The sequence below is a fragment of the Bos javanicus genome, chromosome 1, assembly GCF_032452875.1.
Source record: "Bos javanicus breed banteng chromosome 1, ARS-OSU_banteng_1.0, whole genome shotgun sequence".
In the NCBI taxonomy this organism is placed as follows: domain Eukaryota; kingdom Metazoa; phylum Chordata; class Mammalia; order Artiodactyla; family Bovidae; genus Bos; species Bos javanicus.
Genome location: NC_083868.1, coordinates 7,255,351 through 7,324,483, shown reverse-complemented (window position 1 = coordinate 7,324,483; position 69,133 = coordinate 7,255,351). Strand labels below are relative to the sequence as shown.

At 41.1% G+C, this 69,133-nt stretch overlaps 1 long non-coding RNA gene and 1 pseudogene across 1 annotated transcript; one reads left to right on the top strand and one right to left on the bottom strand.

Moving 5' to 3' along the window:
* Positions 1–14,440: 14,440 nt before the first annotated feature.
* LOC133249973 (uncharacterized) lies at positions 14,441–51,943 on the top strand. Its single transcript, XR_009737193.1, has 2 exons — positions 14,441–15,000; positions 51,625–51,943. It is a non-coding gene; the product is annotated as an uncharacterized LOC133249973 (long non-coding RNA).
* LOC133249930 (ubiquitin-conjugating enzyme E2 C-like) lies at positions 16,514–16,979 on the bottom strand (annotated as a pseudogene).
* Positions 51,944–69,133: the final 17,190 nt, after the last annotated feature.

Below are 69,133 nucleotides of genomic sequence, written 5' to 3'. Positions count from 1 at the left end.
TCATGGTTAGAAGCAAATACTCCCTGAAAGAAAAGTGTTTTATATTTAAGAGAGTTTGAAGTTCTAGTGTCAAAATCACATCCATTTCCATTTGCTCCCTGAAACTCTGAGCCTATTCCTGACGAGTCCTCATATTTGCATGTTTCTCAGAGTGCTCTGGGGCAGGTTGATAAAAGCAGCAGCTTTTACAAGCTTAGATAATGCCCTTGAGGTGATGGCCTGAGTCACACAAGCTGGAAAACAAAGTTTTCCCCAAAGAGTTTGTCTTTTGAAACCTTCTCATTCCTTTGGACTAAGAAGTTTAAGAGAAGAAATTCTGAACACAAGGACTGAGCCAGTGTGAACAAAGGAGGAATCATGTTTCGTTTCATTAATTGTTTAAAATTTGTTTTTTAATTGGAGAACAATTCGTCCACAATGTTGTGTTGGTTTCTGCTGTTCAACACCGTGAATCAGTTATATGTATGCATATATTCCCTCCTCTTTGAGAGGAATATATGTATAGCTATACTATGGGGTCGCACAGAGTCGGACACGACTGAAGCGACTTAGCAGCAGTATACATGTATAAACATATAGCTACATGTATAGAGGTATGTCTGTCACGCTACGTGTATACATATATTCCCTCCTCCTGCCCCCCCACCACTTCGCACCCCACCCCTCTAGGTCATCACAGCGCTCTGAGCTGAGCTCCCGGCGCTATACAGCAGCTCCCCACTACTGTCTATTTTACACAAGGTTGTGTATGCACGTCAATCCCAATCTCCCAATTTGTTCATTTTCTCCATCCCCTGCTGTTTCTATAAGTCCATCTTCTATGTCTCTGTCTCTACCCCTGCCCTGCAAATAGGTTCATTTTTCTAGAAGGAATCAAATTTTTCAACAGCCAAATGAGGAAGACTTTGCATCTACCATCTGCTACACTGGTCTATTTTATCTGTCTTTGGACATGTCTGGGCAGTGGCTGTTCTCTCAGGGTTTGAACCTTGAAAAGCAAAAGATCGAGAAATAGTTGGAAGAGGTAAAATCATGTATGAAAACAGCTTCCCGCCCTGCCACCCCCAGCTTCTTAATTGCCTGCTCACTTCTCAAAAATGGAGTAAATGCTGAAGTGGCTGACTTTCCCCATCATTCCTGTAAATAAGGATATGACTCACAAACCCTGCAATCTCCAGAGTGCCATAGAGACTATGGTGATTTGGTTATTTAAAAATAGCTGAGAAAAAGAGCAAGAAATTGACCATGGGTAAGTTGGGGCGTTTTCATTTTTTTCTTTTAATTTAAAAAATTTGAAAATTGAACTTGTTATTGTGCCCAGCACTAGGTATTCTTAGAACATCTGGCCTGTCAGCCAAATTTGGGGGTTTTATGATTTTTGGAAATGAACGCAGTGAACACAGCAAGCGGGTCTCAGACCCCAGGCAGGAAAAAAAAACCCAATACTTACCACAGGGTCATTGTAGTCTGTGTGCAAATTCTCCTTTTCTCTATAAAGTGGAGATGAGTGTTGCTAGTTTGTATACACAGCCCCCCACCCCCAACTGTTACACAATCATTGCAATATTATCAATACAGATATGTGAGGTGCTGAAAGAATGACAGTGGTAGGGCTAGCAATAGCTTATATTAAGCCTGCTGAGTAGCGTTCATTGATGTGTAGCTTGCTGGCCCAGAAATTAAAAAGGAATCTCTTTATTGTTGGTGCAAAACCCCCCAAAGCAAGACTATCTGAAAATCTAGGTTTGAGTTTGAGATTGAAATTCAGGGAGGGCATCTCCATCTGCCTTAAATCTCAGTCTCCCTGGGTTTTGTAAGGAACACCCAAAAGAGGCCGCTAGAAGAGAACTTCATGGGTGGACTATTTTACAAACTTGGGGGCAGAGGTTTCTGATTTGACTCCTGTGTTCTTTCCTTGTCATATCATGAAAGTGACATTGTTAGTTGCTCAGTCGTGTTTGACACTGTGACCCCATGGACTGTAGCCCTCCAGTCTCCTCTGTCCAGGTGGGCTACAATTCCATGGGGAGCATACTAGATTCTCCAGGCAAGCATACTGGAGTGGGTTGCCATTCACTTCTCCAGGGGATCTTCCCGACCCAGGGACTGACCCCGGGTCTCCTACATGGTAGGCAGATTCTTTACTGTCTGAGCCACCAGGGAAGCCCATATCATAAAACCCCATTAAATGTCTGCAAAATCAAACCAGGAGGACCAGAAGCCCCTCCTCCCTAGAGATGGAGCAAGAGTAGGGTTGCCAGACAAAATACAAGATGTCCAGGTAAGCTGGATTTCAGAAATCAGATAAACAATAAATAGATTTTTAATATAAGTGTGTCCCAAGCATCACTGAGCCCACCAGGCTCCTCAGTCCACGGAATGGGATTCTCCAGGCAAGAATACTAGAGTGGTTCTAGTATTCCCTTCTCCAGGGAAGCATTACCTGGGACATACTTACACAGAAAATTCTTTTTTGCAGTTCATCTCAAGCTCAGTTTTTAATTGGGAATCCTGTATTTTTATTGGATAATACTAGTACTCTTGCCTGGAAAATCCCATGGACGGAGGAGCCTCGTAGGCTGCAGTCCATGGGGTCTCGAAGAGTTGGACACGACTGAGCGACTTCACTTTCACTTTTCACTTTCATGCATTGAAGAAGGAAATGGCAACTCACTCCAGTGTTCTTGCCTGGAGAATCCCAGGGATAGGGAAGCCTGGTGGGCTGCCGTCTATGGGGTCACACAGAGTCGGACACAACTGAAGCAACTTAGCAGCAGCAGCAATCCTAATTAGGGGGAAAGGTGGTGAAGACCGTGCAAACGTAGCCATGTAATCTGTTGTCCCCTGCCCCTTGCCCCCAACCTTGTCCTTCACTGCAGCGTGTTTAGTGCAAAGAAAGTACTCTCTAAGTAGAAAGTGGTATAGAACTTCTGAAAGCATGCTCTTGCAACACTAGTGTTTGAAATGTCAAGTATTTATAAAAAACAGAACCAGAAAAAAAAAACAAATCAAAACTTTGATTCATAGTCATACAAGTTTGAGAAACACTGGGCTAAATTAAAGAGTTTTTGCAGCTTTAGGATTTCTCCTAGCATTTAATACTAACATACATTGTGGCACCAATAATAGTATTTTCTCACTTTATTTAAAAACCATCACAGCAGGGACTTCCCTGTTGGCCCAGTGGCTAAGACTACACTCCCAATGCAGAGGGCCTGGGTTCAGTCCTTGGTCATGGAAGTAGATCCCACATGCTACAAATAAGAATTTGCATGCCCCAACTAACCTGGTGCAACCTAATAAATAAATATTTATAAGAAATCACAGTGAACAGATAACAGCTCAATATCCTTTGGTTCCACAGTGACCATGAGTTTCTATTGAAATGCAGTTTAGATTTGTTGTAGTTGAGTCTCTAAGTTGTGTCTGACTCTTTGTGGTCCCACGGACTATAGCCTGCCAGGCTCCTCTGTCCATGGGATTTTCCAGGCAAGAATGCTGGACTGGGTTGCCATTTCCTCCTCCAGAGGATCTTCCTGAAACAGGGATAAACCCGGGTCTTCTGTGTCTCCTGCATTGCAGATGGATTGTTTACCTGCTGTGCCATCGGGGAAGCCAAATAAACTCTTTAGGGCCTGAAATTTTTCTGCCATTATATAGGGATGTCCCTTGTGTTCAGAGTCTAAGATCGTGGCCGCTAGAGGAGGAAGGGACAAGAAGGGGTGCAGTCTAGGAGAGAGCTGATTATCCTGGGAGCTGATTCTTCCAGTGACATTCCTGAGATGGTTAATTTTGTGTGTCAACTTGACTGGGCCACAGAGTGCCCAGATATTTTGTCAAACATTATTCTGGACAAGTCTGTGAGAGTGCTTTTGCATGAGATTTGCATGTAAATAGGAAGACTGAATAAAGCAGATTGCCCTCCCTAATGTGAGTGGGCCCCTCTCAATCAGTTGAAGGCCTGAATGGAGCAAAAAGTCTGACTTTTCTATGAAAACTCCTCCTGCCTGGCTGCACTGAGCTGGGACATCAGTTTTTCCTGCTTTTAGAGTAGAAGAGAAATGTTGGCTCTTTCTGAGTGTCCAGCCTGCTGACTTTCAGATAGGAACAACACCCCTAGCTTTCCTGAGTCTTCAGCTTGCACATGACAGATCTTGGGACTTATCGGCCTCTATAATCACATGAGGCAATTTTTTTTTATAATAAAGCTATCTGTCTATATGCCTCTATTGCTCTGTTTTCTGCAAACTCTGACTAATACAATGTTATTGCCTGGAACTTAGGACCGAAGGAGAGAAGTATATGGGGTGAAACAAGTGGGGTAAAAGTAGGATACTCTGCTACAGGAGGGAAACTCAGACTGTTCAGGGCAATTGTGAGTAAGCAGTGATGTTGGCGCGGTCTTTTTTATTTGGGGAAATGATCAAGGGTGTTGCCAAATCAGCGGGTCAAGTTCTCCATTTATCAAATTGGAAGGTCGTGTCTTCCTCTGTCCCACCAGATGGGAATTTTAGGAAGATATTAATCATATCCAGATGGCTTTGCTTTGATTTTTTTTAAGTTCTACCGGTTTACTGCTACCAACCCATCTCCCTCCACCCTCATGCATGCATGCTCAGTCTTGTAACCCCATGGACTGCAGCCTGCCAGCTCCTCTGTCCCTGAACTTTTCCAGGCAAGAATACTGATGTGGGTTGCCATTTCCTTTTCCACAGATTCCTTCACTTTTATCATCTATCCAGAATATGTTAGATACAAATACTTCTACAGATGGAAAACTCTGATGCACGTTTGTGTTTATATGAATGTGTGTGTCTATAAAACCTGGACATATTTATAGGTTATTTGTCTGTCTTCATGCTTGAAATGAAAATCAGTGTTCGTTACAGCAAGTAATACACTCACAGATCGTAGGCAGGTTTTTTCTTTCTTACACCAAGTACAGTTCGTTATGAGTGAAGGATGTCAAAGAAAGGTTTTGACAATGATGCCAAATTATTTTACTCAGTTCCTGGATTGGGGATTTTCAAGCCATTTCACTGGTGAGGGACCACCGTTACACCATAGTGTCATCAAATTATTAGCAGTCTAGTCCTTGATTTTAGAAGTGGTTTTCAAGTTCTTAGGAACACTGCTACTTAGCTTGCAACTCTTCTCAAGCTCTGCACAAGGACCAGTTGTATCTAGTTCCTGATGGTTGTTGCTCAAGGTCATCTCTTGCCTCCGGTTCTTTCCATCTGTGGGAAGAATATTGGATGATGGGAATCTGTTTGGTTTGCTGTTATTCTTGGATCCTATCATAAGACCATTAGAACAATCAGTAGGTGGAAAGTAGTTTTAATTAACTAGTTGCCAAACTGAAAGAAAAATTTGTTTAGCATCAGGACCAGATGTATAATTTGCAGGACCAAGGGCAAAATGAAAATTTAGGGGCGCTTGTTTCAAAAATTATTCAGAGTCTCAAGATGGTGACAGTAGAGCGCCAGCGTGTGGGACCCTTCTGAGCATCTGAACAGGCGGCACATCTATGATCCTGGGCCTGATTAGCATTGTATGTTCAGCACTTTAGCGTCCTTTAGTCCTTGAAGTCCCCACCAAACTCACTTAATACCCCCATCCCATGTCCTTGCCTCTTTTCTTACTTCTGAAATCTTTACTTTTGTATAATATTGTGGGACCTGCCTGATAAGAAAGCATTAATTGAATTTAACCTAGCTTTTCTCCCCCTTTTATTCCTGAATATCAGAGCTCACAGACACTTCCCTATCTTCTGATCCTAACATGATGCGGTACCTTAGGTAGCTTCATCGTCATGGACACACAAGTAGTGAACATACATGGTGCTGTTTGTAGGGAATTGAATCCTACCAAATAAACTAAGAATATTCTTCAAAGGCCCTTGACATTTAATATGGAAAAATGGCCTATAAGAATCAAATCATTCACATGTAATGAAGAGTGAGTTAATTACCTGGGGAGATGAAACATACCTGGGTCATGAAAAATTTATGAGGCAAATTAGAGGCAGATATTATAATCAAAGTAGCTTCTGATTGTCTTATTTCCTATGCTACTGTGTTAGGACTTTCCAGAGAAACAGTGTATGTACTCATGCAATTATGAAGGCAGGCAAATTACAACATCTTTGTGGTATGTCTGTAAACTGTAGACTCGGAGAGTTGATTGCGTATATTCCAGTCTGAGTCTGAAGGTCTGAGAAACAGGAGAGCCAGTGGTGTTGTTATTGTCCAAGGCCAGCATATTTGAGACCTAGGAGGAGCTGATGTCCCAATTGGATAACTTTTAGGCAGAAAGAATCTCTTACTTGGGTGGAGGGTCAGCCTTTTTGTTCTATTCATGCTTTCAACTGATTGAGTAAGGCCCACCAACTTAGGGAGAGCAATCTGCTTTACTAAGTCTATGGGTTTACTTATTAGCTTTTAAAAATAATTTTATTTGTTTATTTATTATTTCTGACTGTGCTGGGTCTTCGTTGCTGTGTGGGCTTTTCTCTAGTTGGGGTGGGCAGGAAATACTCTCTGGTTGCAGTGCACGGGCTTCTCATTGCCTGGGCTTCTTGCTGCCATGGCTCCTCTTGTTGTGGAGCACGGGCTCTAGGGTTCATGCGCTTCAACAGTTGTACCGCATGAGCTCTGCAGTTGCAGGTCCTGGTCTCCAGAGCACAGGCTCAGTAGCTGTGGCGCACGGGCTTAGTTACTCTATAGCACGTGAGATCTTCCTGGACCAGAGATTGAATCCATGTCTCCTGCATTGGCACGTGGATTCTTTACCACTGGACTGCCAGGGAAGCCCTGTCAGTTTAAATGTTATTACCCTTACCCCCAAACACCCCCCACAGACTCACAGATGCATAATGATTCACCAACTATCAGGGCTTCCTGTGACTCAGTCAAGTTGGCACAGAAAGCTAACCATCACAAATACCCTGTCATCACAAGCTCTATATTCAAATTCCTAGCTTCACACTTAGTACAGAGAGCTGGCTACTCTTTGTCATATGTGTTCAATTCTACCACTTGCCACAACTGAAGATTTAATTAGAACAAGGTCAATGAGAAAATTAGAAAAAAGTAAATTCTTGAATCAACAGTTTACTGAATGCTTGCTTTGTGCTGCAAGCTTGGGCTGTGGAAATGACTAAGAATGGTTGGTTAGGCCAAATAGGCATTGTGGAGAAGCAGTTTTATTTAAAAGGGTTTCACTTGAGAACTTCCTCCTTTACTTTTTATCCCTTTTACCAGGGATGTGCTTTTCCTTTCCCCTGTGATTGCACTTTTAAATGTTGGAACCCTACAATTGTCTTGCCACCACTGTGTGGAGTATGGTTAGGTTATGTAGGAAGGAGAGAATGAGGAGTGAGTGGAATCACCCAAAGAGGACTAGAAAGTAGCGATGGCCAGAGGCATCAGTCTCCGTGGGGTAACAAGAATTGGAAGGAGTAAGCAGAGGGAAAAATAAGAAAATCTTTGATGGAGCAGAGAGAGCGAGACCGACAGAAGGAAGGTCAGGAAGCCAAGACAGATGGTCATTTTTGGTTCTATGTTCTTTCTTTTTTTTTTTTTTTTAATGTATTAACATTTTTAAAATTTAATTTTAATTGGAGGATAATTGCTTTATGATGCGGTGTTGGTTTCTACTTTACAACAACATGAATCAGCTATATGTATACATATATCCCCTCCCTCTTGATCCTCCCTCCCACCCCTTCTTATCCCACCCCTCTAGGTCATCACAGATGGGTTCTACCTTCTTTTTTTTTTTAACTATTTTTTATTGGGATATAGTTGCTTTACTTTGTGTTGATTTCTGCTGTACAACATCATGAATCAGCCATGTGTATACATATATCTGCTCTCTTGTGAGCCTCCCTACCACCACCCCATTCCACCTGTCTCGGTCATCACAGAGCACAGAGCTGAACAACCTGTGCTCTACAACAGCCTCAGATGCTTACACCACAAGGAGAAAAGAAAGGAGAACAGAGGTGATGAGGCGAGAGAGAAGGAAGAGTTGTCATTATTGAATTCTTTGAGAAAAACTGTCAAAAGGTTTGAGGCCTCAAGATACAGTGGCATCCATGAGCCAGAGCAAGCTTGAACTAAGAGGAAGATTTGATTAATTACTTAGACATTACTGCCATATTCATTGTTACTTTACGCGTTTGTTCATGCTGCTCTCTCTGCCTGGGGTGCCTTCTCTCTCTGCCATTCTTTGCTGAACTCTTATTAATGATTAGGTCTCCACCTCACTGATATAATATTTCTGCTCAAATGTCTCCTTGGACCCCTGGAGACTGGGTTTGGTGCCATTCCCTTGGCTTCTCATCTTACCCTCTTTTAGAACTTATCATACCGATGGAAATAGCGTCCTGACCTGCCTGTTTTTCTGAATGAGCTGGGAGCTCCTTGAGGACAGTAGCTGTGTCTCATTTAAAGTTGTATCTCCAGAATGTTTTTTAAGGCTTGGCACCTGGTGGGAATTTAATGGATATTTGATAGCTGAAGGAAGGAATGAAAGGTTGAATGAAGACCCTACTCCTGCTCTCTCACTGGCATGAGACACTGTTTGGTGTGAAGCATCAGGAAAGATGAGGTAAAAGTGGTGAGGAATTGGACACTGTTCCTGGCCTTTGAGAGCCTGCAGCCTGGATAACACCTGTGACTCATGGTGTAATACAAGTAATGTAATACAATACGACAAAGCAAGATAGGAGATTAGAGGTGCTCAATTTACTAAATAAATATACAGAGTGCCCGATTAAATTTGAATTCAAGATAAACAACAAGTAATAGGTATAAGTCTCATGAAACATTTGGGACATACTAACACTAGAAGTTGGGCTTCCCTGGTGGCTCAGTGGTAAAGAATCCACCTGCCAATAATGCAGGAGACATGGGTTCCATTCCTGGGTTGGAAGATCCCCTGGAGGAGGGGGAGAAGTGGCAACCCACTCCAGTATTCTTGCCTGAAAAATCCCATGGGCAGAGGAACCTGGAGGACTACAGGGGTTGCAAAGAGTCAGACAGGACTTAGCAACTGAACAACAACACCACTAAAAGTTGTTGCTGATTAACACTAAGATTTGACTGGACCTCGTGTATTTTATCCACTTTATGAGAAAGGAATGTGGTCTATAAGGGATTAGTTTTGTATTTTCATGGGGGGAATGCAAGGGAGTATATTCGAGAAAGAGAGATAATTCAGGAAAGATTGTCTAGAAAAGATACCAACTGAGCTGAATTGCCAAAGATGCAAGCCAAAATGTGAGGGAATGCAGTTCCCACAGAGACATCTCAGGGGAAAAGACAGGGGAGGTTCAGGACAGGCTGGAATCTGGTTTCGCCAGTGTGAGAAACCCAGCTAGATGGTTGAGTAGGGTTGGGTGACTCCACATGAGTCAACGTCCCACTCTTCTGAGCACTCCCACCCCTTTCATCTTGGCCAAAGATTGTGAGGAGACACAATGGAGCCCAGGCGAAAGTTCCAGCCTTACCCAGATGAGCAGGGTTGGGCATTAGTCTCTCTTTCTAAAGAATGAAGAAGAAACACCAGGAGCATTTTGCAAGGGTCATGAATTGCTCAACCATTTGCATTTTTTTCAAACACTGGTGTCAAAACAGCATTTCTAGCGAGGAAGAAGTGAACACTAATAATGACTTATCAAAACAAGAAGAATGACGTGGGAAATACTAACAATACTAACAACTTCAATGGCATTTGTAATGTTAGGTTTTTCCAAACTAACAAATGTTTTTTATTAAACATTTATTTATAATAGCATTATATAGTAAATACAGTAATATGCTATATGGCAAATATATAATGAAACAGGCAAAAATAGCTTATTTATGATGTTGGAAAGAGGTGGAAATACAATACTTCTATAATCTTTGGGAATTTTGCTTTTGGCCCTACCCTGAGGTATGCAGAATTTCCCTGACCAGGGATTGAACTCATGCCCCCTGCATTGGAAGTATAGAGTCTTAACCACTGGACCACCAAGGAAGTCTTATTTTTATAATCTTATTGAGTACTTATTATGCTCCAGGTAACAACATATGTAATTTCCCTTAATCTTGACAATAATACTATAATACTATTGTATATATAAGTTCATGGGCTTCTCAGCTGGCTCAGTGGTAAAGAATCCACCTGCTGATGCAGGAGATCTAAGAGGCATGGGTTCAATCCCTGGGTCAGGAAGATCCCCTGGAGGAGGAAAATCCCATGGATAGAGTAGCCCAGTGGGCCATAGTCCACAGGGTCTCTGTGGTCAAGAGTTGGACATGGTTGAATGACTGAGCATGCACACGTGCCTGTATAAGTACATAGAATACTGTAACAAGTTGTCATGCAAATCTTGGTAAGGTTCATAAGGTTTATTTGCTTATCCATGATCATTCAATTAATTAGCAATTAATTGAATTAGCAAATAATTAGCAATTAATTATTTTGGAATTCAATCTGATTTGAATCCAGCATCTAAATTGTTTCCATTATATCACACTTAGAGTGTTAATCACTGTCATGTCCAGCTCTTTGCATGGAGTTGTAGCCCACCAGGCTCCTCTGTCCATGGAATTTTCTCCATGCATGACTACCGGAGTGGGTAGCCATTCTCTTCTCCAGGAAATGTTCCCCATCCAGGAATCAAACCCAGGCCTCCCACATTTCAGGCAGATTCTTTACTGTCTGAGTCACCAGGGAAGTGCTCTATCACACTTATAGACTCATATATAAACAACTACTGAACCCTTATGGCACAGTCAGTGTGGGAACAGAAAGGAGAGAGCATCTAATTCTGTCTTGTAGACATCAAGGATCATTTTGCAGGGGGAGTGATGTTTGAGCAGTAATGGACAAGATTATTTCACCTTCTAATGAGATTAATAACAGGAAATGTATGAAGAATACTCACAAGTAAAAGAAGCATTAATAATTTTAAAAACAGATATGGAAGTTCATTCTAAACACCTCTCATGCTTCTGTAATCTTCTATTAAGTGTGTCACATTGATGACACACAGTTAAATTCTCATACTTGTTCCCTTTTTCTATGAAACACCCACTAATGTCATTAGTCATAGTCATTAAATGGTCATTATTTATAATCTTCAGCTACTTTTATGATTATAGTTTGGTACCAATTTTGTTAGAAACACTATACTTTCACATGGAAATGTTTTAAGTGTCTTTACAATTAACCTACACGAATAGTTATATAGTTGAGTTGATTAAATTCCTCCCACATAATTATTTCAATTATATAAAATTTTACTTACATAACTGGAATGATATTATAGTTGTAAAATATTCAATTCTGTAGTTATGTAGGATTGAAATAAGTAAAAAAAAAGATCTGGTATTTTAGCAACCTATTCCCTAGAGAACGTCTGAATAGTCCTATTCTTATATTAAAAAAAAAATACAACTGTAGTAATAAAACTTGAAAACAAAATGCTTTTCAATTTTTTTATCTCGAGACATTAATTAAACTTTCATTTAAAATATCAGAGTGTTAGTCTTGAATATACTCTTGTGAGATGGGCTAATATTGCTGTTTCAATTTAAATCTGGCTTCCACATCCTCTCTTCAGGAAGTCCTTTCAACAAAGCTTAACTCATTTTGGTTAAACTTTTTGTCTGTTGCCTTAGAAGCTTTGCAAATTTTTTTTCTGGGTGTAGAAGAAGCTATTCAAAAATGCCCAGAGCACTGCTCTTTACTTAGTGAGCTTACACAGCCATATTTGACAGACAGATTTTCTAATAATAACTGTTCAGAAACCATAAGAAGAAGATAATTCTGGCCTTGGCTAGAAAATTTGCAAGGAAGGTAACTTGTTTGGATGTGTCCTCAGGGAGTCATATAAATTTGAAGTTTATACTTATTAAAGGATAAATTTTCAATGATGATAAAATTATGACTTTCATAAAATATAAAATGAACATGTATCAAATATTTTAACTCAGGAATTAACGAGAGACCAATAGATTCTTCAACCAGTTCAAAAGCGAAGTACACATTTATAGTTGGATAAAAAATGTGAAATGAATTTATAAATAGATGCAAAACTGGTAAAACTGGTTAATATTCACAGGAGTGCAGTTTGCATTTTTATGGACAGGAATTACTTGCATTACAGTCACTTTTCTCTAAGTTAACTTCTATATCTAAAAAGATCTGAAATAGCCCAGTTAGTGGAAAGCAAAGGCGTAGATAATCCAGGTGGAAGAGCTGGACAGGACACTTAGTAAATTTAAAAATCTTTAACTTTTTTTTTTTCTCATGTACTTTTTTATTTAAAAGGTGGTTTTGGTGCATCTGACATCTTTGTATTTATAAATAATTCAAGATTCAGAAATAGCTAGTGAATAAAGTTAATTAATGGGGGTTAAAGATTCACATAGGACTTCTCAGGTGGCTCAGAGGGGAGAGAATCTGCCTACAATGTGGGAGACCTGGGTTCGATCCCTGGGTTGGGAAGATCCCCTGGAAGAGGGCATGGCTACCTGCTCCAGTATCCTTGCCTGGAGAATCCCCATGGACAGTGGAGCCTGGCAGGCTACAGTCCATGCGATCACAGAGTCACACAGGACTGAAGCAGCAGCAACGAAGATTCACACACAGAATTTGGCACTGAAATTCATTTCGGATAATAACGTGAAAATAAGCATTCTTTTGAGGGTCTGGTATCAACTAATTATACTTTTAAATGCAAACTGAAATGTCATTCTATTTTCTGTACATGGTTCATGAGTTTCAACATAAACATGATGAATGATTTGGATCAGTTATCTGGCTACCGCAGGCTCTCTGCCACGCACAAATCCACCTCTATAATAGTAACCAGTGAATAAGAACAATAAAAGTAAAAACTATGACAGCCAAGTCTTACTGATAACATGTGCCAGGTACTGTGTTTTATCTCTAATTTTTCTTAATCTGTTTTACCTATAACTGTAAAATTTTAATTTTTATAGGTGGGTATAATTATACTTGTTTTATGGAATAGCAATTCATGCATTCCTTACTCTGTCTTTCTTTTCAGTAAAGAAGAAAAAAATTTCAGCAAACACGTTTCGTCGAATGATTTGCATTATTTTATTTCAAAGGCAGTATGGCTCAGCAAACCAACCAAGAGTTCTTTTCTGGCTCTGGCTTCAACAACTTGGCTTCTTTCTCCTCAGTTTTAAGCGATGGATAGCACTGTATAATTGCTGATGTTTAATCTCTGTGCAGTGCTTTGAGAAATCTCTCAAGGTATAAAAACCTTAATTATTCCTCTTTTTATGAGTGGAGAGTCCTAGAAAGGACTTGAATGCTTTACCTTAACATACAGATTTCACGTCTGGAACTGCGGACTTTGAATCATCTGGAGAGAAAACATTTGAATGAGTAATGCAATGAAATTACAAAGCAAACATTGTTTGGGGAACTGAGATACTATCTAGACTGCCCACATTGGAAAGGTAATTTGTGTTCACACTTCTCTTCTTCGCATTCCTTCCTCTTCTTTTTTCTTCTTTGTCTCTGTTCTCTTTACTGGCTTTGCATGACTCAAGAGTCACTTAGTACCTGACTACACACACAAAAAGAAATATGCTGAATTTGCCTTTCTCTTTTGCATACACTGGGGAATTAATTTTAGTATATGCCACCTTTATTTTACAGGTGACTTGTGTTGCCTTAAACTCTATTTAGCCCTTCATTTCAATTTCCCTGCTTTGCATTGTGGTACAAGGAGAGCAAAAAGCTGTCATGATAGCAAGGGCTTCCCTGGTGGCTCAGATGGTGTAGAATCTACCTGCAACGTGGGAGACCTGGGTTCGATTTTCTTGGGTTGGGAGGATCCCCTGGAGGAGGGCATGGCAACCCATTCCAGTATTCTTGCCTGGAGAAGTCCCACAAAAAGTCGGACACAGCTGAGCAACTAGCACACATAGGAAGAGCACCCTCTAAATAAAGACGACTTCCCCCAGGCCTGACTGGACTTTCTCCACCCCATCGATGGAAAGGGTTAGAATGAGGAAGTAGCATGAGTCATTACTATTGACACACCCTCAGGAAAACCCCTGTTCAACCTTCCCCCTGTTGCTCTTTCTGACCAAGGTCCTGGATTACAGTTTTCAGGACGCATATTCAGGAGTTTTGTGTAAAAATGCAACATCAGTTTGCTTATGAACAGAAAGAAGGACAGACATTAAAAAAACCAAAAAACAAAAAGCAACTTTGGTCGAAGAACAGAAGAATGGATTTGATTTAAACATTTATTAAACGGATTATTTGCAAGCGGACGTGTAGTTTCCCTCTAAGGTTGTTAGGAGGACTCCTGGATTAGCTCACCCATGCACATCCTATGGCCAAGTGGCTGAAGTATGTGCAGTATTGTTTTAGTGGGGAAGACACATTCACCTCTCCAGTTTGTTTAACAGGGACATATTTAGCAAAATAAGAAGGAAACCTATGAAATAGGATAGAATATGTGGAAACCGTATATCTGATAAGGGGTTAATATCCAAAATATGTAAGAAACTCATACAACTCAATAGCAAAAAAAAGAAAAATTCTGATTAAAAAAATGGGCAAAGGAACCGAAGAGATATTTTTCCAAAGAAGATATACAAATGGCCATCATGTACATGAAAAGATGCTCAACATCATGAATCATCAAGGAACTACAACTCAAAACCACCATGGTATCACTTCACACATGTTAGAATGGCTGATATCAAAAGACGTGACCTAACAGGTGTTAGCAAGGATGTGGAGAAAAGGGAACCCCTGTGCACTGTTGGGGGGAGTGTAAAATGGTGCAGTTACTATGGAAAACAGTATGGCGGTTCCTCAAAATTAAAAATAGAACCATCATATGACCCATCTATCCCACTTCTCGTAATATAGTCAAAGGAAATGAAATCAGAATCTTGAAGATATATCTACACTCCCATGGTCACTGTAACATTATTCACAACAGCCAAGGTAAGGAAACAAGTGTTTGTCTACACGTGAATGGACAAAGAAGCCGTAAATACTATATATTTCTTTTGTATATAGTATTCTTTAGCCAGAGAAGGCAGGAAATTTTGCCATTTGTGACAACATGGATGGACCTTGAAATACTGTATTATCTCATTTATATGTGGAATCTAAAAAAAAAAAAATCAAACTCGTGGAAACAGGGAATGGTGGTTATCAGGGGTAGTGGGTAGAGAAAAGGAGAAGTTATTGGTCAAAGAGTATACACTTTCAGTTGTGAGAAGAATAAGTTCTGGGGAATCTAACATACGGCATGGTGATTACAGTTAACAGTATCATATTATATAAGGGCTCTCCTTGTGGCCCAGCAGTAAGAAATCCAACTTCTATACAGGAGCCACAGGTTCAATCCTTGGGTCAGGAAGATCTCTTAGAGGAGGAAATGGCAGTCCACTCCAATATTCTTAACTGAAAACTCCCATGGACAGAGGAGCCTGGTGGGCTTCAGTTCACTGGGTCGCAAAGAGTCAGACACGACTTAGCGACTAAACAACAACAACATATTATATACTTGTAAGTTGTTAAGTACATCTTAAATGTTCTCATCATAAAAAAGAAATGGTGATAATGTGAGGTAATGGAGTTGTTAACTGACCCTGCTGTGGTGATCTTTTTACAATACAGAAGTGGTGTCAAATCAAGACATTGTACACCTTGAATTTTAACAATCCTGTATGTTAATTATATATCAATAAAGTTGAAAGAAATGAGTATACAATTCAGTAATTTTCAGTAAATACACAAAGCTGTGCAACTATCACCACTATTTAATTTCAGAATGTTTTATTACTCCCCCCGAAAACACTGTAGTCATTAACAATCATTCCTCCTTTTTCAACCCCTAGCGACCATTAATCTGCTTTCTGTTACTATGGATTTGCCTACTGTGGATTTTTTATATAAATGTAGTCATACAATCTGTAGCCTTTTGAGTTTGTTTTTCACTTAAAAAAATAAGTTTTAAGTTTTGTCCATGTTGCTGCATGTGTCAGTACTTCATACTAAATAATAATGCATTATATAGATTTACCAAATTTTATCTATTCAGTAGCTGATGGACATTTGAGTTGTTTTCACTTTTTAGCTATTATGAAAATGTGGATATTAATTTATAAATCTGAGGGGAGCATATGTTTTCAATTCTCTTGGGTAGGAGTAGAAATTGATGTATACCTAGGAATTTCTGGGTCAATTTTATGCTTAACTCTGAGGAACTATTTTCCAATGTGACTGTATCAGTTTGCATTCCTTCCAGCAATGTCTGGGGGTTTCAACTTTTTTCACATCCTTCCCAATAGTTCTTTAAAAAAAAACCCAATTGTACGTATTTAATATAGTCATCACAAGGGCTTAACCTGACACTTAATTTAAAAAACATAAATAAAATGAAAATGACACTGCAGAGAAAAATACAGAGTCCTGTACAGAAATCGAGGAGAGGGCAGACCACCTAAGGAAAAACAATAAAAAGAAAACACAAGGACAACTGGACATCCCAGGTCAGGACTCTTGGCTGGAGACGTGCTTTGAGTGGTTTTTTTGCAGGCTCTTAAGGGCTGTGGGTGTTTTTCCCAAGCTCAGCAGCGTATGTGTTCAAAGGGCTATGATGCTGGGTTCTGAGCAGACTCTGGACGGGAGAGCAGAGTGGCTCTGATGTCACACAGGGCAGATCACTTGCCTTTCTGGATGTCCAGGCAGATGTTGCCCTTGGTGTCCCTGCTGGGGTGGCAGCAGGGTGTGAGGAACTTCACCATGAGAGTTTTGTAAGGGTAGCCACTGGGGAACTCCAGGGACAGCTTATACCTCAGGTCTTCATATACCTCAGTGTCAGCTGTTCCATGAACGGTCTCTACCCGTTTGAAAAGGTTGTCCAATTCAAGGAAAGCAGAGATTCATTTATTGTCAGATATTATGAAGGTCATCAGCTACTGGAAAATTCTTAAAGAGATGAGTACCAGATCAGCTTACCTGTCTCCTGAGAAACCTGTATGTGGACATGGAGAAATGGACTGGTTCAAATTGGGAAAGGAGTATGACAAGGCTGTATCTTGTCACTTTGTCAGTTAACTTCTTTGCAGAGTCAGTTCAGTTCAGTCACTCAGTCGTGTCCGACTCTTTGTGACCCTATGAATCGCAGCACGCCAGGCCTCCCTGTCCATCACCAACTCCCAGAGTTCACTCAGACTCACGTCCATCGAGTCAGTGATACCATCCAACCAACTCATCCTCTGTCGTCCCCTTCTCCTCCTGCCCCCAATCCCTCCCAGCATCAGAGTCTTTTCCAATGAGTCAACTCTTTGCATGAGGTGGCCAAAGTACTGGAGTTTCAGCTTTAGCATCATTCCTTCCAAAGAACATCCAGGGCTGATCTCCTTCAGAATGGACCGGTTGGATCTCCTTGCAGTCCAAGGGACTCTCAAGAGTCTTCTCCAACACCACAGTTCAAAAGCATCAATTCTTCAGCGCTCAGCTTTCTTCACAGTCCAACTCTCACATCCATACATGACCACAGGAAAAACCATAGCCTTGACTAGACGGACCTTTGTTGGCAAAGTAATGTCTCTGCTCTTGAATATGCTATCTAGGTGGGTCATAACTTTCCTTCCAAGGAGTAAGTGTCTTTTAATTTCATGGCTGCAGTCGCCATCTGCAGTGATTTTGGAGCCCAGAAAAATAAAGTCTAACACTGTTTCCACTGTTTTCCCATCTATTTCCCATGAAGTGATGAGACCAGATGCCATGATCTTTGTTTTCTGAATGTTGAGCTTTAAGCCAACTTTTCCACTCTCCACTTTCACTTTCATCAAGAGGCTTTTTAGTTCCTCTTCACTTTCTGCCATAAGGGTGGTGTCATCTGCATATCTGAGGTTATTGATATTTCTCCCGGAAATCTTGATTCCAGCTTGTGCTTCTTCCAGCCCAGCATTTCTCATGATATACTCTGCATAGAAGTTAAATAAGCAGGGTGACAATATACAGCCTTGACGTACTCCTTTTCCTATTTGGAACCAGTCTGTTGTTCCATGTCCAGTTCTAACTGTTGCTTCCTGACCTGCATATAGGTTTCTCAAGAGGCAGGTCAGGTGGTCTGGTATTCCCATCTCTTTCAGAATTTTCCACAGTTTATTGTGATCCACACAGTCAAAGGCTTTGGCATAGTCAATAAAGCAGAAATAAATGTTTTTCTGGAGCTCTCTTGCTTTTTCGATAATCCAGCGGATGTTGGCAATTTGATCTCTGGTTCCTCTGCCTTTTCTAAAACCAGCTTGAACATCTGGAAGTTCACGGTTCATGTATTGCTGAAGCCTGGCTTGGAGAATTTTGAGCATTACTTTACTAGTGTGTGAGATGAGTGCAATTGTGCGGTAGTTTGAGCATTCTTTGGCATTGCCTTTCTTTGGGATTGGAATTAAAACTGACTTTTCCAGTCCTGTGGCCACTGCTGAGTTTTCCGAATTTGCTGGCATATTGAGTGCAGCACTTTCACAGCATCATCTTTCAGGATTTCGAATAGCTCAACTGGAATTCCATCACCTCCACTAGCTTTGTTCGTAGTGATGCTTTCTAAGGCCCACTGGACTTCACATTCCAGGATGTCTGGCTCTAGGTCAGTGATCACACCATTGTGATTATCTGGGTCATGAAAATCTTTTCTATACAGTTCTTCTGTGTATTCTTGCCATCTCTTCTTAATATCTTCTGCTTCTGTTAGGTCCATACCATTTCTGTCCTTTATCGAGCCCATCTTTGCATGAAATGTTCCTTTGGTATCTCTAATTTTCTTGAAGAGATCTCTAGTCTTTCCCATTCTGTTGTTTTTGTCTATTTCTTTGCATTGATCACTGAGGAAGGCTTTCTTATCTCTTCTTGCTCTTCTTTGGAACTCTGCATTCAGATGCTTCTGTCTTTCCTTTTCTCCTTTGCTTTTCGCTTCTCTTCTTTTCACAGCTATTTGTAAGGCCTCCCCAGACAGCCATTTTGCTTTTTTTGGATTTCTTTTCCATGGGGATGGTCTTGATCCCTGTCTCCTGTACAATGTTACGAACCTCCATCCACAGTTCATCAGGCACTCTATCAGATCTAGTTCCTTAAATCTATTTCTCACTTCCACTGTATAATCATAAGGGATTTGATTTAGGTCATACCTGAATGGTCTAGTGGTTTTCCCTCCTTTCTTCAATTTAAGTCTGAATTTGGCAATAAGGAGTTCATGATCTGAGCCACAGTCAGCTCTTGGTCTTGTTTTTGTTGACTGTATAGAGCTTCTCCATCTTTGGCTGCAAAGAATATAATCAATCTGATTTTGGTGTTGACCATCCGGTGATGTCCATGTGTAGAGTCTTCTCTTGTGTTGTTGGAAGAGGGTGTTTGCTATGACCAGTGCATTTTTTTGGCAAAACTCTATTAGTCTTTGCCCTGCTTCATTCCGTATTCCAAGGCCAAATTTGCCTGTTACTCCAGGTGTTTCTTGACTTCCTACTCCCTACTCTGTGCAGAGTACATCATGCAAAATGCCAGGCTGAACGAATCATAGCTGGAAACAAGACTACTGGAAGAAATATTAACAACCTCAGATATGCAGATGATACCACTCTAATGGCAAAAGATAAGAGGAACTAAAGAGCCTCTTGAGGAAGGTGAAAGAGGAGAGTGAAATAGCTGGCTTGAAACTTAACATTAAAAAACTACGATCATGGCATCTGGTCTCATCACTTCATGGCAAATAGGAGGGGAAATAGTAGAAGCAGTGACAGATTTTATTTTCTTGTGCTCGCAAATTACTGCACATGGTGACTGCAGTCATGAAATTAAAAGACACTGGCTCCTTGGAAGAAAAGATGTGACAAACCTAGACAGTGTATTAAAAAGTATAGACATCACTTTGCTGACAAAGGTCTATATAGAGAAAGCTATGGCTTTTCCAGTAGTCATGTGTGGATGAGAGAGTTGGACCATAAAGAAGGCTGAGCACTGAAGAATTGATGCTTTCAAACTGTGACTGAAGAAGACTCTTGAGAGTCCCTTGGCCTGCAAGGAGACCAAACCAGTCAATCCTAAAGGAAATCAACCCTGAATATTCATTGGAAGGACTAATGCTGAAGCTGAAGCTCCAATACTTGGCCACCTGATGCGAAGAGCCTACTCATTGGAAAAGACCCTGATGCTGGGAAAGATTGAAGGCAAGAAAGTGGGCAGCGGAGGATGAGATGGTTAGATAGCATCACCAACTCAATGGACATAAATCTGAGCAAACTCCGGGAGATGGTGAAGCACTGGGAAGCCTGGTATGCTGCAGTCCATGGGGTCTCAAAGAGTCAGACATGACATAATCACATAATGACTGAACAGTAACAATGAGTATCACTTAATGGAGAAAAATTTTCCTCCTTTTTCTTTGAGCTCTTTTTATTGTTGAGTTGTAGAGTTTTTTTTTTTTCCCAATATATTCTAGGTACAAGTCCTTTATCAGATATATCATTTACATATATTTTCCCTTTATGGACTATCTTTTTACTTTATTGTTTTGAATCACAAAACATTTTTACTTTCTATGAAATTGAATTAATCTATTTTTACTTTTGTTGCTTGTGCTTTTAAAGTCATCTAAAAAACCATTGCTGAGCCCAATGTCATTTTTAAGTTAATTTTTATGTATGGTGTTAGGTAGGAGTTAGGTTTTATTATTTTATACCCAGTTGTTTCAGCATCATTTGTTGAAAGGATTGTTGTTTATCCAATGAATTGTTTTGCTGAAAATCAATTGACCATCAATGTGAGTATTTCTGGACTCAGTTTTGCTCCATTGATCTATATGTCTATCCTATGCCAGTACCACATTGTCTAAATTACCATAACTTCATAATAAGCTTTGAAACTGGGAATTCTAAATCTTACAACTTTATCTTTTTCAAGATTGCTTTGGTTTCCATGAATTTCCATGTAAATTTGTAATCAATTTGTCAATTTCTGCAAAAATAGGTCAGATGTGGTTTTGATAGAAATTAAGTTGAGTCTATAGATCAGTTTGTGGAATGTTGCCATCCTATTGATAGTGTCTTCTGATCCTTGCATGTGGGCTACCTTTGCATTTATTTATTTATTAATTTCTTTCAGTAATGCTTTACAGAGTTTCAGTACAAGTCTTCTGGTTAAAAAGACTTATTTCTAAATATTTTGCATCTTTATACTCTTTTGAAGGGATTGTTTTTTTGAGTTCATCTTTGAATTATTATACTTTTGATTGTTTGGACACAGTTTTCTTTAGTTCATTAGAAAAACTAAAAAGTTCTTCTTAAAGTCTTTGGTTAGTAAGTCCAAATCTGGAGTTCGTCAGGGAGAATTGATGGGATACTTTCTTTTTTTGTGTGTGTGTGGTCCTTTGGGAGGACCCTCAGGACCACGGCGAGAACTGGAGGACCTAGCAACTGAGCCAGACCTCCCAAGCGGAATCCGATGGGATACTTTCTTTTCCATGAGCTATACATTCACATATCTTTATGTGCTTCATTTTTTTTTAAGTACACGCTGCTTTTTGAATTAATTAATTAATTTTATTTATTTGGCTGTACCAAGTCTCAGGGCATTCAGGAACATGGGAATTCTTAGTTGCAGCCTGTAGGGTCTAGTTCCCCAACCAAGGATCAAACCCAGGTACCCTGCATTGGGAGTGCAGTCTTAGCCAATGGACCACCAGGGTAGTCCCTTATTTTTAATTTTTTTTGTTGTTGCTGACAACTAGACGTTTAAAATAACATATTGTGGTGACTCTGAAAATCACTCTCTTCTCTCCAGGATTTGTTTTTGTGCTGTTTTTGTTATTATTGTTGCTGTTTTTTATTCATTGGTGACTTTTCTGGACCAATTTTATAAAGTATATTCTTTGTCACGTGTGGCCTTTGAAGTCTGCCTGGTTAGCTTAATGTCAGCGAATGAGTAGAGAGATTTCCATAAATGCTTTGAACCAATAACTCTCTCAGCCTTTGCTGATTGGCTGTGTGTGTGTGCTGGGGGTTATCTTCTACAATCTTGCAGGCAGTTTAAAACTTTGCCTTAGCCTTTACTTTCTGTTTGTGTAGAGTGTCAAGGCAATCTGGTGATGAGACGTTAAAACCTTATCAGGTTTTTCCTGTGCAAACATACAGCCCTATTCACGGTCTTACAGATTCTAAAGAATAGGTGTGAGTTTTTCAAGGTCCTTTATGAAGCTCTCATTTCCCAGTTGTTCTTTTTAAGTGTTTTGGTTAGCCCAACCTAGTAACATCATCTTAGCTAAGCTAAGTCACTTCAGTCGTGTCTGACTCTGTGCAACCCCATAGACGGCAGCCCACCAGGCTCCCCCGTCCCTGGGATTCTCCAGGCAAAAACACTAGAGTGGGTTGCCATTTCCTTCTCCAACGCATGAAAGTGAAAAGTGAAAGCTCAGTCGTGTCTGACCCTCAGCGACCCCATGGACTGCAGCCCACCAGGCTCCTCCATCCATGGGATTTTCCAGGCAAGAGTACTGGAGTGGGGTGCCATTGCCTTCTCCAAACATTGTCTCAGGTAGTTGAAATATTCTCACTGATTTTTCTTTTCTAGCAAATTACCTAGAGATGGGGCTGTTGGCACAGAGCAGGTTCTGAGTCAGGTTAAATAAGGATAAACCCTGAGAATGGGGATTTTCAATGAGCCTCCACGGTGGTCAAAGCTGAGCAGTTATGGGGCTTTGGGGAAGTTCCAAATTCATTCTGTCCCCTTCAGTGGTTGTTAGACTGCTCGTTTGCACAACTACCATAATTGTAAGGTCTTTTGTTTTCAAAGCTACCATGGAGACGTGAAGAGGAAGATGGGATTAGGTCAAGTTAAAAATGCCACAAAGCAGCTAGCTTCTCTTACCAAAATTCAGCAATTTTTCTTGATAAACACTCCTTGAAATTTTGCAATCCTTTAGTTAATTTCCAAACTCCAAGGAAAAGTTAATCTGGACAATTTTTGCCACTTCTTTTATTGATTTTTATGAAGGAGCAGATTTTTGAAAACCCTTAATCTGTCATTCAAGAAGCACTCTTTTTTAGGATGTTAAAAGATAATTTTAAAAAATGTAAAGTTGTAATAGACAAATTATACAAAATAGTAAATGAACCAATGCCAAGGATTTTATTTAACTCATTACTTAATGTGGGACTCAGTAAGATGTTACAGATTCAAGAGAGAATTAAAAGAAACACATACATATACACACAGGCAACTGAGAATGCTGAAATAGTTTTACAAATAGATACATGCCTGGTTGATACCTGTAACCCGATGCTCAGTTTTATTTCAAAAGTCCCAGTTCACGTGCATTTCTACAGACCAGAATCATTTGCATTGTTATAGTTTCCCACAACTTTTAGAGTCATAAAATTGCTGCAAGACATTAAAAAGCAAACATAGACCAGAAGGGTAGAGAGACAGGACACCCAATGATTTTTTTTTTGCCCACATCAAAGTCTGTCACAATTTTTTCTGATTCAGGAATGGAGAGGAGGAGTGTGTAGGGAGGAGGTGTGTGACATTCTAAGAAACTGCACAAGACTGAAGCAGTGGTGGCGATCTGGGTGTGTACTGCAAGGATGCCCACGTGACTTCTAGTCGAAGGGACTGTTGTTGACCCCAGCTTGGGTGTTGACTTCTTATGTGTGCCTCAGACTTTGCATCTGTAAGGAAAAGGGGATGCTTCAGCTGATCAGTAAGGCTTTTTCCTTTCCTGTAGCCCTCTTCAAAGCAGCAGCATCATCTGAGATCTTGTGATAAATGTAAATCCTCAGGCACTATCCCAGTCCTGCTGAATCAGAAAGTCCAGGATGAGTTGCAGTAATCTGTGTTTTGACAAGCTTTCTGGGTGATTCTAATGCAGTCAAATGTTGAGAATCATCACACTCTAGTTCCCTATGAGATGAAACTTTGTTATCAAGGAGCCTCACTAGCTGCCATGAAAGTGTATTTGCTACTTCCTCCTAAAGTTTGAAGGCATTAAATTCTACATATGTATAAAATATAAAGCCAATTTTGGTTAAAGCTCTTTTCACTTTTTATGTTAAAAGGAAGTTCATTATACACTCAGAATTCACAGAAGGGAGGAACCCGTCAGCTCCCTGGGTCCATTTGTTGTAGGCAAACTCTCAGTCTACCATTTATTTCAGCATGACCAGTCCAAGGAAAGGTCGAAGTATTTCTTGAAGCTTTGAATTTCACATGCTTTATATAGCTAGAAGCTTCTTACCCAGTCATCATAGTGAGCAGGAGTGAGATCAGACTTCCCAGATTTTGTGCTGGAGAATATTTGCTTTTACTCTTCACTTGCAAAGGCAGTGATTACAAGGCGCTATGCAGCACGATTGGAAAACTTTCTGAGTAAACCATACCCCTGAGTTGAGCACTTTCTCGCTGTAGTTCTCATGTTGTTCCATTTCCGTGCGGTACACAGAAGACTGGTCTGTCCTGTTTTCCTATCATTTCTTAACAGGTTATAGGAGCTCTGTTGTAATGCATGAAATGGGAACGTCCTAATTCTATAACATGTCTTCTGGTGTTTAATACAAAAGTCACTCCTTGCAGAACCTCATCTGATTGACTGCAAAGATTGCCCTGATTGGTCCAAAGATAATCATTATTTTTAACCTGATACCTTAGTCATCTTTGAAAACTCTCTTATCAGCAACTTTCAGTTAAGTGTAGGTCATCTCTTGGGCTGAGCAAAGTAGTATCTATAAAAGTAAGAACCAAGGCAACCTCAGAACTTGTATTCAAAACCTCACTATTCATAGCATTTGGAAGGTACTCCAGTAAGTACGAATAAGTTTACTAAGAAAGCATTATGTGTGATCAATTCTTTCTTGAAGATGCATAATGTACATTTGGGTTAAAGGTTCTGAAAGTCCTGTAGTAGTTAAGGAGCTTATCTAACTGCTTAACTCAACATTTTCTAAACCTCTTTGAGTGTGGCAAACTTTTATTGCTGGCATATCTAATTGGATTCAATTTGGAAAAGGCAATATAGAATATACGAGGTGATATATAAGAGCAGATACAGAATCCTGTTTTATGTGTTTAAAATCAAATGACATAAAATATATGAGGACTGGGCTTAGACAACAAAGCATCAATATAAACATGAGTTCTTTGTTGATTGTGATAGCTGAATCTATCGCAACTTTCTTTGTTACTCAAAATGATGTTCATGGAAACGAGGCATTGGATTACCTGGGAGTCTGTTGTTCTGTCGCTCTGTCATGTTGGACTCTTTTTGAGACCCTGTGGACTGCAGCACGCCAGGCTTTCTTGTCCTTCACCATCTCCTGGAGTTTGCTGAAACTCATGTCCATTGAGTCTGTGATGCCATCCAATCATCTTCTCCTCTGTCACCCCCTTCTCCTCATGCCTTCAATCTTTCTCAGCATCAGGGTCTTTTCCAATGAGTTGGCTCTTTGCATCAGGTGGCCAAAGTATTGGAGCTTCCACTTCAACACCAGTCTTTCCAATGAATATTTAGGGTTGATTTCCTTTAGGGTTGAGTGGTTTGATCTCCTTGCTGTCCAAGGGACTCTCAAGTGTCTTCTCCAGCATCATAGTTGGAAAGCATCAGTTCTTCGGTGCTCAACCTTCTTTATGATCCAAGTCTCACATCTGTACATGTCTATTGGAAAAACCATATCTTTGAATAGATGGATCTTTGTCGGGAGTCTGTTAGAAATGGAGAATCTCAGGCTCTAATCTAGACTTAGTCTATTAAAAGCTGCATTCTGGGCAGATTTGATTCTTATGCCCTCTAAAGTCTAAAAAGCACCAAAGACAGCATTTTGCATTCTTACAAAACCCTGAGAGAAGTTAGCTCATTTCTGTCACCTTCTCTCCCTCCGACTCCATCTAGAATTCACTGCAATGTTGCCCTTCCTGGAAATTCAAAATCTTGACAGTTCATTTCAATCCAAATCTTTGATACTCTTTCCTTTCTCTGGTTTCTAATATCATTGGTGGTTCATTTTATATAAACCCATGCTATGTCTGGGATAATTCTATGAGGACCGCAGTAAACTTTAGAAAGTTAATAAACTTTTCATAACTTGTTGAGCATTATCCATTAGTTTTCCAAAGTCAGTCTCTCTGTCTTCCTTTAATTGTAAGAAAGGGTTAGGGGGCGTGTATGAATGATCAGTTTCCATTTAAAAAAGGTTCCTAAGAGTTAAAAAAAATTCTGCATATATGAAAAACATTTTTCATCATAATAATTTATTTTCAGGAATTTGGTGCCAGAGCCGTACAGTGGTAGCCACAATAAACATCACATATATAGAATTCTCTAGTGAGCTTGTTTCCCTGTGGGCTTCAGTGCTCCAAGAGGATATAAGGAGTTGCTCTGTATTGGTGGCCATATTGCTTGTAAAGAAGCTATGCCTTCTCAGTCTCCCTATAATCCTCTGACAGTTTTATAAAAAAAAAAAGCCATAATAAGACTCTCTAGGTTAAACAGATTTTCCCACTCTAGGCAGATATAGATAACATATTCTGACTAAATATTGGGTAAAATTTCTGAGTTTTGAACATGTCTTCAATAGACAGCAAATGTGTTTTTTGATGACCCTGTTCTCTTAAGTCTTTCAGAGGAAGCATTTAGAGAAAATTTAAACTGATTTTTCAGCTTGTTCTTAGGTGTGAGAAGAAGAGCTGTATAATGAACTCTAAAGTTTTAAAAACTCATAATTTTTCTCATTTCAAGCAAAGAAAAAACTCTAGTTTTATCAGCTTTTAAAAACATATGATTTATTTATTTGTTTTGTTTTTGGTTGCACTGAGTTGCTTCATGCGGGCTTTCTCTAGTCGCAGTAAGTGGGAGCTACCCTTTGCTGTGATCTGCGGGCTTCTCACTGCAGTGACTTCTCTTGCTGGGGAGCGTGAGCTTCGGGAGTTGCAGCACATGGACTCAGTAGCTGTGGTATGTGGGCTCTGGGACACACAAGCTTCAGGAGTTGTGGTGCTTGGACTTAGCTGCTCCCTGGCATGTGAAATCTCCCTGGACCAGGGATCAAACCCATGTCCCCTGCCATGGCACGTGGATTCTTAACCACTGTATCATCAGGGAAGTCCCTTATCAGCTTTTAAGATGACGGAATTCCAAAAATGTTCCTAAAAGTTTTCTCTTCTTTAATATTTGCATAAATATGTATCCACATCAGTAAATAATACAACCTTATTACATTACATTACATTATGTATCATGTAAAAGGGAAGTGAAAGTTACAAATATGGGAAAAGAATGTGATACAAAGAAGTGCATTGTATGCTTAGAAAAGAAGCCATGAAAACTTCTGAGAAAAAGTTGAATGCATGAGGTCACTAACTCAACATTTTGAACCTCCCAGTGCTGAATTTTTATGGTCTGTAAGCAATCTGAAAGGCATTCAGGCTTCTAGGAAAAAGTTTTGCAACTTTGGATTTCTGCCTGTCTTTTGGCCTAGTTAGGCTGTTTAAAAATAGAGTTATCAGGGGAACTTGGCCTGCCTCTAAAATGAGAAATAATATTTTGTTCTTACAAGCTTCTGATATCAGGTATCTTCATACTTTTTAAAAGCTCAAATTCACTGAAGATTAAAATATTAAGAATCTCGTCATGCAGAGGAGACGGGAATGTTTTCTCAGTGTCAAAAATGGTTGGCTCTGAAACTCTAAAATAGCATTGTCCTACTGAACCTTTCTGAAGTGATGAAAATATTCCATAACTACACAGTCCAATGTAGTAGCCACTAGCCACATGTGACCAAGACACTATTTAATGTTTTAAAAATGCATTTCTTTAAATTGAAATATAAGGGACATGTAACATTGTTTTAGGTGTACAGCATAAGGACTTGACATATGTATGTATTATGAAATGATTACCACAATAAATTAATTTAGCATCCATCACCACATAGTTACAATTTTTTTCATACAATGAGAACGTCAAGATCCACTCTCTTAGTATCAGCCAGATGTACAGTACAGCATAATTCACCAGAGCCATTATGTTGCACCTTACATCCCTAGGACTTATGTATCTTAAAACCAAAAGTCTAACTTTTAACCACCTTCACCCATTTTGTCTACACCTTCCACTCCCTGCCTTTGGTAACCACAAATCTGTTCTCTGTATCTATGAGGTTTTTTGTGTTTGTCCTTTTTTGTTTGTTTGTTTAAGATTCCACATATAAGGAATATCATATAGTATTTGTTTTTCTCTGTCTTATTTCACTTAACATAACACCCTCAAGGTCCATCCATATTGTGTCAACTGGCAGATTTCTTTCTTTTTTATATTGCTGAATAATATTCCATTATATATACATATATATCACACCTTCTTTACACATTCATTTATTGATGGGTATGTAGGTTGTTTCCATGTCATGGTTACTATGAACAACGCTGCAATGAACAAAAGGGTGCATTATCTTTTAGAGATGGTAATTTTATTTCCTTTAGATTAATGATCAGAATTAGAATTGCTGGATCATATGGTCAGTTCAGTAGCTCAGTCATGTCCAACTCTGATACCCCGTGGACTGCAGCACGCCAGGCTTCCCTGTCCATCATCAACTCCCGGAGCTTGCTCAAACTCATGTCCATTGAATCGGTGATGCCATCCATCCATCTCATCCTCTGTCGACCCCTTCTACTCCTGCCTTCAATCTTTCCCAGCATCTGGGTCTTTTCCAATGAGTCAGTTCTTTGCATCAGGTGGCCAAATTATTGGAACTAGCTTCAGCTTTAGCATCCATCCTTTCAGTGAATATTCAGGACTGATTTCCCCTAGGATGGACTGGTTGGATCTCCTTGCAGTTCAGGGGACTCTCAAGAGTCTTCTCCAACACCACAGTTCAAAAGCATCAATTCTTCAGCCCTCAGCTTTCTTTATAGTCCAGCTCTCACATCTATACATGACTACTAGAAAAACCATAGCTTTGAGTAGACAGACCTTTGTTGGCAAAGTAATGTCTCAGCTTTTTAATATGCTGTCTAGGTTGGTCGTAGCTTTTCTTCCAAGGAGCAAGCGTCTTTTAATTTCATGGCTGCAGTCACCATCTGCAGTGATTTTGGAGCCCAAGAAAATAACTTCTCTCACTATTTCCATTGTTTCCCCATCTATTTGCCATAAAGTGATGGGTCCGAATGCCATGATCTTATTTTTCTGAATGCTGAGTTTTAAGCTAACTTTTTCACTTTCGTCAAGAGGTTCTTTAGTTGTTTGCATTCTGCCAATTCTCTTGCTTTTTCTATGATCCAACAGATGTTGGCAATTTGATCTCTTGTTCCTCTGCCTTTTCTAAATCCAGCTTGGACATCTGGAAGTCCATGGTTCGCATACTGTTGAAGCCTGGCTTGGAGAATTTTAAGCGTTACTTTGCTAGGGCGTGAGATGAGTGCAATTCAATCATTTGAACATTTTTTGGCATTGCCTTTCTTTCTGGAACAAAAACTGACCTTTTCCAGCCCTGTGGCCACTGCTGAGTTTTCCAAATTTGTTGGCATATTGAGTGCAGTGCTTTCACAGCATCATCTTTCAGGATTTGAAATAGTTCAACTGGAATTCCATCACCTCCAGTAGCTCTGTTCATAGAGATGCTTCCTAAGGCCCACTTGACTTCACATTCCAGGTTGTCTGGCTGCAGGTGAGTGATCACACCATTGTGGTTATCTGGGTCATGAGTATCTTTTTTTGTATAGTTCTTCTGTTTATTCTTGCCACCTCTTCTTAATATCTTCTGCTTCTGTTAGGTCCACACCATTTCTGTCCTTTATTGTGCTCCTCTTTGCATGAAATGTTCCCTTGGTATCTCTAATTTTCTTGACGAGATCCCTAGTCTTTTCCATTCTATTGTTTTCCTCTATTTTTTTGCATTGATCATTGAGGAAGGCTTTCTTATCTCTCCTTTCTAGTCTTTGGAAATCTGCATTCTGATGCATATATCTTTCCTTTTCTCCTTTGCCTTTTGCTTCTCTTCTTTTCTCAGTGATTTGTAAGGCCTTCTCAGAAAACCATTTTGCCTTTTTGCATTTCTTTTTCTTGGGTCTTGATCACTGCCTCCTGTACAAATGTCATGAACCTCTGTCCATAGTTCTTCAGGCACTCTGTCTATCAGACCTAATCCCTTGAATATAGTTGTCACTTCTACTGTATAATTGTAAGGGATTTGATTTAGGTCATACCTGAATTGCCTAGTGGTTATTCCTACTTTCTTCAATTTAAGTCTGAATTTTGCAATAATGAGTTCATGATCTGAGCCACAGTCACCTTCCAGTCTTGTTTTTCTAACTTATTTTAGTCGTTCTACCTTATTTTCATTTTTTAAGCTTTAGATTACATTTTATTATAAATTTCAATAGCATACATAGTATGTTGAACAGTGAAATCTTAGGAATATGTTCTTGCCTTTGTTAACTTAAAATTTACAGCAATATTTTTATTTCTTAATGTTATTTTCTAGTTTATGTATATAGGAAAAAAGCCCTTTTGTACCTGAAATGAGAACAAACTCAGTAGTATTTGTGTATGTATGTTACTCTCAGTTGGGATGAACTCTTCACGACCCCATGGACTGTATAGCCTGCCAGGCTTCTCTGTCCGTGGGATTCTCCAGGTGAGAATAGTGGAGTAGGTTGCCGTTTCCTTCTCCAGGGGATCTTCCTGACCCAGGGATTGAACCGAGGTCTCCCCCATTGCAGGCAGATTCTTCACCATCTGAGCCACCAGGGAACCATTGTTTAGAGACATTTTCTTGGAACTAATAACGTAAGTGGTCCTTTAGATGCTGTTATATACGTGATAAAAGTGCTTGACATGGAGTCAAGTCAGTTCCTGAAAATTTCTGCCCCTTGCCCACAGTAGTTGGAACAGTTCTCCCAGTCATTAGCCTATGAGATTACCCAACTCATAAAAGCTAACCACACCATATTCTGAGGCCACTCTCATCTTCTGAGATGGCCCATACACTGTCTGTGATGTGTGTTTCTCTCTAAATAAATCCACTTCTTACCTATCACTTTGTCTCTCACTGAATGCTTTCTGCAATGAAAGATTAAGAACCTGAGCTTCATTAATTCCTGAGACAAGGTGTGTGATCTCAAGTGGAACACTGTGGGTTTTGGCCAGATTCAAGTCCTGGCCATTTGGGTTCAAGTCCCAATCTGAGTTACATGAGTTCACCTCCCCACAAATCCAGGAAACTCTAGTTCATTTTTGGAAACTCCACTCAGGACCAATGCCACTGTGAGGCCTGGAGTTGCTCCAACTTAGTTGGCATCAGCTGTCTGGGGATGGGGGACGGTGGGGAGAGTGTAGTGGTGGTGAGATGTCATAATCTTCATGCAAGACACCCCAGTCTCTATAAGTGGTTCTTTTAAAGACCTTTACTTGGTGTATGCTATGCACTAGGTCCCCCACAAATTTATTATGTTGAAACCCTAATCCTTAATATGATGGCTTAAGATGTGTGACCCTGGGAAGTAGTTAGGTCATGAAGGTTGGTCCTCATGATGGAATCAGTGCCTGAATAAGAAGAGACACAAATAAGTTCAGTTTCTCTCTCTTCATCTACCATATAACTAGCAGGAGAGCTCTCGCCAGACATTGAATTGCCCAGCACCTTGATTTTGGACTTTCCAGCCTCCAGAACTGTGAGAAATAAATCTCTGCTGTTTAAGTTACCCAGTCTACAGTGTTTTTGTTATAGAAGTCAAAACTGACTAAGACAGCTTGAAAAACAGAGCAAAGCACTCTTCCCACCATCCCATGGGGAGATAGGACCAACATGCAAAGGCATCCTTAGCAATCTCCTTATTCCTCCTGTAGAGAAGCTGACTAAGAACTGAAAGACAGGTTCAAGATGGCAGAGTAGAAGGATATGCGCTTATCTTCACCCGTGAGAACACTGAAATTATAACTAGCTATTGAACATCCATCGTCAGGAGGCCACTGGAACCCACCAAAAAATGATACCCCAAGTGCAAGGACAGAGAAGAAGCCCCAAGGAGCGACAGGAGGGGGGCAATCACAATAAAATCAAATCTCATACCTGCTGGGTTGGTGATCCACAATCTGGAGAACCATAATACCAAAGAAGTTCTTCTACTGTTGTGAAGGTTCTTGGACCTACATCAGGCTTCCCAGCCTGGGGATCTGGCAAAGGGACTGGGAATCCCCAGTGATCTGAATTTGAAGGCCAGTGGGATTTGTGGAGAAGGCAATGGCACCCCACTCTGGTATTCTTACCTGGAAAATCCCATCGACAGAGGAGCCTGGTGGGCTGCAGTCCATGGGGTCTAGGAATCAGACATGGCTGAGCGACTTCACTTTCACTTTTCACTTTCATGCATTGGAGAAGGAAATGGAAACCCACTCCAGTGTTCTTGCCTGGAGAATGCCAGGGACGGGAGTGTCTGGTGGGCTGCTGTCTATGGGGTCACACAGAGTCGGACACGACTGAAGTGACTTAGCAGCAGCAGCAGTGGGATTTGATTACAGGACTTCCCCAGTACTGGGGGAAACAGAGACTCCACTCTTGGAGACCACAAACAAAACCTTGTGTGCACCAGAACCCAGGGGAAAGGAGCAGTGACCCCACAGAGCACTGGGCCAGATCTACCTGTGAATGTTGGAGGTGTAGGTTGGCAGTGGCCTGCCTCAGGAGCAGGGGCACTGGCAGCAGCAGTCCTTGGAGGCGCATGTTTGAGTAAGTCCACTTAGAGGTCGCCATTAACCTTCCCATATAGCCTGGGTCACCTGAGGCCAAACAACTAACAAGGAGGGAGTACAGCCCCACCCACCAGCAGACAATTGGATTAAAGTTTTACTGTCCTGCCCACCAGAGCAAGATCCAATTTTCCCCACATGCAGTCCCTCCCATCAGGAAGCTTGCACAAACCTTTTATTCTCATCCACCAGAAGGCAGACAGAAGAAGCAAGAACTATAATCCAGCAGCCTCCAGAATGAAAAGCTCAACTAAAGAACCTGAGCCTCAGTAAGTCCAGACACCAGTTGGGTTGATTCCTAATAGAAGATTGTGGATCAAAGTCTCAGTCTTGAATGGCTATATTGTTTCAGAAATATCTTTGCTAGGCTTAGGATGTATTTACCTGCCTTTTGGCCCCTCGGTGACCCTGGCCCCTGCCAGACACAGATGTACAGAGGCACAAACACACAGACACATATTCACAGACACTCCTCATGGAAAAACAAATCCTCCATCTTCATACTTCTTATTTGTTCTCTGGTCCTCTTTCTATAACGTGTAATTCATTGACAACTTCCAATGCAATATCTCAAGCTACAGATCTTTCTTGCCTTCTAAGCTCTGGCAGGATTTGTGTGTCTTTTGTCTTAGGCTTTCCCTTTCCACTTGCTATTCAGGAAAAAATAATTCCTGCTTGTGTTTTTGGTGAAAGAAAAGACATTAGTGTGTGATAACTTTTGAGTACCAAACATACACAACTGAATTGGAAACAGTCTTTGGAAATTTTGCTATGTTAACCCACAGGAGTGCTTCTAATGCCCAGAATTTAAGGCACTATGGTAGCTGGTAGAAGAGACAGTTTTGGAGTTTAGGACCTTCTTTGTTGTCTTCGGGAAAGGAGTACATCAAGGCTGTATATTGTTACCCTGCTTATTTAATTCACATGCAAAGTACATCATGAGAAATGCTGGAATGGATGAAGCACAAGCTGGAATCAAGATTGCTGGGAGAAATATCAATAACCTCAGATATGCAGACGACACCACTCTTATGGCAGAAAACAAAGAAGAACTAAAGAGCCTCTTGATGAAAGTGAGAGAGGAGAGTGAAAAAATTGGTGTAAAACTCAACATTCAGAAAACTAAGATCATGGCATCTGGTCCCATCCCTTCAGGGCAAATAGATAGGGAACAATGGAAACAGTGACAAACTATTTTTTTGGACTCCAAAATCACTGCAGATGGTAACTGCAGCCATGGAATTAAAAGATGCTTGCTCCTTGGAAGAAAAGCTATGACCAACCTAGACAGCATATTAAAAAGCAGAGACATTACTTTGCCAACAAAGATCTGTCTAGTCAAAGCTCTGGTTTTTTCAGTAGTCATTTATGGATGTGAGAGATGGACTATAAAGAAAGCTGAGAGCCGAAGAATTGATGCTCTTGAATTGTGGTGTTGGAGAAGACACTTGAGAGTCCCTTGGATTGCAAAGAGATCCAACCAGTCCATCCTAGAGGAAATCAGTCCTGAATATTCATTGGAAGGACTGATGCTGAACCTCAAACTCCAATACTTTGGCCACCTGTTGAGAAGAACTGACTCATTTGAAAAGACCCTGACGCTGGGAAAGATTGAGGGCAGGAGGAGAAGGGGACTACAGAGGATGAGATAGTTGGATGGCATCACCAACTCAATGGACGTGAGTTTGAGCTAGCTCTAGGCGTTGGTGTTGGACAGGGAAGCATGGCGTGCTGCAGTTCATGGGGTTGCAGAGAGTTGGACATGACTGAGTGACTGAACTGAACTGAACTTGTCTTCAATTCACAACATGTAGACAGGTTTATAAAGAATTTATTCTGCAGGTTGTGTGTCACCTATTGAATTGGTTTTGGGTGCTCAGCCAAAAAATGAGGCAGAAAAAGTTTTATTTCCTACCTTGTACAATAGTGGATATTGTCCAGATTTCTGTACATTAAAGAGTAAACTGCTTATGATTTTTGCAAGTAGAATTATTTATCATTAAGTTTTGTCCTTTAAAAATAAAGCTAGAGTTTTGTGGAGACAAGAGTTTCTTTTTATACAGTTTAATATTCCAGCTTTTCATTCTTTTGTTCCTCTTCATTAGTCTTTAAGAAGTGAGTCATTGTAACGCAACGGAAATGTACAAGACTGCCCCCTTCCCTCCAGCCTTCCAGCCTGAGGTATCCATTTTCTCAGTAAAGATTGTTACAGCAGAAATGCGAAGAGAGGAGTAAGTCCAAAAGAGACAACAAACATCATGTATTAACACATACATGTGGACTCTAGAAACATGGCACAGATGAAGCTATTTGCAGGGCAGGAATAGAGATGCAGACGTAGAGAGTGGATACCAGAACCTGGAGAGAGAGAGGGTGCGACGAGCTGAGAGAGTAGCATTGACACATGAACACTACCATGTGTAAAGTAGAAAGCTAGTGGGAAGCTCCTGTGTAGCACAGGGAGCTCAACTTGGTGCTCTGTGAAGACCTCACGGGGTGGGATGGGGGTGCGGGGGATGGTGGGAGGGAGGCCCCAGAGGGAGGGGATATATGTATGCATGTAGCTAGTTCACTTTGTTGTACAACAGAAATTAACACAAATTATAATGCAATTATACTCTTATTAAACAAAAATGCGAGACAATTTTTGACTTTTTATGATCACAATAGGCTCTCAAGCTCTGATTCCTTTTCAGCCCGTTCATTTACTAACTTCTACTCAGACTTTGTCATTTGGCTGTGGTCTGAGGTTTCCTGAATTCCTTCTCCAGTTTATGATAAGTCATTAAAATTACTCATGTTTCTTAGCCTTTAGAGAGTTCTTGCTGGAACTTTCTTTCTGTCAACCTTGTACCCCTCCCTCTGTAATATCAATATCAATAGGATTTCAGTGCCTATTACATAATAGGTGGTCAATAAAAATTTATTGGGAAGAGGAAAATAGGATTGGGACGTATTCTTAGTCATATTTTGCAATCAATAAAAACTACAATACACTAGGAGCTAGAAAAGTCTTTCAGTACAAGATCAGGTAGTAAATGTTTTATCTCTTGCAGGCCATCCAGTTTCTCTGCCACTGTAACAGGAAAGTAGCTATACATGATATGATTGGGCATGGCTGTATTCCAATGCAATTTTATTGCAGGAAGGGGGACCCCTTCCAGGGCCTGAAAGGGGGCTTTTGTCTAACACTCTGACAAAGCAAGAGATTTTATTGGGAAAGGGCACCTGGGTGGAGAGCAGTAGGGTAAGGGAACCCAGGAGAACAGCTCTGCCACATGGCTCACAGTCTCGGGTTTTATGGTGAGGGGATTCGTTTCCAGCTTGTTTTTAGCCAATCATTCTGATTCAGAGTCCTTCCTGGTGGTGCAGCCTCGTTCAGACAAGATGGATGCCAGAGAGAAGGATTCTGGGAGGTGGTTGGACATGCGGTGTCACTTTTTGACCTTTCCCGGACTCTCCTGGTTCATGGTGGCTTATTAGTTCCCTGTTCCTTACCAGGACCTCCTGTCGTAAAACAACTCACGCAAATGGTTACTACTGTGCCTGGCCACAGTTATAAGGCATCAAGAGAAAAGGCTCAGCTTTGTTAACAATCTGTTAAGTATTTGGGCCTAATCATATCATAGGCCCCAAGAGAATTAAACCTATACTAAATCATCCCCTACCTATGACTTTAAGACAATTGAGAGGATTTTTGGGAATCACAGGCTACTGCCACGTTGGATTCCAGGTTATGGGGAACTTGACCGGCCTTTGTATAAACTTATAACTGAAACCCAGCAAGCCCAAACCAACAAACTGGTTTGGTCTCCAGATGTTCAAAAGGCTTTTAAGGCCCTTCAGACTGCTCTTCTGCAAGCTCCCACTTTGAGCTTGTCAAAGTGTCAGAATTTAATTTGTTTGTCACTGAAAGAACAGGTATGGCCTTGGGAGTTTTGACACAACCCTAAGGGCCTCACAGCAAGCTATAGCGTACCTGAGCAGAGAATTAGATGTAGGGTCACGTGGGTGGCCACACTGTCTAAGAGTTAATTGCGGAAACTGCTTTATTAACACCTGAGGTCCTCAAAATTATTAATGGACAAAATCTTACTGTACTGACTTCTCATGATGTGAGTGGAATCTTAAACTCTAAGATTAATATTTGGATGACAGACAGTAGGCTTCTTAAATATCAGTCATTGTTGTTAGAAGGACCAGTAACTAATCTTAAAGTTTGTGGAAATTTAAATCCTGCCGCTTTCCTTCCTGAGAAGGAAAATGAAACACCTGATCATGATTGTTCCCAGTTTCTAACTTTAAACTATGCAGCTTGGGAAGATCTAATGGATATCCCATTAGACAATCCTGACATGGAAATATTTACAGATGGCAGTTCTTTTGTTCAGGATGGGAAGCGCAAAGTAGGTTATGCCATGGTGATGACTGAACAGGTTTTAGAAGCAAAATTTCTCCCCCAGGGAATGAGTGCTCAGCTAGCTGAGCTTGTTGCTCTGACCCAAGCTCTAGAGTTAAGCAAAGGGCAGCTAGTAAATATCTACACTGATTCTAAGTATGCTTATTTGACTTTACATGCTCATGCTGCAATATGGAAAGAAAGACAGTTTAAAGTGGCAACAGGAGGACCTATTAAGCATTTCAGAGTGATTGAGAGACTTTTAACTACTATATATTGTCCTAAAGAAATAGCTGTTATGCACTGCAAAGGGCACAGCAGGGTCTGGAGTAAAGCAGTCAAGGGTAATCAGATGGCTAACTGTCAAGCGATAAAGGCAGAGCTTTAGGAAACCCCTTCACTGCAGACGCCTTTGATCTGGACAGGTCCTGTGGAACAGGAAAGACCACAATATACTGAGGAAGAATTAGAAAGATATGAGAAAAGAGGAGCAAAGATTACTAATAAAAGGTGGTTACAGTCCAAGGATGGACAATTAATAATTCCTGAAAATGCTCAATGGAAAATTCTTAAGGGTTTACACCAGAGTTTTCATTTAGGTGTTGAGAGTACTTACCAGATAGCTTCTCATTTGTTTGAAGGTAAAAATGAAATGAAAACTTTAAAGAACATTATCAAAAGATGTGAGGTTTGTCAGAAAAATAACCCAAAGACTGAAAAGCTAGCAAAATCTGGGTTTCAATGAAATGGAAAATATCCTAGAGAGGACTGGGAGATTGATTTTACTCATATCCAAAGGCAAGTGGATATTCTTGCTTACAAGTTTGGGTGGATACTTTTACTGGATGGATTGAGGCTTTTCCCTGTTGTAGTGAAAAGGCTAAGGAGGTTATAAAAATTTTAGTTCATGAAATTATTCTCAGTTTTGGGCTGCCATGTAGCCTTCAGGGTGACAATAGCTCTGCATTTAAAGCTGCTGTAACTCAGAGGGTGTCAAAATCTCTAGGAATAGAATGTCGCTTACACTGTTCCTGGAGACCCCAATCCTCAGGAATGGTTGAAAATGCCGATGACATTATTAAGAGACATCTTCTGAGCAAATTAACTCAAGAGACGCAGGACAATTGGATTAAAGTTCTACCCATAGCCTTAATGAGGGCTTGAATTGTCCCCCAAAAGGAGGGACTTTGAATGTATTATGGAAGGCCCTTCTTACGCACGGACGTTGTTATAGCCCCTAGGCTTGGAATTAACTAATTATGTAACTCAGCTCTCAGCTTTTCAACAGGCACTAAAGGAACCCCGGGATGTGACTCCTGACCCCGCCTCTGAGTCAAGCAAGCCTCTGTTTGAGCCAGGAACCAAGGTCCTGTTAAAAACACTGGGGTCTGGGGGCCAATCCTTCGAGCCCCTCTGGGAAGGCCCTTATCAGGTTATTCTTTGTTCTCCCACAGCTGTCAAAGTGCCAGGAATTGATTCTAGAGTACATCACACATGAGATAAGAGGTGGCACCCTGACCAGAACTAAGTGACTTCATTTTATGTCTTTACTTTCTATGCTCTGACTTTGTACTTTTCAGATGGGCCTGATAATCTATGTTAGCCTGCTTCTGCTGACTCCAAAAATCCTGAGTCTACCATTTGATCCTCAAGACAATGCCTTCCTGTCTGGGGCTCATTCCTACGCTGCATTCCACAATCAGTCTAACTGCTGGGTCTGCAGAGCGCTCCCCTCTTCATCAGTGGAAGGCTTCCCATGGTGGGGATCTCCACTTCAAGGAAAGGACTTCCTCCAGGTTTGTGAATACCTTCGACAACCACAATCATATGTGATGCCTCTTCTTAATCTGATGACATCTAACACTCCAAAGATGGACTGGTGCAACACCCTGTACCTTCAGTTCAGTTCAGTAGCTCAATCATGTCTGACTCTTTGTGACCCCATGGACTGCAGCACACCAGTCCTCCCTGTCCATCACCAATGCCCGGAGTTTACTCAAACTCATGTCCATTGAGTCGGTGATGCCATCCAACCATCTCATCCTCTGTTGTCCCCTTCTCCTCCTGCCTTCAATCTTTCCTTACCTTAACTCTGTACCTTAACTGTGGACATAATGTGACTTTTAACTTTGCTGATTGTTCTGTTTTTGCTGTTTGCTCCCTGCATCTGTAGCTGTGTGGCTGGATTTGTTTCTAGTCACATGAAGGCTTTTAAGTTACAAGTGGTTGCTCAAACTCCTGCCACTGTGGCAGCTTCCTCCAACTACTACTTGGGGCCCCTGGATCAGAGACCCTCAATACGAGGGTTAGGAGAATATGTTGCATCACCAGTTTAGGGAAGACACCCCTTCTCAGCTCAGAAGCAGTTACAGAATGAGAACAATGCCCCTTTTCCTAAGCAACATAATTCTCCTAAAAGAAAAGGGGGGAATGAGAGGGTGACAGGCAGGAAAGCCAGGGTCCTCCAAAGGGAGGAAATAGGCTGCAAGTGTCAGACATTTTTAATCTCTCTCTTAAGCAGCAGGAGGAAACAAACTACAAGTGTTAGATTTTTTTTCCCCTTTTCTATACAAATTTAACAAGAGTTTCTTTTAAAATTCTGTGTTTCCATAACAACACTTGGTTCCACCTGAACTTAACTGTACTCAAGACTTGAGCTAACCAACGCGGTTTTTCTTATGGAAATGCTTTCCTTAAGCTATGCTAATAAACTATGTATTTACTCTAGACTCTGTCTTCAAGTCGGTTTGCCTAAGACTCAGAACCGACTTGAAAACCAGTATGTTTTACTCATGAAAATGTTGTCTTAAGCTATGTTAATAAGACTGTGTATTCACTTGGAAAACTGCCTTTCTTCAAGATTCGTGTCAACTTTATGGCCTGGGACAACTCACCTTGTGCCAATGTCATCCCAAAATGCATGCTGCGGGTGAGGGGTTGGTGCCAGTCTCTGAGTTTTGAGACGTTTCCTTTCTCTAATTAGCAGACTGTTAGTAGCTGTGTAACATCCAGCTAAAGACTAGCAGGGGGGCACTCTTTCTGACCCCTTCTGATGTCTATGTCAGAGCTCTCTCTATCTCTTATACTTTAATAAACCTTTGTTACACAAAAGCTCTGAGTGATCAAATCTGGCCCCAGATTTAACTCCTCTCCTCCGGAGGCCAAGAATCCCGGTGTCTTTCACAGTTCAGCAACAACCTTTCAGCCAGGATGGGTGGTTTCAGTCAGTGTGCTTCCCCTAACAATTTTATTTACAAAAACAGATGGCACACAGATTTGGCCTTGGGGATCTCAAGTTTGCTAGCTCCTGCATAGCTCTGTGGTGAATAATTGCTTATTAATGCAGGAGACTCCGGTTATGTGGGTTCAATCCCTGGTCTGGGAAGATCCACTGGAGAAGGAAACAGCAACTCACTGCAGTATTTTTGCCTGGAAAGCCCCAGGGAGAGAGGAGCCTGGTGGGCTACAGTCCATGGGGTCACAAAGAGTTGGATACAACTTAGCAACCGAACAATAACAAAAACAGCAGCAATAAACTAAGGGTGGTTTACTGATTTAATTCCACCCCAAGAGTGTATTTGTATATGGCTATTCTTCCCCAGAACTCAAAAGTAATTTTACAGATTTAACCGATATTAATAGTATATTCTGGTGGAATAGTGGTGTCAACTAAAAAACATGTACAACTTGAGAGTTGTGAGTTAAGTTTTATTTGGGGCAAAATGAGGACTCTAGCCCAGGAAGCAGCATCTCATATAGCTCTAAGAGACTCTCCAAAGTGGCAGTGGGGGAAAGTCAATATATAAGGTTTTGGTGTTGGGGGAGTTCAATATCATGAAGCACTCATTTTACAAAAGGTTTTTTGTTGGTCATGAGGATCTGATACCACCATGAAGGGATTTAGTGCTTCTCTAGATATGAGGAGATGCAAAGACTGAGATCATAAAATCTGTTCCTAAAAACATCCGACTATCTAAAGAACCATCCTACCAGATTCCCTGGAGCACAGGGTGCCTCACTCCACCCTGAACTCTCTCATGGGTAGTTGAAGGTCAACAGCTATAGCAGCATGGGGTTCAATCTCCGTGGAGGCAGATGGCAAATGCCTTTGTTGTTCAGTCATTGGCAGTGCTCTTGGTAAGAACCAATTTGTAGTTGACAGTGATTTTCTCAATAGTTTGTTAGTGGTCTAGCAGATATGATAGTCAGCCAAAAATGTGTAATTTACAACTGAGAGGAAACTTCCCCTGCAAGACAGAGCAGTCCCACTAACTCTAATGTGCTTGTGAGTGGATGGAATGCAAGGAATATCAGCTGTTCAAGAAAATAGTACATTCTTAAGAACAATCTGTTCCCTAGGCTCTCCCAGGTCAACAGGAGGGAGAATGGACTCTTTAATGGACAAGAAATATGTACTAAATAAAATTTTAACTTTGGCTCTGTTTATCAAAGGAAGTACTCGTTAATCACAGATTTCTATTTCTCTGAGTCCTCCTCTTCTCCCACCATTTCTGGACATCTTTTGTTAGGTTGGCCTCCTTCCAGGGCTCCATGTGGTCCAAGCTGGATCTTTGCTTATACACCAGGTCAAGATGCAAGGGTGACAGGAAGACAGACTCTAAGATCTCTAAAGTCCCATCCAGTCCTCAGATTCACAAGCTTCTAGCTCCTCTCCAAATGCCTCTTTTCCATCTCAGCCCAGTCTGGCTTCGACACATTTCCTAAGTTTAAATTAGCTCTTCCTTCCCTGATCTACAATTGCCTCTTTAGGCTACAGCCCATGTAGCAAGGTTATTTTGAATATTAATCTGATACCTGGGTATTTCCCTTTCCATCTGTGCCTTACCTTTACCTGAACCCAGGGACATTTCCAGTCTCTAATCAAACACCCATGTAAGCAGTTTCTTATGCTTACTTACAAAGACTATATAAGCCTGGGACTGAGATCATTAGGCGAACATGGCAGAAGGGCAATTGGTGTGATTTTTCCAGTGGTCACGTATGGGTGTGAGAGCTGGACCGTAAAGAAAGCTGAGCACTGAAGAATTGATGCTTTTGAACTGTGGTGTTGGAGAAGACTCTTGAGAGTCCCTTGGACTGCAAGGAGATCCAAGCAGTCCACCCTAAAGTAAATCAGTCCTGAATATTCTTCGGAAGGACTGATCCTGGAGCTGAAACTCCAGTACTTTGGCCACCTGATTCGAAGAACTGACTTATTTGAACAGATCCTGATGCTGGGAAAGATTGAAAGCAGGAGAAGAAGGGGACAACAGGGGATGAGATGGTTGGATGGCATCACTGACTCAATGGACATGAGTTTGAGTAAACTCTGGGACTTGGTGATGGACAGGGAGGTCTGGCACACCACAGTCCATGGGGTCACAAAGAATCGGACACAACAGAGGGACTGGACTGAACTGACTGAACTGAGGAAGGTATAAAGGCTGTAGAATCTTCAGAGTGGCGCCAGAGAGTGGAAGGAAGGACTAGGATGAGGAGGGCATCAATGCTACACTCTTCTTAGGATCAACTTGCCCTCAGTAACCTGTTATCCATGGACCACTCATGATCCCACAGTTCTGGATCTCTCCTCTGAACAGACTTGGGGTACTTGCATGGGAGGGGAAATTTCTTTTCATGTTCTATTCTCTTGGGTTTTCTGGCTGGAGCTCTGTAAATTGGACAAACAAAACACAAATTAACACGGAATAGAAGTTTATTTGCATGCATTTCACAATTACACAGTACTCAGAGTATTCAGAGGTGCTTAACTCAGAGAGCTGGTAGAATTTGGGCTTGTGGCTTAGACGGTAAGAATCCACCCACAGTGTAGGAGACCCAGGCTCAATTCCTGGGTGGGGAAGATCCCCCAGAGAAGGGAATGGCAACTCACTGCAGTAGTCTTGCCTGGAGAATTCCATGGACAGAGGAATCTGGCTGGCTTACAATCCATGGGGTTGCATAGAGTTGGATACAACTGACCGACTAACACTTTATTTTAGTATTTTAGCAGGGTTTCCCCAGTGACTCAGCAGTAAAGCATCTACCTGCAATGCAAGAGATGTGGGTTTGACCCCTACATCAGGAAAGATTGCCCTGGAGGAGGAAATGGCAACTCACTCCAATATTCTTGCCTGGGAAATCCCATGGACAGAGGAACTCTGAATACTACAGTCCATGGGGTCATAAAGAGTTGGACGTGAGTGAACATGCACATAGGGAAGTATCTTAGCAAAGAGACATTAACTACATTTTTGGGAAAGTGACATGACAAAGGAGAAAGACTTTGAGCTTCTGGGCAATAAATTGTGGGAAGGCAAATACATGGGAAACGAATGGTAGAGAAAAGCTAATTAGTAGAGTTTGTTATGTGGATCTCTCTGGTGCCTTCTCCAGGCTGATAGGAGCCTAACTTGCCTCAGCAATTAACTTTTTCCCTTCCTGGTAGGGAGCGGAGAAGGGATGCCTTTGTAAATTTGTGTCCTGCTTTTGTGCAGAGAGGAGGATGGTAGAGACCTTTTCTTAGATCTGCTTCTTGTCAGTCACTTGCAGCTCAAAAATAATCCTTATGCCAAAGAGGCATATTTTGGGGTGGCATTTTCTGCCACCCTAGCATCACCTTGTCAGAGCAGGAAGAGTGAAAGAAAAATATGCTGTCCTGGCTTAGATGGAACTGCCTGCAACAGTTGTGAATTTCTCTGTGAGATGAAACCATGGTGGACCCACTATCATTATTTGGCTTGTTTTCCATTACTTTTCTGTTAATAAATTTTTTCACCTCAAAATGGATAGAATAAGACCAACCTTGTAGAGTTAGTGTAGGGATAAACTAGCAGAATGTGTGCAATGCTTGTAGAATGTTTATAGTATACCAAAATAAAGAATTTTGGTAGAGGAACCAGAGATCAAATTGCCAACATTCACTGGAACATCAAAAAAGCAAGAGAGTTCCAGAAAAACACCTACTTCTGATTTATGGACTATGTGAAAGCTTTTTACAGTATGGATCACAAAAAACTGTGGAAAATTCTTAAACAGATGGGGAATACCAGACCACCTGACCTGCCTCCTAAAAAGTCTATTTGCAGGTCAAGAAGCATCAATTAGAACTGGACATGGAGCAACAGACTGGTTCCAAATAGGGAAAGGAGTACATCAAGGCTATATATTGTCACCCTGCTTATTTAACTTAGATGCAGAGTGAATCATGTGAAATGCCAGGCTGGATGAAGCACAAGCTGGAATCAAGATTGCTGGGAGAAATATCAATAACCTCAGATATACAGATGGCACCACACTTATGGCAGAAAGCAAAGAAGAACTAAAGAGCCTCTTATGAAAGTGAAAGAGGAGAGTAAAAAGTTGGCTTAAACCTCAACATTCATAAAACTAACATCATGGCATCTGGTCCCATCACTTCATGGCAAATAGATGGGGAAATAATGGAAACAGTGAGAGAAGTTATTTTCTTGGGCTCCAAAATCACTGCAGATGGTGACTGCAGCCATGAAATTATAAGATGCTTGCTCCTTGGAAGAAAAGCTATGACCAACTTAGACAGCATATTAAAAAAGCAGAGACATTACTTTGCCAATGAAGGTCCATCTAGTCAAAGTTATGGCTTTCCCAGCAGTCATGTATGGATGTGAGAGTTTGACTATAAAGAAAGCTGAGCACTGAAGAATTGATGCTTTTGAACTGTGGTGTTGGAGAAGACTCTTGAGAGTCCCTTGGACTGCAAGAAGATCCAACCAGTCCATCCTGAAGGAAATCAGTCCTGAATATTCATTGGAAGGACTGATGCTGAAACTGAAACTCCAATACTTTGGCCACCTGATGTGAAGAACTGACTCATTTGAAAAGACCCTGATGCTGGGAAAGATTGAAGGCAGGAGAAGGGGATGACAGAGGATGAGATGGTTGGATGGCATCACCGACTCAAAGGACATGAGTTTGAGTAAACTCCAGCAGTTGGTAATGGACAGGGAGGCCTGGCATGCTGCAGTCCATGGGGTTGCAGAGTCAGACATGACTGAGCGATTGAACTGAACTGAAAATAAACAATTATTACCATAAGCTTCTGCAGTCTTACTCCTGGGCATATATCTGGAGAAAATTATAATTTGAAAAGATATATGCACCCTAATGTTCACTGCAGCTCTATTTACAATAACGAGAACATGGAAGCAACCTAAATGTCTATCAACAGATGAATTCATAAAGAAGATACAGTACCTATATACAAAGAGAAAGAATGCCATTTGCAGCAACATAGATGGACATGGAAATTATCATACTGAGACAAGGAAGCCTGACAGAGAAAAACAAATATCATATGGCATTGCTTATATGTGGGTTCTAGAAAAAAAAGATACAAAGGAACTTATTTACAGAACAGAAAAAGACTCATAGGCATAGAAAACAAACTTATGGTTTCCAAAGGGGAAAGTGGGGAAGAAGACATTAGGAAGTTGGAGTTAACATATACACATTACTATACATAAAATAGATGACCAACAAGGACCTACCACATAGTACAGGGAACCATATTAAATATTTTGATAAGGGAAAAGAATCTGAAAAAAATTGTGTATATATTAACAGAATCCCTGTGCTGTACACCTGAAACTAATGTATTATTGTAAATTAATTATACTTCAATTTAAAAAAAGAAAAAAAATTTTAAAAAGAAGCAAAAAAAAAAAAAAAGAGGTATTATTATATTAGATGCTCCCTGAGGATAAAGTTTTATTCTTGACTAATACCACATGATGACTCATGTGACAAAGTATCACCAAAATATGAAGTTCACTGGAAGTCCTTCCTGAAACTACACCACAGTGATGTCACATTTATGAGTCTTGGCAGTTACAAATCTGCCTTAAATGTTCTTATTTTTCTTGAACCTTGGGTTCAATTCAAACGCCCGCTTCTCTGTAATCCCCTTCTCAACACCCCTCTGCCCCAGCCTTCCTAGTGGTTTGTTTGTCTCTCTTACATACATTACATTATTTTTGTACATGTCTCATTCTCTTCTTAGTTTGTGACCACTTGGAGGATAATAACAGAGCTCATGTTTTATTGCTCTCTGTATCCTCAATATCTGGAAAGTCTGACAGCGTAAATGCTCCATGTGTATTAAAGTTGGGAGCAAGCCTTCAGCTTCTGGAGCTCTGCTGATGTTTGCAGGGCAATCTGAGTCTGGAACTCTGGTTGTGGTGGTTGTCCAGTTGCTAAGTTGTGTCCAACGCTTGTGATCCAATGGACCGTAGCCTGCCAGGCTCCCCTGTCCATGGAATTTCCCAGTCAAGATGACTGGAGTGGGTTGCCATTTTGTTCTTCAGGGGATCTTCCTGATCCAGGGGTTGAACCCGGGTCTCCTGGATTGCCGGCAAATTCTTTACCAACTGAGCCATCAGCTCTGGTTAGTGTATATGAATGTTCCTTGGGCCTGTAAATGCAGCTTGGAACTAAAGACATATGATCTAGTGTTAAAAAGCCTCTGAGTTTTTTCCATCTTTTTACTCTTAATCTCTTTTTAAGTGTTCTCCAATTACTGCCAAAGAGAACATTCTAAAGGAAATCTATTCATTACTTTCTTGGTTAAAACTTTTCAGTCTTCTCTTGGTTAAGGGATAAAATCAAACCTTTCAGATGCCATCCAAGACCCTGTGTAACTCGATCCTGTCTGCCTCTCATGGGTTATCTTTTGACGCATCTCCTCCATTTTCCCCATCCCCTCCCCCCCAGTACACACGGCCACCTGCACATTCCCACTGGTACACACAGTCTCCCCACATCTCTCCACTCTGCACACCTCTCCACTTGCCACGCACCTACCCACTTTAGAGATGTTGCTGCTGCTGCTGCTAAGTCGCTCAGTCGTGTCTGACTCTAGCAATCCCATGGACTGCAGCCCACCAGGCTCCTCCGCCCATGGGATTTTCCAGGCAAGAGTACCGGAGTGGGGTGCCATTGCCTTCTCCGAGAGATGTTGAGTTCCAAGTAATTATCTAAACGGATTATGTTGCATTGTTGTTGTTGTTGTTTAGTTGCTAAGTTGTGTCTAACTGTTTTGCAAACCCATGGACTGTAGCCCACCAGGCTCCTGTGACAACCGTTTGGGAGACAGACAATTCAGCTTGACCTACTTCTTTGCATTTGATTTCCCTCTCATGTCTTGAAACTCTGGTTTGTTCCTTTTTCCTTCTGTCAAACTGGGCACATGGAAGAATCTGTCCTCAAACTGACCCAGATCCCAGGGAAACTTTGCTCGTCTTTCAGTACTCAGCTGAAGTGGTCCTTCTTCAATGGCACTTTTCCTAACTCTTCTCCAGGGTAGAATTCATTTTTCCTTCCTCACTCATATCTCCACTGTGTTCTGTTCATTCTTCTACCATAAGACATGCGACACTGATGTGCTTTAGTAGTATACATAACTTGTTCTTGTTCCCTGAGGATTTGAATATTGTTGTTCGGTCGCTATGTCACATCCAGCTCTTTGCGACCCCATGAACTGCAGCGCTCCAGGCTCCCCTGTCCTTTACTATCTCCTGGAGTTTGCTCAAACTCATGTCCATTGAGTCAGTGATGCCATCCAACCATGTCAGTCTCTGTCGCCCCCTTTTCCTCTTGCCCTCGACTTTCCCAGCATCAGGGTCTTTTCCAATGAGTTGGCTCTTTGTATCAGGTGGCCAAAGTATTGGAGCTCCCTGAAGATTATATTTTATTTATTTTTGTGTCCTCAGGGTCCTGCACACTACAAGGTTCATAACAGATGTTCAATATACATGAGATGAATAAATAAATGCATAAATGAATGAACACGTAATGAATAACAGAATTTAATCGTTCACCTCTCTTTGCCTTTAGGTCAGGTTTCCATGGTAAATAGACCTTTACATCTATAAAGACATAAAACAAATTGGATTTAAGCAAAATATCTGATCCTGGTGAGAAGTGAAATGTGAGATGTGCAATAAATTGTGGGTATCACAGGTAGTTCTTGCCATGTGCCAGGCACATTAAATTGAGACATTTAACTTTTACAACAGTCTTTTGAGGTGGATACTTTTACAAACAAGGCAGTAGAGTCACCAGAAGATCAGCTTGATCAAGCTCATAAATAACTTGACCAAGCTCATAAATGGCACAGCCAAGATTTGAGCTCAGGTGGTCTGGCTCAGAGGCCATGCTTATAACCATAATATTAGACAGACTATCAATACTAATGAAGGAGACATGCTGAAGTTTCTGGACTTATGATTATTATTTATTTATTTTTTAGAAGAAGATTATTTTTAAGTCCAGAGTAAATGGTTGTTTTCTAAAGACTGCTGAGGATCTTCTTAAAACCTTGCTATGTGACAAGCTTACAACCTTACCCAGTAAATCATTTCTATATTTAATGATGGGTCTACAACTCCTTCCAGAATTAAATCTAGATTTCGGATCAGTCAGTTCAGTTCAGTTCAGTCGCTCAGTCGTGTCCAACTCTTTGCAACCCCATGGACTGTAGCACACCAGGCTTCCCTGTCCATCACCAATTCCAGGAGCTTACTCAAACTCACGTCCATTGAGTCGGTGATGCCATCCAACCATCTCATTCTCAGTCGTCCCTTTCTCCTTCTGCCTTCAATCTTTCCCAGCATCAGGGTCTTTTCAAATGAGTCAGTTCTTCCCATCAGGTGGCCGAAGTATTGGAGTTTCAGCTTCAACATCAGTCCTTCCAATGAACATTCAGGACTGATTTCCTTTAGGATGGACTGGCTGGGTCTGGGGCTTCCCTGATAGCTCAGCTGGTAAAGAATTTGCCTGCAATGCAGCTGACCCCAGTTTGATTCCTGGGTGGGGAAGATCTGCTGAATAGGCTACCCACTCCAGTATTCTTGGGCTTCCCTTGTGGCTCAGCTGGTGAAGAATCCGCCTGCAATGCAGGAGACCTGGATTCAATCCCTAGCTTGGGTAGATCCCCTGGAGAAGGGAAAAGACTACCCACTCCAGTATTCTTGCCTGGAGAATTCCATGGACTATACAGTACCCATGGGGTCACAAAAAGTTGGACAGGACAGAGTGACTTTCACTTTCAGATCTTGGATATTGCTGTTTAAATACCCACTTTCCTTTTTATTTTCCTTCTTTAATCATAATTGAAAAAAAAAATTACAGCAACTTCTCCTTATCTTCCTGGAACCAAAATTTGTTGAGGCTTAATTAGAAAGTATTTAGTGGTTCATTCTTTTACTTTGGAATCCAGAAAGCACCTACCAGTATTTTGGGTATATTAATACAAATTTACCATAAGCCTTACTCATTCCTTGACCAATATCATCATTGGTCAAAATACAAAAATCAAGACATCCTGCAGCAGAGCAAGGGGCTCCATGGGCCCAGGCGTTCTTCCTCTCATATTGCCATTGGGTAATTACCACAATGCTATCCTTGTGCATGCAGACAGCCAGTGATTCTTACATTGCTAATATAGTCTCATATCCTATCTAAACTCCTTTCATGGAATTTTGTGGAGAAGTGATAAACTCTGAGTCAGAGCGTGGGTGAAAGAATCTCCAACCACAAGATTCACTGACTCGAAGCAAAACGGCCATACGTTTTTAGAGTGGCAAAAGTTTCTTACTTAGGATTATTAAGGACTATGCTAAAGAAAGATAAGCAACTTGAACGGTTACTAAATATACCAGGCATGCATGGGGCTGAGATAGGTGGGGTTATGTGCAGCTGAACAAACACGATGACTATTTCTGTAGGGACCCTGAGTGTTTGGCACTTTGGGTTTGATGATGTACCTTGCTATTTAAGGAGTGTGGGAGAATTATCCTATCTGAAGTTCAGAATAGACTTTTCTCTTCAAGAGAAAATTATTTTTAAGTATTTGAATGATTCTTGAATAGAATATACCTATCATAAAAATTTACAATCTACAATTCACGGTTCCAAGATGAGATCAGAGGGCCACAGATGTAATTGGCACGGTATGGGGAATTTATTTTTTCTTTTCTACAAAAATCTGGTTCTGTTAGAGTGAAAGCAATTTTCAGAGAAATGAATGATTATTGAGATGAGATTACTCATGAGGTATGTGGGGATTATTTGGGTGAAAAAACACTTTTCTTTTTTTCCTTTTAGGCCTGAACCATTATATTTAGATTCATGTTCAAATGTATGGTAGAAGTTATTAAAAGTATTAACATTTAAATGGTTGGCATGTAATTAATGGCTATCAATCTGGTTCAAAGTGCTCTAGCTATGCCTGGAATTATAGGAAGATTTTTCAAGTATTTAAAAAAAGAAATTATCCTGAAAGACAGTGTCTGATAAAGGGTTCAGGCAGTTTGAGTTCATGTTTAAACAAGCATCAGTCAAAAGATTTATCATTTTGAAAATCAATCTCCCTTGTAAAAGATATCTGAGTTGTTTATGAGTTACTGGCACTTTTTTATGAAGCTCCAGTTGCTGCTTTTCTCAGAGAACTGGGAAGTCCCTTTTGATTTTAGCTCTGTTCTATGAACAGCACTCTACCTTCAGAGAAAGGACTCTCTCTTTTTTTTTTTTCCTAACTAAAGGAGTAAAACTAGAGCAAAATGGTGACTAGACACAGTGGTCTTAATGGAAAGATTTTCTCACACAAGTAGTCTTCATGCCCCAAATTCCATCAGTTACAATGCTTTAGGAATTGGATACCTGTCAAAATGACTTGAAAAGAAAAACACATTCTTTGACTTTGGAGGGATGTATTTTTAGGGTCAGATGATATGAGAGGGGATCACACAGTATCAGGATAGTTGACCTGGGATGACCAATGAGAATAAGCTGAAAAAGCAAAACAGTGGCTTATTTTAAGGTATAGTTAACGCTTTATAGAAAAACAGCAGGGAGCTCAGAGAAGAGGCAGAGAGGGTTCTGACAGGTCAAATCTGGAGAATGTGAAGCCTGCAAGGCACATCATAATTGTAACACAACTGCTTATTTCATACTCTGAAGGCTTTCAGTTCCAAGTGAAATCAATGGATAAATACTTTTTGAAACCAAATATTTTTCAATGACCATTTTAAAGAAATAGAATCATACTCATTTTTGGGGGTGTGGTCATAAAAAAGTTAAAGAACAACAGTGAAGAAAGGCATTAATCCTGTGGCAGAAAAGAACCCGTGAGTAATTTTTTAAAGTAAAGTTTTTCAACATTATTTGAGTTGAACTAATAGATAAAATTAAACTTAAGTGAAACCAAGGAAATAAATGAATTTTAGATGGATTTCTTAATCCCCAAAAGTTATTTTTCATAAAAGGTTCTCTTTAAAGAAAAATATATAAAATTTAAAGATGGATTTTGTGTATTTTAAAACATGATATATTTCCATTTTAGATGGTAATTTTTTTCATATTTATTTATTTATTTGGCATGCAGGATCTTCATTGTATCATGGGGGAGCTAATTGTGGTGCGTGGACTCTTTAATTGTGGCTCATGGGCTTAGCTGCTCCACAGCATGTGGGATCCTAGTTCCCAGAGCCGGGATGGAAGCTGAGTGCTCCGCATTGCAAGACAGCTTCTTAACCACTGAACACCTGAGAAGTCTCTGGATGGCAGTTTTTAAACAGCCACTCTGAAGATGGGGATTTTATTGTACCACTTTGTTTTTCCCTCCCTTCTGTCATAGAGTTAGGGAACTGCAACCAAATCTGGCCTTCTGCTTGCTTTTGTTAATAAAATTTCACTATAACTTGTCCAATTGTTATGCTCAGTTTTTTGGGGTATTGTGTAGTCTTGCTTTTGAGCTATAGCTGTGAAATTAAATAGTCTTGACAGAGGCCATGTAGCCCAATAAATAGTAAAATATTTACTACTTGGCCTTCTTTCAGGAAATTTGTTGACTCCTGTTATTGTTACTTTTATACTATTTATAATCTGCTTTGTAACCATAATTCACGTGCTTTCTGGTATCATTACATTTAAATGGATACAGAGCTCACCATAGCCCTCTTTACCATGACTTTTTCAATTTTGAGTCCTTTATTTTGATTCTTTTCTGAATTTCATCAAGGAGTTTCTTCATTAAAGGTTTATAAGATCTGGAATTTCCTTTTTTATATTAAAAAATGTGTGCTTGTTAAAAATTACTTTAAAATATCTTAGGTGGCTATTTTATTCTTTCCTGAAGAACTATATGGGCTTCTCTAGTGGCTCCACAGTAAAGAATCTGCCGGTGGAAGCAGGAGACACAGGTTTGATCTCTGAGTTGGGAAGATCCCTCAGAGAAGGGAACAGCTACGCACTCCAGCATTCTGGCCTGGAGAATTTGTCCATGAGGCCACAAAGATTCGGACACGACTGAGTGACTTTCACTTTCACTTTTCATGACATGTTGACATGCAAAGTCTGAGGACTGATTCCCCTTACCCCCCATCCCCTTTGGGGGTGATTAGCTTTTTCTTTTTAATTTATTTATTTGGTCTTTCAGGGTCTTAGCTGCAGCACATGGGGTCTTCGGCATGAAAGACTGTCGATCTTGCAGCATGCAGGATCTTAAGTTGCGGCATGAGCACTCTTAAATTGAGGCATGTGGATCTAGTTCGCTGACGAGGGATTGAACCCAGGCCCCTGTATTGGTAGTGTGGAGTTTTGACACATGAACAAGCAGGAAAGTCCCAATTAGTTTTTTCTGATGCCACAATAATTATTTCTTCATTCTTGAAGTCATTAACTTAACAGCAACATGTATCAATTTAAAGAATTCTAGTCCTGGGTGTTCACTGGAAAGACTGATGCTGAAGCTGAAACTCCAGTACTTTAGCCACCTTATGCAAAGAGTTGACTCATTGGAAAAGACTCTGATGCTGGGAGGGATTGGAGGCAGGAGGAGAAGGGGACGACAGAGGATGAGATGGCTGGATGGCATCACTGACTCGATGGACATGAGTTTGGGTGAACTCTGGGAGTTGGTGATGGACAGGGAGGCGTGGCGTGCTGTGATTCATGGGGTCGTAAAGAGTCGGACACGACTGAGTGACTGATCTGATCTGAACTGATGCCTAATTTTCACATTCATTCACTGTGCAGATTTAGTTCTTCATTTCAGGGATACTGTCTTGTAATAAATACATCCTTGCAATTCTTTTCTCGTTCCACTTATTATTTCTCTTTTGGGACACCAATTGTACATTTGTTAGTGGCCTATTTTGGTTACTCTCTATTAGTAGTTTCTCTGTGTTTCTTTAAGTACTCTATGCTCCTTTACACTACTGTGATGATCGTAATCTTTCTCTAAAGGTAAGTTGATTTAGTTTCTTACTTTTAAGTCTTATTTACTTTTTTGTTGTTGTTCTTCAGTTCAGTTCAGTCGCTCAGTCGTGTCCAGCTCTTTGCAACCCGTGGACTGTAGCACACCAGGCCTCCCTGTCAATCACCAACTCCAGAGTTTACTCAAATTCATGTCCATTGAGTCGGTGATGCCATCCAACTATCTCATCCTCTGTCATCCCCTTCTCCTCCTGCCCTCAATCTTTCCCAGCATCAGGGTCTTTTCAAATGAGTCAGTTCTTCCCATCAGGTGGCCAAAGTATTGGAGTTTCAGCTTCAGCATCAGTCCTTCCAATGAATATTCAAGACTGATTTCCTTCAGGATGGACTGGCTGGATTGCCTTGCAGTCCAAGGGACTCTCAAGAGTCTTCTCCAACACCACAGTTCAAAAGCATCAATTCTTCAGTGCTCTTTAGTTTCTTACTTTTAAGTCTTATTTACTTGTTTTTTTGTTGTTCTGAACTTGCTTATATTTAATAATATTGTTTTTATCCTTATTTGAAGTCCAAGAAAAAGCATTTCACCTTTTCAGATTATAGTATTTTTTGTCTATTTGTGCTTTTATACTGTCAAATTTAAGGGGCTGTTGTTGACTTATTTTATTACTCAAAGCTCTTTGGAAAAATTTCCCTGTTTCTTGTTTGCTTTGTTTTCCCTAGTTTAGATTATTATTTACATATTATGTTTTCTTTCTTCTCCTGTTTGCCTACAGTTTTGTTTCACTGTGTTATAGCATTTTTTTACTTTTAAAAAGATCATTCATTCTTATTGTCGGTCATGAGTCTTGACTCCTTTAGCCTGTAGATGCGTTGTTTTTTCTTAAGATACTGATACCATTGGATCTAGGTAACTCTTTCTGAAGAGCAAAGGGAGGTGTTAGGACCTACTCCCCTTACTTGAAACCTTGAACTTCCCTACTGTTTGTTGATTTGATAGTGAAACAATTAAAAGTAACTTAAACAGAATCTGAATAGTTATTCTCACCAGTCTCTGGACTAGACTTTGTGACTAACCTGGCTTTTGTTTGTTGCCCCACCAATCACTACCACAACAGAGTTTTGTGTTTTGTTCACTATCCTGTAACCTGAGGGCATGCTGTGTGCTTGGGGTTTGGTGGGTGGGGCTGGGGACTGGTCTGTGCTTTCACTTCTGAGCTGTCTTTATTGTTAGGTGGGACTTCCCTGGTGGCTCAGCTGGTAAAGAATCCCCCTTCAATGCAGGAGACCTGGGTTCGATCCCTGGGTTGGGAAGATCCCCTGGAGAAGGGAAAGGCTACCCACTCCAGTATTCTGGCCTGGAGACTTCCAAGGGGGTCACAAAGAGTCAGACATGACTGAGTGACTTTCACTTCACTTCACTTATTGTCAAGCACCTGGCTTCTCTCCAGCTGGTTGGAGTGTATCCCATGCCTAGACTCTGGATCCACATTAGTCCTCCATTCACGAGCATCTTAGGGGAAGACTGTTTTTTTCAGAGAACCATTCATATTGTTTACATTTCCTGCTTTTCTTTGTTCTTGTTCAGTCATTCATCATGTCCAACTCCTTGTGATCCCATGGAATACAGCACGCCAGTCTTCCCTGTCCTTCACTATCTCCTGGAGCTTGCTCAAACTCATGTCCATTGAGTCAGTGATGTCATCCAACCATCTCATCCTCTGTCATCGCCTTCTCCTCCTGCCCCCAATCCCTCCCAGCATCAGGGTTTTTCCAATGAGTTGGCTCTTCACTTCAGATGCCCAAAGTATTAGAACTTTAGCTTCAGCATAAGTCTTTACAATGTATATTCAGAGTTGATTTCCTTTAGGATTGACTGGTTTGATCTCCTTGCAGTCCAAGGGATTCTCAAGAGTCTTTTCCAATACCACAATTCGAAAACATCAGTTCCTCAGTACTGAACCTTCTTTATGGTCAACTCTCACATCCATACATGACTACTGGAAAAACCATAGCTTTGACTAGATGGACCTTGTTGGCAAAGTGATGTCTCCGCTTTTTAATATGCTGCCTAGGTTTGTCATTGCTTTTCTTCCAAAGAGCAAGCAGCTTTTAATTTCATGGCTGCTTTTCTTTAGTGCCTATTTTTCACCCTTCCAAGTCAGAGGAGGGAAGAGATAATAATATACACTAAATTTACTTCTTTTCAGACATGTATGTGAGGGTATGTTAGTCAGAACTCTCAGGAATTTTTTTTATGACCCAGCATGGCTTCTTGGGGCATAGGAGTGAGATTAGGATCTGTGCTATGCTCTTCTGCTGTGTCCACAGTCTTCTGCCTCTTTTGTTTCTATTTATTAAAGTTAAGGACACTGGGTTGTGCCCTTACTTTGTTTGGAAACTACTGGAGAACATTTTCTTTTGCAGTTTCAAAAATAGTTAATATTTCTATACTTAGAAATAAGATTCAGAGACTCATCCATTATATGTGGAATCTAAAAAGAAATGATACAAATAAACTTACAAAACAGAAGCACAATCATAGACTTGAAGAACAAACTTGTTGCCAGGGAAGAAGGATGGGGGGAGGGATAGTTAGGGAATTTGGGATGGACATGTACACCCACTGCTATATTTAAAATGGATAACCAGCAAGGACCAGCACATGGGAACTCTGCTTGATGTTATGTGGCAGCCTGGATGGGAGGGGAGTTTGGGGGAGAATGGATACACGTGTATGTATGACTGGGCCCTTTGCTGTTTACCTGAAACTATCAGAGCATTGTTAGCTGGCTATAGCCCAATACTAAATGGCTTCCCAGGTGGTGATAGCAGTAAAGAATTAGCCTGCCAGTGCAGGAGACATAAGAGACGTGGGCTTGACTCAGTAGGGAAGATTCCCTGCAGGAGGGTATGGCAACCCACTTTAGTATTCTTGTCTGGAGAATCCCCATGGACAGAGGAGCTTGGTGTGCTACAGTCCATAGGGTTTCACAGAGTCAGACAGGACTGAAGCGACTTAGCAAGCATGCACGCATACACAATATAAAATAAAAAGTTAAAAAAAAAAAAGATTTGGAGAGTCAGTTCAGGAAAGCAACTCCTTTCAACACCACTTATCATGGAGGGTGGGGGTGTTGCAACTTTAATTAAACTTGCAAAATTAAAATACATCCTTACCTCTATTCCATACTTTTTATGCCTGAGGAAACTTGACTACTCAATGCAGAAACCATATTGATAAATAGTTTTCCTGTTATTTCATTGTAACCTATAAAGTTAGTTTAAAACTTCTATTTTATAGAGAAGGATATAGCAATGAAGTATTCTCGAGTGTGTCTTTTCACTTTAGCATTAAACAATGTCAAATTAATGTATGGTAAAGTTGAATTTTATCTTTTGTTGTATAGTTCTGTGAGTTCTAACACATGTTTGTGTGTGTGCTCAGTTGTGTCCGACTCCTTGCAACCCTATGGACTGTAGACTGTCAGGCTCCTCTGTCCATGAAATTTTCCTGGCAAGAATACTGGGGCGGGTTGCCATTTCCTCCTCCAGGGGATCATCCCAACCCAGGGATCGAACCTGAGTCTCTTGCATCTCTTCACTGGCAGGCAACACCTGGGAAGCTCCAACACAGATACAGGTTCATGTAACCACTACCACAATAAGGATACAGACGAATTCTCTTCAGTTCAGTCGCTCAGTCGTGTCCGACTCTTTGCGACCCCATGAATCACAGCACGCCAGGCATACCTGTCCATCACCAACTCCCGGGGTTCACCCAGACTCACGTCCATTGACTCAGGGATGCCATCCAGCCATCTCATCTTCTGTCATCCCCTTCTCCTCCTGCCCCCAATCCCTTCCAGCATCAGAGTCTTTTCCAATGAGTCAACTCTTCACATGAGGTGGCCAAAGTACTGGAGTTTCAGCTTCAGCATCATCCCCTCCAAAAAAATCCCAGGGCTGAACTCCTTCAGAATGGACTGGTTGGATCTCCTTGCTGTCCAAGGGACTCTCAAGAGTCTTCTCCAACACCACAGTTCAAAAGCATCAATCCTTCAGCGCTCAGCCTTCTTCCCAGTCCAACTCTCACATCCATACATGACCACAGAAAAAACCATAGCCTTGACTACATGGACTTTTGTTGGCAAAGTAATGTCTCTGCTGTTGAATATGCAATCTAGGTTTGTCATCACTTTCATTCCAAGGAGTAAGCGTCTTTTAATTTCATGGCTGCAGTCACCATCTGCAGTGATTTTGGAGCCCCAAAAAATAAAGTCTGACACTGTTTCCACTGTTTCCCCATCTATTTCCCATGAAGTGATGGGACCAGATGCCATGATCTTTGTTTTCTGAATGTTGAGCTTTAAGCCAACTTTTTCACTCTCCATTTTCACTTTCATCAAGAGGCTTTTTAGTCCCTCTTCACTTTCTGCCATTAGGGTGGTGTGATCTGCATACCTGAGGTTATTGATATTTCTCCCGGCAATCTTGATTCCAGCTTGTGTTTCTTCCAGTCCAGTGTTTCTCATGATGTACTCTGCATAGAAGTTAAGTAAGTAGGGTGACAATATACAGCCTTGACGAACTCCTTTTCCTAATTTGGAGCCAGTGTGTTGTTCCATGTCCAGTTCTAACTGTTGCTTCCTGACCTGCATACAAATTTCTCAAGAGGCAGGTCAGGTGGTCTGGTATTCCCATCTCTTTCAGAATTTTCCACTGTTTATTGTGATCCACACAGTCAAAGGCTTTGGCATAGTCAATAAAGTAGAAATAGATGTTTTTCTGGAACTCTCTTGCTTTTTCCATGATCCAGCAGATGTTGGCAATTTGGTCTCTGGTTCCTCTGCCTTTTCTAAAACCAGCTTGAACATCAGGAAGTTCACGGTTCACATATTGCTGAAGCCTGGCTTGGAGAATTTCTAGTTCTTTTACTCCCCAACATTTCTCAGTGTTATTCCTTTGTAATCAAAATCTCCCCTACAGCTAATGTCTGACAATCACTGATCCTTTTTCTGGATTGTAGTTTTATATTTTTGATAAAGAAATCTTATACTATTTAACTTTTTGAGACTGGCCTTTCTTACTCAGTATACCACTTCTGAGATTCATCCACTTGCTATATGTATCAGTAGTTGTTTTTTCATTGCTAAGTTTTAACCTCAGCCGTGGCCACAGGACTGGAAAAGGTCAGTTTTCATTCCAATCCCAAAGAAAGGCAATGCCAAAGAATGCTCAAACTATCGCACAATTGCACTCATCTCACACGCTAGTAAAGTAATGCTCAAAATTCTCCAAGCCAGGCTTCAGCAATATGTGAACCGTGAACTTCCTGATGTTCAAGCTGGTTTTAGAAAAGGCAGAGGAACCAGAGACCAAATTGCCAACATCTGCTGGATCATGGAAAAAGCAAGAGAGTTCCAGACAAACATCTATTTCTGCTTTCTTGACTATGCCAAAGCCTTTGACTGTGTGGATCACAATAAACAGTGGAAAATTCTGAAAGAGATGGGAATACCAGACCACCTGACCTGCCTCTTGAGAAATTTGTATGCAGGTCAGGAAGCAACAGTTAGAACTGGACATGGAACAACAGACTGGTTCCAAATAGGAAAAGGAGTTCGTCAAGGCTGTATATTGTCACCCTGCTTATTTAACTTCTATGCAGAGTACATCATGAGAAACACTGGACTGGAAGAAACACAAGCTGGAATCAAGATTGCCGGGAGAAATATCAATAACCTCAGATATGCAGATCACACCACCCTAATGGCAGAAAGTGAAGAGGGACTCAAAAGCCTCTTGATGAAAGTGAAAGTGGAGAGTGAAAAAGTTGGCTTAAAGCTCAACATTCAGAAAACAAAGATCACGGCACCTGGTCCCATCACTTCATGGGAAATAGATGGGGAAACAGTGGAAACAATGTCAGACTTTATTTTTCTGGGCTCCATAATCACTGCAGATGGTGACTGCAGCCATGAAATTAAAAGATGCTTACTCCTTGGAAGGAAAGTTATGACCAACCTAGATAGCATATTCAAGAGCAGAGACATTACTTTGCCAACAAAGGTCCGTCTAGTCAAGGCTATGGTTTTTCCTGTGGTCATGTATGGATGTGAGAGTTGGACTGGGAAGAAGGCTGAGCGCTGAAGGATTGATGCTTTTGAACTGTGGTGTTGGAGAAGACTCTTGAGAGTCCCTTGGACTGCAAGGAGATCCAACCAGTCCATTCTGAAGGAGATCAGCCCTGGATTTCTTTGGAAGGAATGATGCTAAAGCTGAAACTCCAGTACTTTGGCCACCTCATGTGAAGAGTTGAGTCATTGGAAAAGACTCTGATACTGGGATGGATTGGGGGCAGGAGGAGAAGGGGATGACAGAGGATGAGATGGCTGGATGGCATCACTGACTCAATGGACATGAGTCTGAGTGAACTCTGGGAGTTGGTGTTGGACAGGTATGCCTGGTGTGCTGCGATTCATGGGGTCTCAAGGAGTCGGACTGATCTGATCTGATCTTCTGTCCTTTCTGGATATACACCCAGGAGTGGGATTCCTGGATCATATGGTAACTCTATTTTTAGTTTTTTAAGGAACCTCCATAATGTTCTCCATAGTGGCTGCACCAATTTACATTCCCATCAACAGTGTAGGAGAGTTCCCTTTTCTCTACATGAAGGAGCCCCATTATTTCCCTCTCAGCTCTTTGTCCCAAGTCCTTATGAGAATTAACAGGTTTAACATTCAACTCAGCATCTTTTTCCTCAAAACTTTGAAATCTTCTCTGTCAGCCATTAAAGCTCAGAATTTATCTGTGTCCCTTTTCTTCCTGCTGGGAGAAGTAAAATCCCACAATAGTTATAAACACAGCTCTGACCCTGACTACCTAGGCTCAAATCCTAGCCCTTCCCTTTTCCAACTGCACATGATCAGGTTGATTAGCCTTTCAAGGCTTCATTTTTCACATCTGTAAAATGGAGATGATAGTAATCTAGTTGGATCAAGTGTTTAGGATTTATGGCCTAAATTCCAAGCTGATCTTGTCATAATTTCCAGAATTCAGACGTGCTTCCAGTGAATTGTGCACAAAAGCAAAACATGGAATGTGAGAGAGACAAATTATCCTTAGCTTTGAAGTGACTCTCTAATGGTCAATTTTTTATTTACTAACGAATACACTGGGGTATGTACATAAACTGTGGAAGAGTTAATACACTCTATTAGTTCGCTAGAGCTGCCCTAACAAAGACTGGCTGGCTTAAACAAGGGAAGTTTATTTCCTAACAGTTCTGCAGGTTTGAAATTAAGGTGTTGGCAGTGTGGGGTTTGTCCTAAGGCCTTTCCCCGTGGCTTGTAGAAGGCTGTCTTTTTCCTGTGTCTTCATGTGCTCTTTCCTCTGTGTTGGTTCGTGTTCTCATCTCCTTTTATTATGAGGACATCAGTCACATTGGATTAGGATTTGCCCTAACAACCTCAGTTTACCTTAATCATCTGTGTAAATTAAGACTGTTTTTCTTCCAAATCAGTCACATTATGAGATACTAAGGGTTAAGGATCCCAGATATATGGATTTTGAGGAGGATGTAATTCAGTTCCCAGCATATACCCTACCTGAAGTCTTAACTAGTGGGGAGGAAAAAAAACTAATGTAGGATTAGTTTGGAGGCTATTTCTTAATGCCCAGATAATTAAGATATTTTCTCTCATCTTTTTTACTGTGTGTTCACTCATTTGTGGTTCCATTGACTCTATGAAATTCACCAAGCTCCTCTGTCCATGGAATTTTCCAGGCAAGAATACTGGAGTGGGTAGCCATTCCCTTCTTCAGGGGATCTTCCCAACCCAGGTCTCTTGCATCTCCTGCATTGTTAGGTGGATTCTTTACCATTGGCACCACATCTTTTATTATTTACTTATAATTTTATTAATTAAGATCAGATTATATTGCCTATAAAATCTATACTTTAGTATTTGTTAAAGTTTTTGTTTTCATAAACAAGCACATGTATATTTTGCTATTCCCCATGAGGTAATCTAAAATAGCTTGGGGAGTCTAGGTGATTTTTAAAGCCGTTACTTTTGTGGTGTTTCATCATGGCTTCTTGAATGGAGGGAAATGAAACTCCAACTGGCCAGTTTGGTTTCTCTGACATGAGCCTTGCTCACCCTTCTTGGGGAGGGTGATTTTGAAACTAGAAAAGGCTATTGGATTAAGGGTGAGCCATGCTATCTCTGCGACCCCATCATGCCTTGTGATCAAGAGAGGGCAATAAAGTTACTGCTGTAGACAAAGACTAAATTTCCATGCTAATATCAATCTTAGCATCAGTATTGCTCTGATAATTGATGCATTATTATATGAAACTTAAAATCAACCCACTTCATATTTTCCGTTTGGTAGGTGGGTTTTAGCTCCTTTAAGGAATAGGTTCATAGACTCGGATGGGGACCCGAGGTGAGGAGACTAAGAGAGTGGAAGGAGTTACAAGGAATTTGCTTCCAAAATGAGTATGGGCTCAAGTGCCCTCTTGTGTCTGCTTTGACTTTCTTTGCAGAGGAAAAGCCCAAGTTACATGACATCATGTTGCCTATCTGTTTTCTCATTCTCAATTTTAATTTTCAAGCAGCTTGTGGCCCCTATTAGATAATCTGGTGACAGAATCACTTTCAGAAGGATCAGATGCCTCAGTGATTCTTTGAAACCCTTTAACTCCCACTGTTTGAGTTTTGTCACAGCTCAGTAAGCCCTGAAAGCTATTCTGAGGTTATGGTTACTGTGTGGTTTATGCAAAGAGAAACTCTGGTCACAGTCTGTCCCACATAGCGAAAATAGGCACTGTGAGAGGCGGTCCGAAGAAATGAGTAAACGAATCTAGCAAGTACCAGAGAAATATTTCCTCCCGTGAACTTCATCATTTGGTGACATCTGAATGCAAGATGAAATGGTTAGACAGCATCACTGACTCAATGGACATGAACTTGAGCAAACTCCAGGAGATGGTGAAGGACAGGAAAGCCTGGCATAATGCAGTCCGTGGGGTCTCAAAGAGTCAGTCACGACTTAGTGACTGACCAATGACAGCACAGTGCAAGTGATAAAAAGAAGAGCGTCTTCCGCTGGAGCCTGACAGTGATTGTAGAATGAGGTTAAGTTGCTCTTTTGAGAGCTGAAGATTTCTGTTTAGGATCTCATGCATTAATTTTGCTGAATGGGTTTTTGAATCTTATTAGGGAGGAAATGAAAGTACGGCGACTGGCAAGAGTGAGGGAGACCTATAGAAATTTGCATCTTTCCTAAGTATTTCTAAGATCTTTGGGTCAATCCAGTGTTTTAAAGGAACACTCTTATCTCCCTACAAGTGTTTTAAATGAGTTCTTTGATCTGTTTCTCAAATGAAAACCTAATTTAACTGCACCCACCCCAGCCAAGTTCTTTGTTTTCATTATTTGTCAGCGAGTGTTTTTGGTCAGCACTTCCCTCATCTTCCTTCCTCTTCTGGGCCCTTTCCACTCCACCCACCTGCCTTCCCTACCCCCAGCCGCAAATGGAGTGTAATATGTCTTACGTATGCCTTATGAAATTCTCATTAAGGAGACCCGTTACCCCCAACCATATGGATGACTTGCAGAATTCTAAAATATGAAGTTTCAATAGTTTGGGCATTACATGGGTTGATTTTTTTTTCCCCCTCCACATGAAGGTAATAATTATATAACAGTATCTTTTTTTAAGCTTTTTATTTTAGATTGAAGTATAGCCGATTAACCACGTTGTGGTAGTTTCAGGTGACCTGTGAAGGGACTCAGCCATACATATACGTGTATTCAGTCTCCCCCAACACCCCTCCCATCCAGGCTGCCACATAACATTGAGCAGAGCTCCCTGTGCTATACAGTAGGTCCTTGTTGGTTATCCATTTTAAATATAGTACAGTGTCCATGTTGATCCCAATTCCCTAACTATCCCTTCTGCCCACCCTTTCCCCTGGCAACCATAAGCTTGTTTTCTGTGAGTCTATACAACGGGAGTTGGTGATGGACAGGGAGGCCTGGCGTGCTGCGATTCATGGGGTCGCAAAGAGTCGGACACAACTGAGCGACTGAACTGAACTGAACTGATACAATGGTATTTCATACCTTTTTGGAAATTTAGAGCAGAAAGGTCATTGTCCTGGCCTGATCACTTGTCAGCTGCAACAAGATTCATAAGCTCTTCCTGTTGTGGTCACAACTTCTTTCTGCTGACCTGACCTGAACATTAGGAGTTCCAGCAAAGCCCTTATATTTATTGTGGACAGGCCAGTGTGGGGACTAAGAAAGAGCTTTCACCAGAAGATGGGAAATTTGGCCCATGCATTCATTGGCTATGGTGTCGGGTGGGTCATTTCACCTCCTTGGCCTCAGTTTCCTCATCAGTCACAGAAGGGGACTGGCCTCATGGAGGAAGCAGTGCTTGCCAGCTGTGGCTGCTCCATGATAGGACATCCCTGGAAAATCCTTGGTTCACTCCTGTTGAGCTCTGCCTCCCATGAGTGCCTTCTGTTCATCCTTCCCAGACTTTTATGTCCCTGAGGCTGAGTCATCCACTCATGTGGGTGTAGCTGAAGAATGAATCTTCCTAGCCACTCATCTGAAGGATCACTTCAGGGACAGTAGACCTCATCTTTAATTGCCCTAGTCAGCTCGTCACGGGCTGCTCTCAAGGAGCCCTGTGCCCCTCCACCAAGTTGAGCTTGCCAAGGATTGGGGCGTAGCTGTGCTTGCGGTTGGCTTCCCAGCCCTGTCTGTCCTTCCTGGATTAGGCAGCAGCGTTCTAGGAACAAACCCCCTCTGCCTAGCCCTGCATCTCTGCCATCCAACTCTTGTTCTGAATCACAGTCCTTCTCCCCTCCCTGCTGGTCCTGGCAGGACCCGGGTTTGTCAGTTCCTGTTCAGGTGGTTAGGACTTCAGTTGCTCTTGGCTTCTTCTCTAGATATTTTTAAATGCTTTCAATTCATTTCAAAAACATGCCAACTTTGAGTTTTAAAGTATCTGGAATTGCACTGCAAGGCCACGGGCTTAGCAGCAGAGTTGTCAAACAGCCCATGAACAGACAAATGAAAATGAAGAGAAAGGGCCATCAAGGCAGGCACAGAACAGGGAGCCCAAAGATATAGTTTCTGTTTAGTGACCTTCTGATCACCCGACCGTGTGTGTTTATTCTGTGTATGCGTGTGTGTGTGTGTGTGTGCGCGTGCGTGCGCGCTCAGTCACTCAGTCATGTCTGACTCTTTGTAACCCGAAGGACTGTAGCCCACTGGGCTCCTCTGCTCATGGGATTCTTCAGGCAAGAATACTGGAGTGGGTTGCCATTTCCTCTTCTCGGGGATCTTCCCTAATCAGGGATCGAACCTGGGTCTCCTGCATCTTCTGCACTGGCAGGCAGATACTTTACTACGGCACCATCTCAGAAGTCCATCTAGACTCCAGGAATGGAGGACAAATTGGTTTGCTGTGGATCCTAAGAAATGGGTCGTATTGGGGCAACTATAAACCTATGTTGTGCCTCACCCCTTCAAGGTTGATCTATTTCCTGTTGGCTCCCAGAATTGTGGAAGAGCTCATTGTGACTTGTCAGGATCCCTATGGCTTACCTCAGCATCCCAGCTCTTCTAGGATGGTACAACAATTGTTCTTTGATCCCTGGTACTTTCAGACTATAAATGACAACATAGGGCTTGAACAGATCCTATCTAATCTCCTTTGGCTCATCTTTAGAATAAAATCCAAGCTCCTTAAGGGATGGGATGCTTTAAGAGATGAGGTGCTTATCCCAATGGAGTTGTGTTACTATTTTGTACTATCAGATATACTAGACAGTTTAACTGCAGTAACGCACAGTCTCCACATCCCAGAGGCTCACAATAGCACATTTTCATCTTCCACTCATTACATGGTGGTGCTTGTGCATCTGTGGTTACAATTCCCCTCCAAGTGTTTCTTCTTTCCAGGAACCAGCAAAAGAACAGTGGTTAGCTGGAACATGCTATTTTCGTGACAGAGAGAAAAAAAAAAGAATCGGCTGAAAAATGTGATTCTTCAAAGTGTTTGCTTGGAACTGTCCCCTCTGCTTGCATTTCAGTGGCTCAAATAAGTCATATGGCCAGATCTGGTAACATGATGGAAAAGTGTACTTTACTTATAGAGAGGCACGGCAAGTCACCTGGAAATGGGCTGGGATGCATCATCAGTCTCCAGGGAAGAGAGCCAATGTGGGAAACAATACCTTAATTCATGCCATCTGGGTGACATACCAGACGTGTAAGTTCACGAGAAAAGTGAAGGTCTCTACAGAACCCTCTGATCCATCTTTCCTGTCCTTGAGGGCTGTCATATAAAGGTGACAGAGATCTCTTTGGTTTTCCCATTTGAGAAGGCCTATACCAGTATTCCTTTTATTTTTTTTTAAAGATTCTTTTTTATAATTTTATTGATTGATCGATTAATTTGGGGCTCCACCGGATCTTTGTTGCTTTGCACGGGCTTTCTCTAGTTTCGGTGAGTGGGGGCTGCTCTTCTCTGTGACGCACAGGCTTTTCATTGCAGTGGCTTCTCTTGTTGCGAAGCATAGGCTCTAAGTCTCGAGGGTTTCAGTAGTTGCAACATATGGGCTCAGTTGTGGCTCGAGGGCCCGAGAGCGTGTGGGCTTCAGTGGTTGTGGTACACAGGCTTAATTGCTCTGAGGCAGATTCTTATCCACTATGCCACCAGACAAGTCCCAAAAGATTTTGTTTTTTGTTGTTGTTGTTTGTTTTTTGATGTGGACCATTTTAAAAGTCCTTATTGAATTTGTTACAATATTGCTTTTGTTTTGTGTTTTGGTTTTTTGGTGGCGAGGCATATGGGCTCTTGGCGCACCAACCAGGGATGTAACATACACTCCCTGCATTGAAGGTGAAATTTTAACCATTGGACTGCCAGGAAAGTCCTCTCCAGTATTCTTTTTATAGGATGAAGTCTATCTAGTTCCCTGAGGTTTCCTGATTCCTGCCTTAGGCGTGTCTCCCCAGTACTCCTTTTATAAGATGAAGCCTGTGTCTAGTTCCCTGAGGTCTCCTGATTCCTGCCTTAGGCCATGTCTCCTATACCATAAGCTGCTTCCATTTGTGTTTGGCTTCGTCTCTCTGTTTCATGTGGTGGCTCTGGTGTTTACAAAAGTCCACTTTGCTCTTCTTTGGGCTGGCCCTGTAACAGTGCTCTTGCAGCTGCAAAATCACTGTGGTTTGGAGCCAGGGCAGAAGATGCAGGAATCGACATAAACAGAGACCGGGGCATCAAGATGACTTCAAGAAGTAAAAGATGGAAGAAAAGTGAGATGTAAGAATAAATGCATCTATTTGTATGATTTTAACTGATTACTTGATTAATTAATTAATTTACCGTGGTAAGGGGACTTCCAGTGGTAAAGAATCTACCAACGCAGGAGGCGCAGGAGACACGGGTTCAGTCCTTCTCGGTGGATTCAATCCCTGGGTCGGAAAGATCCCCTGGAGGAGGAAATGGAAACCCACTCCAGTATTCTTGACTGGGAAATCCCATGGACAGAGGAGCCTGGCATGAAATCCAAGAATTTCACACACCATGGTTACAACTAGTTTTCTTGACTTTTAGAATTTCTTGGAGGATGGGTGCTCTGATCTGTGGCAGTAATTGAATTCTATAGTAAAACTTGAAATAGAAGAAAAGTCTGATTTCAGCATAGAATGATCAGAGAATTTGCCTCTCTTTCAAAAATGAAAATGGTTTTTGGCATATGCAAAACTATATTTGCTAATAGAATAAAACAAACCCTCCTATACTTATTTTTATTGGCTTCTTTGAAAAACAATGACTATTATAAAACATAACATCAGTCAAATATGTTACCATTATCTACTTGTGTGTGGGCACCAAAGCCAGAGGTCTTTTATCAGAAACGGAAATTGCCTGGGAGCATTTCCTTAAACCCTTTCTTTCCATCATCCAGAGTTATGTTTATCAGTTTCCTAGTCTGTTCCTTATCTGTTTCCCTCCTGGATCTTGGGATTTGAAAGTGTTTGCTTGGGCTCCTAGCCCTTATCTGTCTCCTCCCCCACAGTTAGTACCATGCCTGACATTTGTGTTGAATGGAATGAGTAACTAAACACCTGAATGAACAAAACACACGGTCTAGGGCCAGAAAAGAAAAGAACACCTAATGCAGACCAGTTTATAGACAGGGGACTAACTGTCTCAGGTTCCCCAGCTCCTTGCCTGGGTGTCTCTGCCATTCATGCTGGGACACCTCATGGAAATGCAGCTTTTGTGCCAGGACTCCCTGCATTTACTGCTCTCTTTCAAATGCAAGCAACGACAACATCACCTTTTCTTACCCAAAACGGCAACCCACTCCAGTGTTCTTGCCTGGAGAATCCCAGGGAGCGGGGAGCCCGGTGGGCTGCCATCTATGGGTTCGCACAGAGTCAGACACGACTGAAGCAACTTAGCAGCAGCAGCGGCAGCAGCAACTAGCACTCTGGGTAGAGCTCAATATTTTAAAGAAGAATTGATTAAAATACCAAAGGAAAATATAAAAAGAAATGGGAAACAATTTCCACACCCCTTAATAAAAGAGGTGAAAAAGAGTAGCTGACACTGACTGATGGCTTCCTGTATGCCAGGCCCTGTGCAAAGACCCCTCCAGAAGTGAGAAGAGGAACTGTCTTCTCTGATTTGGAGAGGCAGAACTGAAGGCCCCGGAGAGCTATTACTTGCCCAACACGCAGCACTGGTGAAACTCAAATGAGAACAATGGTTATTTGACTCTGCAACTCATGCTTGGAAAAAAAAAACATCGCTAAGAAAAAATGATTCATATTTATGTGCCAAAGAGGTTGACTTGGCCTAAAATTCTCTTTAAGATTCAGCCACTTGGGTTGGCATTTTTATGGACAAGTTGCCTGGGTTTTCTGTCCATGCCTTCACCAGTAGCTCTTCTATGATCTACACATGGCTCTGTTTCTAAATGAACACAGCTCTTCTTAATAATTTTTATTTGGGGCCCCTACTTACACACTGCACTCTCCCCAACTCATCCTGGGTTTTCCCAGAAAGTATGTTGGGCAGGTGGAGCGTTTCCACCTCTAACTGCAAAGCAGTGGTTATTGATACCATAGAAACGCAAAGCTTGGGTTCCTCTGTCTTGTTTTAATTCCTAATATGCTCCACTTTTTCAGTTTCTCTATAAATCATTAGTCTTCATTAGTGCTCTTCTTGTTTTTCCATTGAAAGGAGCAGCCTCTCAGAATTAGGCTTCTACAATATAAATATATTTGACAATAACTTACAATGAGGAAGTTGTCCTCTAAAAAGAATGACACTGACACACTTGTATAATTATGATGTTTGTTCTTCGTTGTTTATATCCTCTTCTAAAAATACACACTGTGTATTAGAGAATGGTAAGATCTTGCCCAAAGTAAGAAAACCTTAGGTGCGGTGCTGCAATTATGTCAATTATATCATGAAACCATGAATTGTGACTCTCTGTCAAAATGGGTTGTTTCCTTAGACACGCAGAAGATGAATTCCCAAGATAACTCACCAAGGTGCCTTTGTTAAGCTGACACATTTGATTCATTTCTTGATAACTTACATGGTCAGACTCTTGTTAAGCAACC